The sequence below is a fragment of the Malania oleifera genome, chromosome 9 (assembly GCF_029873635.1).
Source record: "Malania oleifera isolate guangnan ecotype guangnan chromosome 9, ASM2987363v1, whole genome shotgun sequence".
Lineage (NCBI taxonomy): Eukaryota > Viridiplantae > Streptophyta > Magnoliopsida > Santalales > Ximeniaceae > Malania > Malania oleifera.
Genome location: NC_080425.1, coordinates 36,573,132 through 36,645,220, shown reverse-complemented (window position 1 = coordinate 36,645,220; position 72,089 = coordinate 36,573,132). Strand labels below are relative to the sequence as shown.

The window sequence follows — 72,089 nt, the reverse complement described above, 5'->3', positions numbered from 1 at the left end:
GACCTTGGTCTGCACGTGTTGACAAGTTGGAAACTCTGCTGGGGACTTAAAGAGTCGAGCTGAAAGATAAGTTCGAGATTGTTCAAACATTAAATCAAACATGGCCTTTGAATCTTCTATGTTTTCATTTATTGGTTGCTTTTAATGAATAGGGGTATATGCTATGGTTTATGGGGTAATGTGACACAAGATCTATACCCGGACTTGTCCACTTAGGATTAGATAAAGATGGAACAATGTTCACTCTTGTGAGACTATAGTATCCATATAGGCCCAAGCAACATCTCGCTCAAATTATATCCTTCTTTAACCTCTAAGGTGAAGGTTGGAGACTCTACTAGCCTATTTGTGGGTGACAATTTGAAACAATTTGGGGACCTTTTATCCTTAAGATAGAAAGCCAAACACATATAAAGACCCTATGTCATCTAACCTAGGATAGAGCCTCAAATGCATGACCTAAAGATCCATTCCTTGTGGGATAAAGGCCTTTTCCTTCTTCATATGGATGTTAACTTATAATGCTTGATGATTTGTCTTGAGTATTCTTAAAAATGTAAATATGCACAGTTTCTTTATCTTTAAAGAACAACATGTTTCATCCTTTCATATAGAACTGAGGTTTAAGAATGTTAGTCTTAACATGATGGGGCACAATGCACTATATCCAATCTACCCCTTAACTTAACTTTAAGCATCAAATTCATCACTCTAAGCCTAATTCAGGGGCACCCATCAAGCCATGCCCATGGCAAGTGTTGACTTTGGTGCAATCCCAAGAGAGGGGGAGGGGGTGAATTGGAGATTTAAAAATTCTTCTTAGGTTCAACTAACCCAACAACAGTATTACACAACCTAAGGTCTATTTATACAATTATAAACCCAATAATTCACAATAATAAGTCACAAACATTCAAGTGTTGAAATTTAAATTGCGAAAATTAAAAGCAGGCACAAGGAATGTTATCGGGATTTGGCCAATACTGCCTACGTCCCTTCCTTGGCTCGCAAGCCCAAGGATTCCACTACTGCTCACTTAACAGGTGGAGCAGCACCGATTACAACCAGGTCAAATTACCAAGGTTGACCTCAACCTTTACATACCATCCTTCTAGACTAGATTATCACTGCTTGTTATTTAATTTTGTTCATCATTGTCCAATTCCCAAGCGTAGGAAAATTCCATTGTCAAGCATGGTAAATCTTGGAGTCCCAAGGTCATTTCCATAGGGATTCAATTGGTAAGTTTAAGAGTTCATACGTCACAAATTAATTTAGAGTGAGAGGTGTGGGGATTGATTTTAATGAATACAACTGTCACTTGATTATAACAATTTAATTAAAGGGTTAGGCTTTAGATTTCATCCTAATCTCATCATTGGTAATCAAATCTCATCTTTATAACTCAACCAACATCAATATACCTATTGAACTTGATCGGAAAATATATCGCTTGAAATGCATAGGTTTGACAAAAATTGTTGAATAATGTCAAATGAAAATATTTTAGCAAACTTTTAGAATGTAAGAACAAAAAGCATTGTTTGTGTCAAGATTTAACTTGTCTACAATCAATCAAGAAGTTTACAAAACCAAAAGTTTTTAGAAAAAGATCATTGAACATTAACCAATCTTAAACATAAAATACTTGAAGACTAAGATGAGAATTACCAATAATAAGATGTAGGACTCCACCCTTAGCCTAACTTGAAATTTAGTTGGCCATTAGAATGAAAAGAAGAAATACTTAAATTAAAAACAAACACCACAAACACCTTCACCTACCAAAAACACCTTCACCTACCAAAATAGTAGTTGCACTCCTTGTGATGTTGAAATTTATTGTTTAATCTCGTCACCTTTCTTCTAACTCAAGTTTGGAAGGCTAAACATTGTAATTTGGACTTTCTTGTGAAATGCAAATTTGTATGTCTTGAAGTCTTCTTTGAAATGCGACCAAGTTTGCATAAATTGGACAACCGAGTCAAAAGTTATGACCGATTTACCGAAGCTGCGCAAAACTGCTACGTTACTTCAATTAACCCGAATTAAAGCACTATTGGATGTTATTCAATTCTTCCAAACATCCTTCCTCACTTCACAAATTAGTACTTTGAATCCTTAAAGTCTTTGCAGCCAATCCATACTCCACCCAAGGGCTAATCAATTATTTATTGCAATTTACCTACAAATCACAAAAATCACACAATAAGTTCTATATGCATATTATATAGATGATTTACTTATTTCTGTGCACTAAGATGGCGTATAAATGTTCATAAATATGCAATATTATATACTAATCACACCCCCCAACTTGCACATTGCTAGTCCCTAGCAAATATTTTAAAGAAAACTTCAAATAAAGTACAAAATTGGAAAATAAAGTCACTTTCGTAGGGAAACAGGATTGCATTTAGCGCATGCAACAAGCCTTTAAACCCCTAGGTTCCCCCTAGTGGACGAGTTAAGTCTCGTGAGGGCTTGGAGAGATGCTACCCACAAACATCATTCATGTTGTCAAAAGAAAATAACAATGACTATAGTAAAAATAAAGGTAAAAAAAATAAAATAAAATAAAGTAAACTACCACTACCTTAAAACAAAAAATAAAACTTAAAACAAGAACTCCCTTATCAACTTATGAATTTTAAACTAGTCCAATAAATAGAATGCTCAATTAATTAATTTACTTATAAGTAATACAAAGTTTTTAGAGAAAAACTCAAATGCATCAATCCAACTCTCAATGTGTAAGTGAATTTAGCCATTGAAAATAATCCAAGTTATCCAAATGCAGATGAATTTAGATCATTCCATTTTTGAGTTTTGACTTCAAGACCTTACCATGGTGTCTCTCAGAAATAAAATCTCTCATTGAAAATAGGGTAAACATCCACCCAAGAGCTCATGTGAACAAGAGTATTTGACTAGCAATTTCAAGTATAATTCACATGAATAGAAAAATGGAACAGATGGAAACAAGTCTCGAAAACTGAGTAATGAATTATAATCTTGATAAGTGGCATGTTAGTGGCACATGATTCATTAAAATTATTCAACATTGAAACACACGGCAATTCATAGAATCAAAAAGGACTTTCATTGGTTGTAATGTAATTCGGGTAAGAAGGAAAGGGGATCAAAATTGTGATGGTTTTCAATGTGGCTTAGGACACTACCCATGACCATCACAAATTCTAACCTATCCAAACACATAGTTAAATACCCAAACATAAAATGGAATTGAAGAAAACCCACCATACAAGGTTGTAAACCTCAATCTTTAAGAAGTTATTGCTCGAGAGGGCTACAAATGGGGCATTAAATATGGCATCAACATGCTAGTAATAAAGGGTATGCCCTGAGTTTTTTTTTTTTTTTAAGAATGAACCCAGTCCTATGTTCCTTCAACGTTTACAAGCCACTGCCAACATTGCCAACCCTTGAACAATATTTGCCCACAAAAGATTTCCCTAAAATGGCCAAGAATGGGGAAAACACTAACAGCTCAAAAACAGGGTACAAATGATATTGAAAGTTAGAAGAATTAAGGCTCGAATTTTCAAGAGGGCCTAAGATCATGTTCTATAAATTGCCACAATTCAGTATTGAATAATAATAAGGCTTAAATATATGTCACTAACAGTGGAAAATTTATGTATTGAATTAAAATTACCCCCAATTGAAAGATAGGCCCAAATATGACAAGAAGGTTTAAGTCTCCACTTGATTTGTAAGGACCTCATTCACAAGCATTAATAACTCAAATATGTTTCAAATGGCTTGTAGATGTGCACGAGTGAGATGCCAAATTGATGATTAAGCATGTCTCAAAACAAAGTATTACACTAAGTCTATGAATCACATAAGAGCATACTAGGAATCAAACAGAGTTTAAATTCACTCATCAAAAAGTCTTCTCTCTTTCTCACTCTTTTTTCAAAAATATATATATATATATATATATATATATAACTGATATCTTCACACCCCCCAACTTAAATTATGCATTGCCCTCAATGTATATAGATGAAATAAGAAGAAAATATTAGGGAGAGTAAGGAGAAGGTATCACCTTGAGAATGAGTCTACGACATATCTGTAATTAATGGGTAAGAAAAAGGACAAAACACCAAAATCAAAGTAAATGTCTGGGCTGCGCACGCCAGTAATCTTATCCTGACAACAAATTTGAGAACTAGGAAGGAATGCCTTTATTTGATGGGGTTTTTCTCTAGCCTTCCAGACCTGAATGATCTACCTACAACCAACACAGACAGTAGGATAAGAAGATAGGTTGTCTGCCCTTTCAAAAAAAAATCTGGAAAATGAGATGTAATGGTGCTTATAAATGGAAGTGAATGCACAAGGGTTAGGCACTCAAGACATTCATTTGATTTTGCACTCCAAAATTTCCTAGCTTCTTTTAAAGGCTCTCAATCATCCCCATGGCAGGATCATCATCCAACCCAATTCCAGATCTGAATGTGGCACCAGATGTGACGACCAGTCCTAATGAGCTACTAAGATATATCCCTGGTCTATCTTATTTTTCACCTCAGCTCCAAGGTGATGTGATGAAAACTGAAATGGTAATGGCCACAATGTCTGATACAAGTGCAGCTTCCCATGCGATTTCTCTGAGTGCTCAGGTGATCACGTCGATATCTCACTTGACCCAACATCTGCAGAGTCGGAACACTACTGTGGACCGCCTCCAAAATGAGATTGCCTTTCTCTAGCAGAAATCCCGAGAAGACCTACAAAAAGTAAAAGACTTGCGGCAAGAAAATAAGGAGCTGAAGCGAGAGGTCAATGAGCTGAGGAGGCTGGTGGAAAATTACTCCAACGATCTTGGGCCTAGGGTAGCAGGGCTGGAGGAAAGTCGGGAGCATTTCCAGAAGGAACATAAACGGCTCAAAGCCATGGTGCAAGGAAAGGGCAAGACCTCCTGCTTTTCAACTTGAGGGGGGAGGCATGACAGAGATTCGGTCTAAGGGTCTTTTCTCTTTTTCCTTTTTTTTTTTTATTTTGAAAATAATAGACCAAGTACCACGGTGTGTAAACCTCTCCCCCCAACTTGAAATGTACATTGTCCTTATTGTCCAAAGTGATGGCATGATGCAAGCCTGCGAAAAGGGGTTAAAAAGAACACGGGAGAACAAGAATAGTTAAAATAAAAGAGAAGAAAGAGAAAAAAATAAAAAAAAATAAAGATATAAGAACATAAAAATAAAATAAAGAAAGTGAAATATATACAAGACTACAAGACGAAATGTGGTCTAAGTTGAGGGGAAGTCCTAGTAAACAGGATCCACCACTTCCTCTCCAGTGTTAACACGAGGGAAATCTTCCAAAAATGGTTTTAGACGTTGCCTATTTACTTTGAAAACATTACCATCTTTTGGATTTTCAATATCCACAGTGCCATGAGGGTAAACCGCCTTTACTATGTAAGGACCTGTCTAATGGGATCTTAGCTTACCTGGAAACAAGTGAAGCCCAGAATTGTACAATAAGACCTTTTCGTTAGGTTCAAATTGTCTCCTCATAATATGTTCATCATGAAAACTCTTTACCTTCTCTTTATAAATTCTAGAGTTCTTATAAGCATCTCTTCTTAATTCTTCAAGTTCATTTAACTGCAAACGACGATGGTCACCGGCCATTCCAAGATTGAAATTCAAAGTTTTAATGGCCCAGTAGGCTTTATGTTCCATTTCCACAGGTAAATGGCAAGCCTTACCATAAACTAGCCTATAAGGAGATATACCCAAAATGGTTTTGAAAGCAGTGCGGTATGCCCAAAGCGTATCAACCAATCTCAAGGACCAGTCTTTACGATTCGAGTTTACCGTTTTTTCAAGGATAATTTTAATCTCCCTATTTGCCAATTCTGCTTGCCCATTAGTTTGAGGGTGATAGGCTATTGAAACTTTATGGGCGATACCATATTTTTTCATTAAAGTTTCAAAAGATCTATTACAAAAATGCAAGCCGCCATCACTAATGATTGCTTTAGGCATCCCAAAACGAGATAAAACATTTTCTTTTAAAAACTTGATCACCACCTTTTGATCGTTAGTTCTCGTTGGAATAGCCTTTACCCATTTGGATACATAGTCCACCGCTAAAAGAATGTACAGATAGCCAAAGGAGGAGGGGAAAGGACCCATAAAATCGATGCCCCAACAATCAAAAATTTCAATAATCAAAATAGGGTTTAAGGGCATCATATTTCTATGTGTAATCCCTCCTAACCTTTGGCATCTATCGCTCCGTTTGAAAAATTCATGAACGTCTTTAAAAAGAGTGGGCTAGTAAAAACCACTTTGTAAAATTTTTGTGGTGGTTTTTCTTGAAGAGAAATGCCCACCACAGGCTCCACTATGACAGAATGAGATGACACCTTGAGTCTCTTCATTTGACACACATCTTCTCAAAAGCTGGTCTAGACAATATTTAAACAAGTATGGGTCATCATAAAAGAACCGTTTGACTTCAGCCAGAAATTTTTTCCTATCTTGGGCATTCCAATGTGATGGAAGTTGCCCAAATATAAGATAGTTAACAATGTCGGCGTACTAAGGTAGGTTCGCCACAAGGAATAGTTATTCATCCAGGAAACTATCTTTGATAGGGATGTGCTGTAGAGGGTTATCAAATACCAGTCGGGACAAGTGATCAGCCACAACATTTTCAACTCCTTTCTATGGTCGTATAATTCATTTGTGCATCATTAAGAGTTCTACTAGCGTAGTACACCACATAAGGTTTATTATCTCTCCTCTACCCTAGCACCGCTCCAATGGCATAATCACTTGCATCCCACATAAGTTCAAAAGGCATGTTCCAATCTGGTGGTTGCATTATAGACGAAGAAATTAACATTTTTTTCAGTTTTGAAAAAGCCGCTTCACATGCATTTGTCCACTCGAATGGAACATCCTTAGCAAGAAGGTTGCACAAAGGACGTGCAATGGCACTGAAATCTTTCATAAACCTTCTATAAAACCCTGCGTGTCCAAGAAAGGACCGCACATCCTTGACGCAAGTTGGTGTAGGCAAATTTGAAATAATTTCTACCTTGGACTTGTCTACTTCTATCCTCTTAGTAGAAACAATGTGGCCCAACACAATACCTTGTGTCACCATAAAGTGACATTTTTCCCAATTTAAGACGAGAATTTTCTCCTCACATCTAGTGAGGACACAACCTAAATTTCCCAGGCATCCCTCAAATGAGTCACCGAAAACAGAGAAGTCATCCATGAAGACTTCCACAATTTCCTCAACCATGTCACTGAAGATACCCATCATGCACCGTTGAAAAGTTCCTGGTGCATTACACAATCCAAAGGGCATTCTCTTGTAAGCAAATGTGCGAAAAGGACAAGTGAATGTAGTTTTTTCTTGGTCCTCTAAGGCAATCTCGATCTGATTGTAACCAGAATACCCATCCAAAAAACAATAGAAAGAGTGACCAGCCACTCTCTCTAGGACCTGGTCCAAAAACGGAAGCGGGAAATGATCCTTCCTAGTGTAAGAGTTCAATTTTCTGTAATCAATGCACACACGCCAACCCTTTGAATACGAGTTGGAATTGACTCATCATTCTCATCAACAATCACAGTCACTCCCGACTTCTTTGGTACCACTTGAGTGGGACTAACCCACTTGCTATCAGCGATGGGGTAAATGATACCTGCAACCAAAAGCTTCAAGACTTCCTTCCTAACTACCTCTTTCATTATAGGGTTCAATCTACGCTGTGGTTGGCGAGATGGTTTGGCATCTTCCTCAAGGTAAATCCTATGTGTGCAGACCAAGGGGCTAATACCTTTGATATCAGCTATGCTCCATCCTATAGCACTCCTATGGGATCTCAACAAGTCCAACAATTTGGCCTCTTGGGCTTCCTCTAATGTAGAGGATATCACCACAGGGTAAGTCTCTCCCTCACCCAGAAAAGAATATTTTAAATGTGATGGCAATGGTTTTAGCTCAGGCTTGGGTGGTTGGACATGAGATGGTAAAATTTTAGTCTCAGAAGGAGTTAACTCCTCAAATCTAGGAGTCCAACCATGAACTTCAAAGACCTCAACTATATTGAGAAGAGGGCGGAAGTGCTCCGCTTTGGGATTCTCAACACAGTCATCCTCCACAACATTTACCAGGCATGCTTCAAAAGGGTCTTCACAAGAGAAGGCATCCAAGTGTTCCTGCGAAATAGCATCAATGCTATTAGCTTCAAACACATCACCATCATCCCCAAATTGCTTCATGACATTAAAAATGTTATGTTCAGCAGTCATGTTCCCAAATGAGATTTTCATTAAACCATTCCTGCATTGGATGTTAGCATTGCTCGTAGCAAGGAATGGTCTACCAAGGATAATAGGAATGTGGGAATTTTTGGTCACCACTTGTTGAGTATCCAGTACCACAAAATCAACAGGGTAAAAGAATTGATTCACTTGTACTAAAACATCCTCCATGACTCCCTTAGGGATCCTAACACTTCTATCTGCCAATTCTAAGGTCATCTTTGTTGGCTTCAACTCTCCCAACCCAAGTTGTTCATAGACAGAGTAAGGGAGAAGATTCACACTCGCCCCCAAATCAAGCAAGGCACACTCGAATTTGAATTCCCCTATCACTATGGAAATGGTCGGGCTCCCAGGGTCTTTGTATTTGGAAGGTGTAGTTGCATTCAGGATTGAGCTCACTTGTTCAGCCAAAAGGACTTTGCTATGCACATTATGCTTTCGCTTCACAGTGCACAGATCCTTTAAAAATTTAGCATATGCAGGTACTTGCTTTATGGCATCAAGCAAAGGTATATTCACCTTCACTTTTTGGAACAATTCAAGCATTTCAACATTACACCTTCCCTTTTGAGGAGCCTTGAGTCTTTGTGGGTACGAAATGACTATTGGATCTTTTGCAACAACTTTCTCACCCTCAATCTCTTGGGGCTCTTACATCACCTCATTACTCTTAGATTCATGAATAGGCTCTTTGAAAACATTGCTTGAAGAGCCTTCATCATTTCCTTTTGAAATCTCTTTTTGTGGAATTTTTCTTTCAACTTTCTTACCACTTCTAAGGGTAATGGATTTAGCATGCTCCATAGTCACCTCAGAGTCACTAGTACTCGCAATACTATGTTGACCCACTGGATTAGCTTGGGGTTGGGAAGGAAATTTACCTTTTTCTTGTTGAAGTACCCCAACAGCAGTGTTCAACTTAGTAATTTGAGCTTTCATGTCCCCAATAGATTGAGTGATTTGAGAAATTGATCGACTCGTGTAGTCTATGAATTGTTGCAATTGATCCTCCAGACTTCTTTTCTGAGGGGGTTGGTATGGTGGAGCATTTTGTTGCCCTGGAGGGGCATATGCTTGAGGATGATTTTGAGTATACCCTTGAGAACTTTGACTTTGATGGAATTGGGCTCCTTGCCCTTGAAAATTTGGTGGGGCATGGTGATTGAAACTTTGAGTAGGAAATGAAGGATTAGCCACCTCTTGATTCCTCCAACTAAAGTTAGGGTGATTTGACCACCCTTTGTTGTAAGTTTCAGAGTATGGATTGTTGAAGGGCCTTTTGAATTGATTCAATGAATTTACACTTGCCTAACCACTAATCACTTCTTTTAGAGAGGGAATGCACTCACTAGTGGGGTGTTCCTGGGTCTCACAAATTGCACAAACATTTTCCAATTTGGGTCCAGTGGTAACCTCATTTACCCTCTTCATTTGCAAAGCCTCCATTTGCCTTGTGAGGTTTGCAATCTTAACTAACACATCATCCTTTTCTTTGAGTTGGTACATCCCTCCTCCACTCTGAATACCAGGGTGCCTTGATGTTCCAATGGATTGAGGAGTGCCTCAAGTTTGGGCTCATTCCGCCAAAACATCAAAGTAATCTAATGCATCCTCAGGTGATTTGTTTAAAAACTCACCATTGCACATCAAGTCTATATACTGGTAATTCTTAGGTGAAAGTCCTTGCATGAAAAAGTTCACAATTTGCCAAGTATCTAGACCATGATGTGGAATGGTTTGTAGAAGCTCCTTGAAGCGTTCCCACACTTGATGAAATTCTTCATTCGGTTTTTCAGAAAAATTTTGAATTTGTTTGGTCAAATCAATGGTTTTGGTGTGGGAAAAAACTTCTTCAAGAAGTCTCTTTGCATTTCTTCCCAAGATGTAATAGAATGAGGTTTAAGGGAATATAACCATGACTTAGCTTTATCCTTTAAAGAAAAAGGGAAAAGCTTAAGTTTAACCATATCTTCAGGGACAACGGGGTTAGAAAGAGTTGAACAAACCTCTTCAAATTCCTTTAGATGTAAGTAAGGGGACTCTAATCCATCCCATGAAATGTGGGCACCATCTTAATCATTTCAGGTTTCAACACAAAGTGGCGAGCTTGCATTGGTAAACGAATACAAGAGGGCTCACTAGACCTTGGAGGATTGAAATAATCTTCTAATGTTCTTGCATGTTGAATGATGGGAACAATAGGGACATTTTGAAAATTTGAGGCATTTTGAAAATTTTGAAATTGTTGTGCCCCCATTCCTTCTTGGTCTTGCATATTACGTTGATTTCCGAAGAAAGGCAGTTGCCCCACTTGACCTTGGCGAAAGGGTTGGTTGTTGTCACCCCCTTGATTAACTTGAGCGAATAAGGGGTTGGCTTCTCCATATTGGGGTGGAGCATTCCTGGGAGAATGAATTGGGCCTCCATTTCCATCCCTCTCATGTGGAAGTTCTTGGTTATTTTGTGGTTCCAACGCCATTGGTCCTCCAGAGGATGAGGGTCCTCTTTGGAAATTTATGGATGGAGGTGCTTGGATGGGCTCTTTCGAGAATTCTAAGTGACGTTGGACTAATCTAGAAGGCCACTCCCTAACTAGCCTATTAGTTCCATCATGAACCCAACTCGACATACACTATGATTACAAAATTCAATAAAATGAAATAAATAATTAGTTCCTGCAAAAGAAAGAAAATGTCACTACAAGTTAATATAAACAGTTCGGGTGGTACAACCGTCCATGGAAAACAAGGAAACGTAAATACAAATAAATGTACAAAAATGAATAAATAAATAAATATATATATAATAGTTAGTACAAGTAGGCGGTAGAAAAACCAGCCATGGTATATACATATATATAGATATATAGTATTATGCACTTCTTCTTCTTCTTCTTCTTCTTCTTCTTTTCCAAACTTAAACTGAATCCCCGGCAACGGCGCCAAAAATGCTTGTTATTTTAGTTTGTTCATCATTGTCCAATTCCCAAGCGTTGGAAAATTCCATTGTCAAGCATGGTAAATCTTGGAGTCCCAAGGTCATTTTCACAGGGATTCAATTGGTAAGTTTAAGAGTTCATACGTCACAAATTAATTCAGAGTGAGAGGTGTGGGGATTGATTTTAATGAATACAACTGTCACTTGAATATAACAATTTAATTAAAGGGTTAGGCTTTAGATTTCATCCTAATCTCATCATTGGTAATCAAATCTCATCTTTATAACTCAACCAACATCAATATACCTATTGAACTTAATCGGAAAATATATTGCTTGAAATGCATAGGTTTGACAAAAATTGTTGAATAATGTCAAATGAAAATATTTTAGCAAACTTTTAGAATGTAAGAACAAAAAGCATTGGTTGTGTCAAGATTTAACTTGTTTACAATCAATCAAGAAGTTTACAAAACCTAAAGTTTTTAGAAAAAGATCATTGAACATTAACCAATCTTAAACATAAAATACTTGAAGACTGAGATGAGAATTACCAATAATAAGATGTAGGACTCCACCCTTAGCCTAACTTGAAATTTAGTTGGCCATTAGAATGAAAAGAAGAAATACTTAAATTAAAACTTCCGAATGTTTACAAGGAAATGAGAGAGAGAATACAAGAAAATGAGGTAGCTCCCTAAGGCTAACACAAGCCTGTTATTTATAGGTTGAAAAACTACTACTTCCACTCCAAAACCTAACACAATTTATTAGTTACACTCCTATACCTACCACAAACACCTTCACCTACCAAAATGGTAGTTGCACTCCTTGTGATGTTGAAATTTATTGTTTAATCTCATCACCTTTCTTCTAACTCAAGTTTGGAAGGCTAAACATTGTAATTTGGACTTTCTTGTGAAATGCAAATTTGTAGGTCTTGAAGTCTTCTTTGAAATGCGACCAAGTTTGCATAAATTGGACAACCGAGGCAAAAGTTATGACCGATTTACCAAAGCTGCGCAAAACTCCTACATTACTTCAATTAACCCGAATTAAAGCACTATTGGATGTTATTCAATTCTTCCAAACATCCTTCCTCACTTCACAAATTAGTACTTCGAATCCTTAAAGTCTTTGCAGCCAATCCATACTCCACCTGAGGGCTAATCAATTATTTATTACAATTTACCTACAAATCACAAAAATCACACAATAAGTTCTATATGCATATTACGTAGATTATTTACTTATTTCTGTGCACTAAGATGGCGTATAAATGTTCATAAATATGCAATATTATATACTAATCAATCACCCATTCAGGCCACGCCTGGAATACAACAAGTTATCAATACAAATTTCGTGTACAAAAATATGTTCTTCTCTAATAAGCTTATTTGTACTAGTATAATCAATACACTACAAGATGATAGGATATGATAAGCTCAATGTAGATTAAATAACTACTCTCAAAGTAATGCAAGTATAGCAATCAGAATGTGAGAGTGTATGTGTTAGGATCTTTGAATCAAGATAACAATATCAATCACAAGGTGTAGCATCAAAGATCTTAAGCACACAAGCAAATATCTCAAAAATCAAGTACAAGAGATATTTGGAATTAGTTTGTAAAAATATTTCACAAACAAACACAATACGAGCTATTGAGTTTTATAATAATAATGCAAGACTCACAAGCTCTAGAGAGTTTTCCCAAAGATGACTTATGAAAGAAATCACAAGGGAAAACTCAAAGCTTACTCTCAATAAAATCAATCTCAATCAAATACAAGCAAAGAGAGTGAAAGCTTATAGCATGATCTCTAAAATACTCTTACTAAATGATTTTCAATAAGGAGGATGAGTAAGAATGGAAGTAGTGAGCTTGTATGTGAAAAATGGGTATTTGAAAATTCAGAGAATATATTACTAATGATGTTTTCTAATCAATGCTAATTAAACCAAATGAGGGAGTATATATACACACTCCAAAAATATAATCGTTCGGGACTCATTCGGTATTTTTGAAAAAGTTTAAGTACGGTTAATAAAAAATAACCTCTGTTTAACCTCGATAAAAATTGAGCAACTCGAGAGTTTCGGTCGACCATACCAAGGGCTTGGTCGACCACTTTATGAGCTTTGGTCGACCGCAGAGCTTTTAAATAGAGAATATGACCGACTGTATTCAGGCGATTTTTGAACCGTTTGTGGTTCGGTTGACCAAGGCAGGTTTGGTTGACCATTTTCTAAGGTTCGGTTGACCAAGTTGTTGGGAGTCAGTCATGTGTTAGTTCGGTCGATCGTGGAAGGCAAGTTCATTTCAGTACGGTCGACCGAGTAGTCAACATGTTGACTCTGGTAAGTTCGGTCGACCGAAGCTTCATATAGCTTCGGGTTCGGTCAACCGAAACTGTTGACCCTATAGGTCATACCCTATTTTGATTATGACAAATACTCCAGTATTTAATGTCTATCAAGTTTGTGTGCAGACTCATATTGGCAAAATCACTTGATGGCATGTGAAGACTTGAAGACTAAAGACCCTGAAGACTCATTTATTGTAATTTATATTATGTTTATTTTGGATCTATAATAGTAAATTAGGAAATGTCTGTAATATTAATGCATATCATACATGTAGGACTTAAAGCTCAAGACTTTAGAAAGACCTTAGGGATCACCCTTCGGTCGACCGAAGGTCTCAGCCGATGCCAAATTTTTTCAGCAAGCAAAACGACCTTAGAATGACCCTAGGTCCCAACACTTACACATAAAATAGTCCCTAAGATCACATATAATATCAGGGGAATAAATTGAATAAAATCATGACTTAAAGGTAAAAATCAGAAGGCATTCGGGTGACTGAACCTGGTAGTTCAAATTGCCTTGGTCAACCGAACTGTGGACTGGTCAAAGTGTTGACTTGAGTTCGGAAAACCGAACCAATAATGAACATATCTTCCATGGGCGACCGAACCTGTGTCAAGTGCTTTCCCACTAACTCGGGCGCCCGAACCTTAGTATTTAAATCATCCTCGGATGACCGAACACATGAGTTTGGTTAACCAAACTTTGGACCGGGCACACGAATCGCGGACAAAATGGGAATCGCCTTCGGTCAACAAACCGAGCCTATATTTGGGCACCCAAACCTTGAAAATAACTTTTCAAGTTGTATCTGTTCGGGCGATCGAACTGAGGTTCAGGCGCCCGAAAACTCTCGAGTTGTTTTATTTTTACCGAGATTAAAAAGGGGTAAACATGGTTAATTTCCTTAATGGTTTTTAAAACAAAATTAATAATACCCTCTATGTCCCTAATGGACATAATTTCCACCTTGTCTATATATTGTGCTTCATTTGCATAGATTAAGCAGAGATTAGGAAATTGATTATCTAAAAAACTCTTTGAAATTTTCCAAGCCTATATTATTTATACTACTTCAAAATACTCTCCTACTCCACATTCCTTGATCATTCAAGCCTAGTAAGAGTATTTAGATTGTTGCTTCATTCTAAAAAGCCCACAACTCTCATTTGATTGTTTGATTTTTATCTTAAGAGTAAGGCTAGAGATTTTCCCACTGATTTGAATAAATAAATCTTGTGTGGGAAAACTCATAGGCATTGGGTTCTTTGTATTGTTATTGCAAGATACCTTAAGCATTATTTTTGGTGTGCAAAAATATTTTCCAAAGCTTGATTTCAAACAACTCTTGTGCTTACCATATTTGAGAAAATCTTTCTGAGTTTGTTTGAATATTATTGTTAGCATCTTTGAAACATTAATCTAATATTGAGATTTGATATACTTGGTTTTCAAAGAGTAGCTTATTTGAACACTCTTGTGCATATTTGAGGTTATACATTATACTTTGAGTGTAGCTTGCACATATACCCCATTAAGTTTATAATTCTTACATGTTTGGTGTGCATTGATCATACTTAGCTAAGGGCTTACCTAACACAAAATTCACATAAGACAAAGTTTGTGATGCTTGCCAACTCAGGAAGCAAACAAAGACAAGCTTCAAAAAGAAGCATTTAATATCCACTGGAAGGCCATTGGGTTAAATCATCTAGATCTATTTGGCCCTACTAAAACACAAAGTCTATGAGGAAAATAATATGCATTCGTCATAGTAGATGACTACTTCAGGTTCACCTAGGTGTTATACTTAGCCTCCAAAGATGAAGTATGTAAAATACTTACAAACTTGTGTAAGAAAGTCCAAAATGAAAAAGGTTATGGTATACTCACATAAGACGTGATAGAGGTGGAGAGTTCAAAAATAAAGATGTTGAAAATTTTTGTAATGAAAATGGAACTTCACACAACTTTTCAGCACCATGAACACCTCAACAAAATGGAGTTGTTGGGAGAAAGAACATATCCCTACAAGAAATGGCAAGGATTATGCTAAATAAGCATAACTTAACCAAATATTTTTGGGTTGAAGCGGTAAATACCTTCTGTTATGTTATGAACAGAGTCTCTATTAGAGCTGACTTGAATAAAACCCTTTACGAGCTTTGGAAAGAAAAGAAACCAAACATTTCATACTTCCATGTCTTTGGTTGTAAATGTTTTGTTTAAATGATAAAGGAGACCTAGGAAAATTTGGTGCAAAATCCGATGAAGGGATTTTTCTAGGATATGCTTTGAATAGTAAAGCATTTAGAGTTTACAACAAAAGAACGTTATCTGTTGTAGAATCCATTCATGTTGTATTTGATGAAGCCAACCCATTCTCTTCTAAAATCATTAATAATGATGATCTAGACATAAGAAAGAGTTTAGAAGACTTAGCAATTCATGATAGCAAAGAAGAGAGCACTGAAATTAAAGAACCATCTGATGATGACTCCAAAAAACAAGCTGAATTGCCAAAAGAATGGAAATTCGTGTAGTACCACCCTAAGGGCCAAATCATTGGTGAACCGTCACAAGGGGTGTCAAATAGATCTTCACTTAAGAACCCATATTATCATTATGCGTTCCTATCACAAGAGGAACTTAAGAACATAAATGATGCAATCACTGATGATTCATGGGTATTAGCTATGCAAGAGGAGCTAAATCAATTTGAATGGAATAAATTTTGGAAGTTAGTTCCTAGGCCCGATGATCATTTAGTAATAGGCACTAAATGGGTTTATAGGAATAAAAGGGATGAAAATGGAATTGTTGTCTGTAACAAGACTAGACTAGTAGCACAAGGTTACAATCAAGAGGAAGGAATTGATTTCGAGGAAACCTATGCTCCAGTAGCTATAATGGAAGCCATTCGTATGTTACTTGCCTATGCATCCCATAAAAAATTCAAACTCTATTAAATGGATGTAAATAGTGCATTCCTAAATGGTTTCATAAATGAAGAAGTATATGTAACACAACCCCCAGGTTTTGAAGATTTTCATTTTCCAAACCATGTGTTCAAATTGTTGAAAGCCTTATATGGGTTAAACAAGCTCTTAGAGCTTGGTATGAGAGATTGAGTGGCTTTCTTCTAGGAAGTGGATTCTTAAGTGAAAATATGGACAATACTCTCTTTATCAAAACCCAGACCAATGATATGCTTATCATTCAAATTTATGTTGAGGATATCATGTTTGGTGCTACCAAATGGTGTAGGTCAGTTATTTAAAAATTTTAGGACTTTGGGCGACCGAAGGGTGTAGGTCTGTTGACCAAAGGATGTAGGTCAGCCGACTGAACCCCCATTAAACTGATTGCTGAAAGTATCTAGTGGTTTAGGGGACTAAAAGCTCAATATAGAGTCAACCAAAGACTTTGGGCGGTTGAACTCCATGTCCAGTTGACCGAACACCTACTATGTTAAGAGCTTTTAAATCCAGGATGTTCGAGTGACCAAATGTGCAATTCAGGCGACTGAACCATGCAGATATAAAATATGAAACTCATAAAAGACCCTAACTTTTAAGCACTTCAGCTCCCTGAACCCTATTCTTCTCTCACCCGAACCCGCATCTTACCCTCTTTGAACCTTCTACACTTCGATTTTGAATCAAAAACTAAGATCTAAACTCTGATCTTGCTTCTTAACCTCAAATTTCTCTGAAATCATGCCAAGATCAAAGAATATTGCCCACAAAAATCCTTCTTCAGGACAAGACAACACTGATCATATTCACCGCTAGCTTTTGACTCCCGGAGCAAAGAAAATCTACAATGAACATCTTCGTTCTGTAGAACCTATTTTGGGTAAGATTCTAGACATTCCCTTTATGCAAAAACACTTTCCCAATACTCTCCATATGTTTGCTGCATTAGGTTGGGATAAATTTATATCTTATCAACCCAAAGGGGTTTATCCAAATTTAGTATGCCTATTTTATGTGAACTTAAGAAAGGAATGCACCATATACACAACTAGAATTATGAACAAATGTTTTTCACTCACCCCACAAACCATAGCTGAAAAATTTCGAATTCAGAATGGGGATTTTGAATGTCCAAACTTAGGACTATCTTGGATAATGGAACAAGATTTCACCCCCCAAGAAATTTTGCCTTTTTTCTTAATTGAACCACCAATTTATTTTGGTCATCCTCTTTTGTATAGGCAGTTAACCCTTGAGGTTAATATCATTCATTTGCTGATTACATACAACATTCTACCTAGGAGTGGGTCACGAGACCATATTTCCTATTTAGATTGTTTTGTTATGTGGTGCATATATACTGGCAAGTGTCTTGATCTTCCAACTATTATACTCAAATGGATGATTACCAAGGAAGAAACTAGACGATTCATTCTCCCTTATGGAGGGGCTCTGAATCTCATTTTTGAGTATCTTGGTCTAGCTCGTTCATCAATTCTATTTGTCAAACAAAAAGCCTTCGATAAATTTTCATTAACCACCATGAAACTCATAGGTTATGAATTGGATCGAGCACTTGGTTGGATCCATAAGAACCGTTAACCTCAGCAAGATAATGTGAATGTACACATGGAGGGAAAATGTGCTCATAGGAATGATCCACACCATGAGGAGCCACCTGCTCCTGCTAGTGCTGCCACTGATTCTCTTGCATGGTTTATGGATTATAGGAGGATATGGATTCACAATTTAGTGCTATTCATGGAGATATGGAATCTGTTGGCCCAAGAGTGTAAAGTCAAGAGGGGGGGGGTGAATGGACTCTTTCGCGTATTTTGGGCTTTCTCTACAAAATAAAATTTTTGGCAAGATACAAGCAATTATATCACAATATATAAAATTTAAAGCATGCATAAGACACAAATAAAAGAGTATAGAGAAGAGAAAGCTCAACACCGGTATTTTAACGTGGTTCGGCACCAAGCCTACGTCCACGCCTTGAGACCAACTCAAGGATTCCACAATCCACTATCCAAACTCCTTCACTGGCAGATAAGCTTTACAACGAGAGAACAAATCCCTCAATGCTCACCAAGAGCTGCAAGGTTCGAGAAGCCTTGCAATTTGGTTCACCAAGAACCTCCAACAACAGTTCACAAAGGACCTTCAACTGGGATCAATCCCTATACAACAAGAAGATGGGATACAAAGAAATGCTCCTTGATTGAGCTAATATCAATTACAATACAAAACTCACACTATTCTTTCATGGTAGTGAATCAAACAAGATTAGAGAGCAAGAAAGAAATTGAGCACTTGTGAATATGAACTAAAATGTAAAATTCTTAGGGTTGATGTTTAAGATATGTTTTTCACTTAAAAACTTGTAAACCCTAAAAAACTAATTTAATCAAGTCTATGGACTTGTATTTATAGCCAAAGAGCAAAGCTAGCCAATATCTAACCGTTGGGAGTGAATCCCATTTTATTGGCTCAAGAACTAGCCATTTTCTAGCCGTTGGTGTTCAAGTCTTGATGCTAATCATCGACGAATTACACCTTATCATCGACAAGTGTCCCTGAGTCGTCGAAAAATTACCCATTTTCATCGACAAGTCACATGGGCTGAAAACTCATTTAGCTACTAGAAAAATTTGTCGACGACTCAAATTAATTTGTTGACGAGTCCTACCAATTTGTCGACAATTCACCCATATTCGTCGATGATTGCCATGTTTCTCAAACTAATAAACCTTTTAATAAAATAACCCATTCTTGGAACAAAAATTATTTTAAATATATTAAGTCTAATGAAGATTTATACTTGTCCTTATGAGTTTCCTTTTGAATATAAGATATCTTGTTCATGAAAACACATTTGAAAGCTCATTTTGATATCTTATATGCTAGTATGTCCTTTATAAAAATATACTTGACTTTCTTAAAGCTTTATGACATAAAACATGTTTTGACAAAATCAGGACTAAGTATGTAAATGTTTATAATACCAAGATGTTAAAAACTTGTCCCTTAGGAAAACATATTTGAGTATAGGATATTTTTGTCAAACTCTTTGTTTATTTTTGAAAACCATGAGTATTGAGTTTGTAACTTTAGTGAAATCCTATAAATTCATGTGTCCTGGTATGCATGTGCATTTTTCTCAACTCTTGCTCAGAAATCATGCTTGAAATAGAACCACAAGAGTTACAATGAATACTACCTCAAACACTCCACATTACATATAATTCTATATTAAGCTTCCATGGATGTGCTTGAGTTTTTCCGAGTGAATGTCCTTTTGATCTTTCCTACTTGACGTCTACTTGGTATGATTTTTGCCTTTGATCCAATACTTCATGTATTTGTCACTTGTATATGTACTAAACATGATCTGTAAAGATAGGATACACTAGGAACAACAAATAGATTAATTAATATCATCAAAACACATTAAACATGATAATGTAGCCACCAAGGCTAACAAAATCTAAATATAATGCACTTCAACAGACAATCCTCTTCAACTTTAGTTCCTTCAATCAATGGCTCGCTTGGATTTAAGGCAACACGGGTAGTGCTTCCTTGTCAAAAGGGAAAGCTCCCATGGAAACGAGTTCGAGTGATGAGGACGACGACGATGATGAGGAGGACAAGAGCTTATCTGGTAGAGATGATATTAATGAGGACTAGCTTAGAGTTATTGTTAAAGAGATCCTTTAAAACATTTTGTCTCTGATTGTCTTTTGCTTGTACTTATTTTTTCTGTTGTCTTGCAAACAGCTTTATCATGTAATGACCTCTAATATTCTTATACGCTTTATCTACAATCGTTATAAGTTCTACTTTGGCAATATTGAATATGTATGCATGTTGAATATTGAAGATTGATTGTGACTTTCTACTAATTGGCATATTTTTGTGAACTGCATGCTGGCTATTGGCAAACTTATGTTTGCTTTTTATGTTTTGTTGAGTACTTTTTGCTTATGTCTAGAGGGGGAGAATAAAAAGCAAGATGTCACGTAATACTTTTGTATTTTCCAAGGGGGGAGAATAATGTATTTTTCAAATGTATTTTGAGCTAAATGCATAATTTATTATAACTTAACTTTTAAATTCTAAGTAAAAAGGGGAAGAACTCTATAGACAACGGAGAGATTTTAATCACAATTGAGCTTAAACAAATGTTTTGACTTTACTTATTTTTTTTGTTTATGCTTATTGTAAAGGGGAGCCTTACCAAGGCTACCTCATTTTGCTTCTTGTTTGTCATCATCAAAAAAGGGGAGATTGTTGGGCTAACAAGGCTTAATTTTGTTTTGATAATGACAAACTAAGGAATCTAATTGTGCTATAAAGTGTACCTATAGGTATTATAGCTTACAAGTACAATGAACTATGTAAAGTCATAAAAGAACACAAGCAAAATGAAGAATGGCTATTGAAGAAGAGCTTGGATGATGATCAAGCTTAAAGACATGAAGACTTAGATAGTATTCCATGTTCATTGCAACATAAGTCTCATGTAAGTACTTCTCAAATTAGTATTTGTTTATAAAGCTCTTAGGATTAATTACTGGACCTAGAGACCTGTTTAACAACTTGGAAAATATCTTTACAAAGTCCAAATATCTTTTCAAAAGGATCTAAATGAGTTTTGGAATCAAAAATAAAAAGAACATTGAATTTCAGGATGTCCGGGCATCTGAGGCTTATGCTCGACCGACCGAATGCAGGAATCTGAATTAACGGACTGACATCAGAGAGTTTGGGCGACTGAACCTATGGTTCAATAGACCGAATGGCTGCTGCCATTGTTAAAGTTTTGACAGTGTTGGTTCGGGTAACCGAACTTAGAGTTCAGTCGATTGAATGGGTTCAGGCGGTCGAACCTAGAGTTCAGTCGACCAAAAGGCTACTGCCTGTTTCAAAATTCATAATTTTAATTGGTTCGGGCGACTGAACTCCCAATTTAGTCAACTGAAGTGCACGATCTGTTTTGCGAACAATGCGATATCTTTCTGATTTAGAAACATATTGTTACCAAAACTTACACAAACTGTCAGAATTCAAACCTAACTATAAAAGGCTAACCTTAATCATGATAGGACAACCCTATAGCAAGCAAATACATTGATTTTACATTTGAAAAACTGATGCGCACCGTTCCCTTTCTCTGTAAATACTTTTTTCTGGTTTTATACTTCAAGTTTAAAGTTTTCAAACCTAGAAAACCCTATAAATCTCTTGGGCTTCGTAGCAAATATATTTTTGAGAGTATCATAGTGATTTTTACATGTACAAATCTGCTCTATTGAGAGAGTTTTTCCTTGTACAGATCTGTTATTGATTTATTTGTGAAGTGACGGTTTGGGTGTGAATTGTTGACAAGGAAGAGGGTTGTTCTTGCTTAAGAGGTGCTCCACCTATTAAACGGAGAGAGGGGCTCTACCTATTGAATGGAGAGAGGTGCTCCACCTACTGAAAGGAGGGTTTAGTGAAATCCTCATGTTGACCCTATGGGTGATACCCTATTTTGATTATGACAAATACTCCGATATTCAATGGTTGTCGAGTGTGTATGCAGGTTTTCATTGACAAGATCGTATGATGGCACATGATGACTCAAAGGCAAAAGAAGACCCATAAGATTCACTTGTTGTAATTGTATATTAAGTTTAATTTGGGTTTGTAATAGTAACATAGGATCGGTCTGTAATAATTAATGCATGACATGCATGTAGGAACTAAAGCTCAAAATGACTGTAGACTGACCATAGGGATTGAATAACTTTAGGGATTACCCTTCGGTCGACTGACACCAAATTTTTGGAACCATTTCAAAATGACCCTAGAAAGACCTTAGGTCCCTACACAAATGCACAAAATAGTCCCCATAATCACTTATAATAACAGGGAAATAAATTGAAGTGTAAAAGGACTTAATAGGAAAAACTGTGAGAGGTCAGGCAATCGAACCCGTTGTGTTCAAAACACTTTGGGCACCCGAACAGCTAAGAAGTCAGTGGGTTGACTTGGTTTCGGGCGACCGAACCAAATATGACTGTACCATCTATGGGCGACTGAACCCTTGAACTAACTTTTTCCACCAACTCATCCAACCGAACATTTACATTCAAATTGGGCCTCGGGCGACCGAACACATAAGTTTGGTTAATCGAATCATAGACCGGGTGACCGAAACGCGGACAGAATGATTTTCACCTTGGTTCAGCCAACCAAACATACACCCGTGCACCCAAACGTCCAAAAGAGACTTTTCTACTGAGTCTATTGGGACGACTGAACCATTGTTCAGCCACCCGAAACTCTCAGGTTGAAATAATTTTAACTATGGTAATTTGGGATTAAATGGGGTTAATTTTCTTAAACATAATTAAAATAAATTTTAAAATTACCCTTGAGTCCCCAACGGTCATAATTTGCCCCTTCTCTATATATATGCTTTCATTTGTCAAAATTAGTGGGGATTAGCATTATGATTAGGGCAAAAACTCTCTAAATTTTTCCAATCCTATTTTACTCATAATACTCCCAAATACTCTCCTACTTCATATTCCTTTATTATTCAAGCCTAGAGAGAGTGTTTAAATTATTTGTGCTTCATTTTAAATAGCCCTAAACTCTCATTGTATTAGTTTTTGGTTGATTTTGATATTGAGAGCAAGGCATAAGTTTTCCCACTGATTTAATCTAATAAATCTTGTCTGGGGAAAACTTAGTGGCTTGTAGGTCTTTGCATTTATATTGCAAGATACCTTAACTGATATTTTTATGTGCAAATAATTTTTACAGGCTTGATTTCAAACAACTCTTGTGCTTGCTACATTGAGAAAATATTTTTTGAGTTTGTTTGAATATTATTGCTAGTATCTTTGAAACCCTAGGTTGATATTGAGATATTCTATATTGTGTTTAAAAAAAAAACTAGGTTACACACTCTAGTGCTTGCTTGAGAATAATTGTTAAATTGAGTGTTGATTGCACACATTTACATCACTGAGCTTATAGTTCATACATTATTGATGTGCATTGATTGATTTATTATATTATGTTGTATTGTAGTACATAGTCTGCTTAGTTGAGAAGCACATTTTCGTGTACGTAAATCTTAGTTGATTGTTATATTCCAGGAGTGGGTCTGAAGAGGGAGACTAGCCCTGTGGAATAGTCCCGGATTGGCTTAGACCCTGTTAGGAAAGTTAGGTACACCATCCTGATAAGGTGTAGGTTAAGGCCAGCCCCATGAATTAACCTGGTTGTAACTAGTTCCACTCCATCCGTTAAGTGAGAATTAGTGGAATCCTCGGCCTTATGAGCTAGAGGAGGGGACATAGGCATAGTTGGTTGAACCCCGATAACATATCCTGTGTGCACTTTACTTTTCCGTAATTATTTTCTACACTTGTATGTTATTTTATGAATGTCATGCATGATTTAATTTTTGCATATTATTTGCACATTTGGGTTTTTGTATATATAGAAAGACCCTAAGTTGTGAAATATTGTTGTTGGATTAGCTAAACTTAGGAATAAATTTTAAATACCCAATTCACCCCCTCCTCTTGGGAATACACCAAAGCTAACACCTCATAGTAAGTTGCTTGAGACAAGGACGTAGGCACGGTTATCGAACCTTGTAAAAAATATCGGTGTCACTCTTTCCCTTATTTTTTACTTTTCAAGCATATTTATATTGAAGTATATCTATTGTGTATGCTATGAATGGTTTGTTTCGATTTGTGAATTTTGTGAATGCCATATATAATTTGAATACTCTTGCTTATCAAAATCTATTGTAGCTACGAATATAAAAATTGTGATTTAGATACTGGAAATAGTATTGTGCTTGTACATCATTCAGTTAAGTTATAATTTAAATTATTTGGTGACCAAGCAAACTATTGTTAATCTTGATTTTCTGCAAGAACTATTGATAAGGTGTAGTTGATCACATATTAATATATAAGTTTATGTTCTCTCATATTTAGGATTATTGTTATTGGTATAGTTGTTTGCTGAATATATTTCCGTGGTGATTAAAATAGTTAGAGCACGTGTTAAATAAGTTTTAAAATTGATTAAGTTTCCGCACATAAAATTTTAAAATACCCAATTCACCCCCCCCCCCCCTCCCCTTTTCTTGGGATTACACCTTAACTTACATAGTTCTCTATGGAATGTCCTAGAGAATTCATGTGGAATTCGAAAGTTACATTATGCCACCTTGTGCGAGGACCACGCTTCAGGGGGATAGGGGCCATTCTGCCTTGAGCAACTAGCTTTTAATATAGCTCAGGTAGGGGGAGAGATAAGGCACTTAATTCACTTTTTGATCAAGTGGTCTTAAAGGTGTCCCCATTTTGGCATTGGGCATAGGCCTAGTTTGATGCTTCCTTGTGGCTATTCACAACATTGATCTTTCCCTTCTTGCTTTCTTTCCTTACGAATGGGCTCTTTTTATTAATGGTAGTATATGCCATGCAATCCACCAATTTTCCTAACTTCATACTAGCTTCTACCATCTCGCCTATGGCAACTATTTCTGCAAGATCCATGAGGCTTGGGCTTAGTAGCTTATCGTAGTAGATGCCTTGGAATGTCCCCACAAACAACACCACCATATCCTTATTTTCTAGTGGTGGCTATACATGGGCTGCCTTCTCTCTCCACCTTTGGGCATATTCCTAGAATGTCTCAGTTATCTTTTTCTCCATCCGTTGCAGCTGTGGCTAGGTTGGATCTGTGTCCATATTAAACCTATACTAGATCATAAAGGCATCGGTCAAGTCCTTCCATCTCTAGATCCTACTCTTGTCCAATGTAACACACCAACAAAGTGCAAGTCCTATTAGGCCAACAAGCAGAGTCGACACCTAGATAATTATATTCCTTTTTCATTCATATATATATATGATGGTGTACAAAATATTTACCCAAAATGTATCTTAAGGTGATAAAAAATAAAACAATAAGGAGCTTATAACCCCTTCGTAAAGGAGGAGAATTAAGGAGTGTAACTCTTTGAACATTAAGAACGCCTAGTATTAAATGATAAAATGGTTTCTACTATAAAAGACCACTTCAAGGTGGGGGTAAGGGCAAGAACACAACTTTATATTGTTGTCCTTTTTTTTCCTTACTCCTCCTATTCTTGAGAGATCTCCCCAAAGTACACTTCAGGTGCTCCAAGTTTTTGCTCTCTTTTTAGGAAGTCGGGATTATTTTTGAAGTCAACAAATTTTAGCAGCGACAATTGGTGCCATTTGTGGGAAAGGAGTATTGTTGACATAGCATCATGGAAAATTCACATAACTCTAACTCTTATCATCCAGATGAGAATCATTTTCCTTTCTCAATTTACCATAGCAACCTGGTAGTGCATCATTGGAAGGAATGGTTCCTATGGAGCAATTTTTTTCTTTTCATAAAAGAACAAATGAAATGCTTAATGAAATTTTGCAGTAGAAGAAGGATCCACTAATATAAAAACAATTAACGCCTCCTTTAGATATTCCACAAAAGGAAAAATAGATTCAAGCTCCTAGTATAACAAGAACAAACTCCAAAGACTTTAGCCCCTCGTCGAAGAAAACACCAAGCCTTAAGTGTTGACCTTATAGGGCGCGCCCGATTTTGATAATGACAAATACCTATTGTATTTGATGCATACTTGAGATTATGTGTAGGTATTCTAATTGGCAGATCATAATGATAGTACAAAGAGGAATTGAAGCTAAAGACCCAATATATGTTGTATTTTATTTCATTATTATTTAAAGGGTCTGTAATAGTAAATAGGGCTTGACTGGTAATAATCATATGCAACACCTGCATAAATTGTGAAGTAAGCTCAAACTAAAAAGAATCTAGAAATAACCCTAGGACACTCACTCATGCAAAATATATGAATGATCATTTGAATTGGGTGATTGCATGCTTAAACAGGACCGAAATGCACTAAATGTGCACATTCGATCAACCGTACTCCCATGTACAAAATCCTCCTGGTCGACCGAACTCCCTAGGAGCCAACTTAATTGACCTTCTGGTGGACCATGCCCAAAATGAATAACAATGCCCTGGTCAACCGAGTTCCCACGTGTGAGAACTCAACTATCTAGTCGACCGAACTAGATAGTTCAAAAGGTTTTCGGTCGACCGAACCACGCTAAAAGGGAAAAATTGCCCTGAACCTCCAAGTCCGGTCGACCTAACTTGTAGTTGAAATTGTTCCCGGTCAACCGAACTTCAAGCAACTCGGTCAACCGAACTTGCCTCGGTTGACCGGTGCTCTTGGGTTGCCCCAAATTTTTTACCGCGATTAATATTTTTAAACAGGGTTAATTTAATTAAATAATATTAAAACTTTTATAATATTTTCATTTATGTCCTTAATGACCATAATCAGGAGAAAGTCTATATATACCCCTTTATTTGGAATGATCAAACTCAATTAGTGATTTCTCTCTGGATTTCAAAATCATTCTCTCAAACTTCCAAACATCCAACACTCAATCTTACCTTGCCATATTGCCAAAAATCCTTTGTAAGTTTGATTTGAGTGTTGATTGTTCTATAAGGTTTGCTCTCACAAGATTGTGCTTGCTTGAAATTGTTTTATTTGAGAGCAAAACCTGAAGTGTTCTTAGGGGACTTTATTAATAAGTCTTTCCTAAGAAAACTTCGTTTGAACTTCTGAGTATTGCACAATCATTGCAATATCTTAAGAAGTTTGTATTTGATTTTGGTTGCTTAAATACTTTCAAATCATTTTCAAATATCTAGTGTGTTTCATATTGAGAAATCTTTGAAGAGATATTTGATTATGTGATAAAGATCTTTGTTGTAATATTTATTGAGTGATATTATTTTTGAACAACAAAGATCAAACTCGTTTTGCAAACAAAATTTATACTTCTCTTGAGGCTTATATATTGAGAAATATTATTTAAGATATCTGAAGTATTGCTATCATTTTTATTTGAGTATTGTGATTGAAAATATTGTGTGATACAAAGATAGTATTATTTGCACTCTCACGCATTGATTACAACGATTGCAAATATATTTGAGAGTAGATATCTTAGACCACATTGAGCTTACTTCATTATATCATTTGGTGGTGTATGTTATTGCACGTATTGGGTGCATATCTGCTTTACATGAAAGCATAATCACCGTACTAATTTCATTGTTGTGAAATTACTGAGTGTTTACAGGCGTGGCCTGAGGGGGCGGTAATCCAGTCTAGTAAGGATTGGCTGTAAAAGTTAAGGTCAACCCTGTGCTAATTGACCTGATTTGTTTAAGTGTCACTCCACCCATTTAAGTGAGCAAGTATAGTGGTAATCCTTGTGCTTGTTAGCCAAGGCGAGGACATAGGCAATTTGCCAAACCTCGATAACATTTATGCGTGTCACTTTCCTTTACTGCTTTTTGGTGCATGTGTAGTTAATTAAATGACTCTATTTAATTTTTGGTATATATTATAATTGATTTACATTACTTGCACTAGATTGACCATGGGGTTGTGAATATACTACTGTTAGGATACTCACCTAGGACATAAATTTTAAAAGTACCAATTCAACCCCCCCCCCCCCCTCTTGGGTTCACGATAAAGCTAACATTAAGGGTGCTAATAGAATAGATATTGATGAGCATTGTTCCTTGGTGTTCAAGGAGAAATTTAAGAAGATTGATAAGCTAGAAAAATTTATGTAGCAGGTTCATAAGTGGTCTATCCCATGAGAGCAATATTTTAAGCTCTCAGATGCTCTTTTTACCCAAGAGGTGATGGAGATGTCATTACCTACAAAATTTAAAATGCCAAGTTTTGATAAATATAATGGAACTTCGGACCTAGTAGATACTTTAAATATGTTGATGTAGCTTCAAAGTGCGCAAAATGTCATCAATTGTCAAGCATTTGCTGCAATATTGAAAGTACATTTAAGATCTCAATATCAAGCACTAAAATCGTGGTCGATCAGAGCTTATTTAGATAACGAACAACTCTTCTCTAAACATTTTATCAACAATCAAAAGACATGTGCTCATTTTATGAGTTCGGTTCAAGGCGAAAAGGAGTCATTGAAGGAGTTTATAAATCAATTTACCAATGCAACCCTAAAGGTAAGGAATTTAGAACATGGATTAGCTATGACAACATTAACAATAGCACTTCGTCCAAGAGAATTCCTTATGTCACGAGGGAAGAATCCCCTACTTGACATGGGAGAATTGATGGCTAGAGCACAAAAAATATATCAACCTAGATGGGATGATGGCAACCAGAAAGAGTAAAGCAATGCACATATTGACAAACGGGTAATGCCTAGAGGGCAAAGAGTAAAGCAATGCACATATTGACAAACGAGTAATGCCTAGAGGGCTTGGCAGATGAGCAGAACTCATATTAACTAATAGGCAATGCTCATAGGCTTGATAGATGAGCAGAACTCATATTGATGGATGGGTGATGATTATAGGCCTAACATATCAGCAAAGCTCATATTGATAGATGGGTGATGCCCATAGGCTTAACAGATGAGGAGAGCTCATATTTATTGATGCCTATAGGCCTAATTGATAAGTTGAGCTCATAGTGATAGATGTCTGTAGGCCTGATAGATGAGCAGACTCGTATTGACAAATGGGCAATGCTTATATGCCTAATAGATGAGTAAAATCCATATTGACAAATGGGCAATGCCCATAGGCCTAATAGATGAGCAAAGCTCATATAGACATATGGGAAATCAACATAATCCCTTTAAAAAGGGAGTCTATAATATAGTCTTTGTCAATACAATGAAGACATGAATAGAAACAAATAATTGTTAATTTTTTGAAGAAAAAATATTAATTGTCCATAGTATTTTCATATCATTTTTATTGGTATATGAATAAGAATTAAGTATACTCGCATGCAAATTTGAACAGTGTATATATATTTTTTTTTGTTTTTTAAAGATAGACGCTAGCTCTCTATATAGAATTAAAGGGGTTGTGTACGTGGATACAATCATGGAAGCTATGTGGGCCAGAATGAAAGTCGAGGGAGGAAGCTTGAGAGCAGGCATCAAAGATTTTGGTGGTTTTTAATGCAATGCAAAGCATGCATGACAACATTACGAAATGTGGCTCTGCAAGTTCTACTACATATGCCTAAGGAAAGAAATTTGCAGAGAAAAAATATTACTCGGAAAAGATGCGACACCCATTTAGTTTTATCGTTTTCCAATTTTTAATTTCTCATATAAAAACTTTAACTCTTTTTTATTTTTTTAATATTCGTATTAAAAAGGTAAAAAAAAGTAAAGAGTTTACTTGCAAAATAATTTTATTTTTATTTTTAGATTCACAAAAAATTTATTTTTAAATTTTATATAAATATTTAAAATCATGAATTTAGAGCTTTAATTTGTATTGTGTAGATTTAAAAGAAACTTTATGTATAATCCATACTAAAATACAAAATCTAAATTTCATGCTCTCATATGCAAAGTAGGAGGTAGAAATTTTAATAAAATAATGAAAACATATTTTTCAACTTTTTTTATATAAATTTAAAAAATTAAAAACAAGATAATATTTTTTTAATTATTTAGAAATAAAACTACTTTTACAAACAAATAGTATCAATTTTTTATTATTCATATATATTATACAAATGTTGTAAAAATAAAATAAAATGAAAATTAGCTAATTCTTGTCATTTTCTAAAAAAAATAAAAAATAAATTGAAGATTAAAAATTACTTTTCAAAACTATGCGGATCCCTATTTTTTTTCTTAAAACATATTTTTTCCTATTTTACATTGAAGATATTCTCCCGTTGGAGCTAATTCATAGAATTTTCAGCACCAAGAAGCAAGAATCCTAATAATAGGAAAATATAGCATATATCTACCAATTTTATTTATATATCAATATACAAATTCCTAATAAATTAAATGCATGAAAGCTCAAAGACTTCCACGATTCAGGGTATTATGCACTAAATACATATATATAAATATTAATATGCATATATAAAAATCAAAAAATTAAAACCACTATATTATTACAGTCAATTATACCAAATCCTTAATCATATTAAACACATTACTTTACCCTGGGCGAATAGCAGAATGCGAATGGGATGATGGGTAGTACCACCACCTCTTTTCCAGTTATATTCCATCACACTGTCGAAAAGAAGTGTGTAGCGACTTCAAGCACATTGAAGAAGACTAATCATTCAGCAAACCAAACACCATCCCACCCCCCAAATCCCCATTCACCAAGGCCTAAGGGGGAAAAAATTTGTTTCAAAAGAAAATAAATATAAAAAATTAAAAAAAATTAAAATGTCCATTGCTCTATAACCTAAAATCTAAAGACCTAAGAATTTCTTTCCACTCCACTTCCCTCAACCCCATCCCCAAACCATACTATTCCAATCTATCATTGGCCCCTATTGGGGTCTCTAAGCCTGTTTCTCCTTGGCACTTGATCCAATCGCAGTCGCCGCCGATGATTATGAGCATCATGAGCCAATGGTGATGCCACACCATCATTGTCCCCAAATATATATTCATCACTGCCATTGTCATTGTCTTGACTAGAAGAATCAATGCCACCAACAGGAGAGGTGTGACGAATTCTAACAGCACCCTGCCACCTATTAAGGCCAACATTCCCTACTGGCCCAAATGCATGCAATAGGAGGAAAACATTGACCCAGTTGCTGTCAAATCCAATCTCCAAACCCCCATTCCTGTCTGCAGCATCTGCATCAAAGCCCTCTTCTTCGTCGGTATCAAAACCATAATGAATACCATCTATAACATAATCTCCAAAAACCATAGCACCAGGCATTGATGATGTTATCATGCTGATTACATCATCCCGCTCTCGCTCATGCTCAAGATTTCTCCATTTCTGCTCAACTATGGGATCAATTTTGTGAGGCCGAGCAGATGGGTGCTCTGCCTTTACGTGCTTCCTTAGCTCCTTGTATGTTCCAACAAAGGAGCAGTCATCCTGCATACAGCTTCTCCTCTTGGCATTTAGATACTCCCGTGCAGGCTCCACCACCGTCCATCCCTTCACCTGACCCCTGCAAAGGGGGCACGCAAGTTCTGTTACTTCACCCGTCTCAATTGGCCAACTGGAAACTGTGTGATCAGATAAGCTGTACAAGGGGTGACCATGATGGTCTGCGGTCACTTTAGTGTAGGCCTTTTTGTACTGATCGAGGCAGTTGGAATAACGGCAACTAGTGCCACACATATAGGGGCGGCAACCTTTGTCATGAGATGAACAAAGGAGTAGAACAGCATTATGAGGGTACTCCATGCAAACCGAACATAATGCATCTTCCCAATCTTCTTTCTCCAATGCTCTGGAGCGTTTCATTGGAATAATACCATCCAAAACATCTTGAGCACAAGATGACAAGGGATAGGGGGTTGGCCTGTGCTGTCTGGAAGCAATCCTGCGTCGTCCCCTGCAACCTTTTGCCATTTCCAAAGTAAACCTGAAAATTTATTTGTTAAAATTCTGTTACTAGAAGATGGTCTTATTCCAGAATATCAAACCAAAGAGCCATGTAGTTATCTGCAAATAAATCATGCAAGCAAATTTAGATATATCCAACTCATATTTGCAGCCCCCACATCACAGAAACAAATCCTTCCACCTCAACACCCACCCCCCCCCCCCCCCCAACCAAACCCCAACCACCCAGAAAAAGGAAAAAGGGAGAAAGGATGATGATTCTCATGGACTAATATATCAATTGCATAAAAATAGTTTGAAGGAGTTGTAGATTCCATCAATCACAAACCACACACAGACAGGAATGACCACAGAAGCTATAAAAAAACATACAAATTCTTCTCTTCACACATCTCCATGTCTTAATGTGCCTCCATTTTCCCACCTTAATTTTCAGTTATGAAATCATGCAATCCAAAGATACAAAAACCATGCATTTCTATCGTGAATAGAAAACTTTTAAGTCCAATATATCCCACCTAAAATAAGATAACAAAATGGTCCATATTCATATTGTTTTTATATGAATGGAATTAAAAGGATCAACTGCAGTCATCTTCAGTGTCAATTTTCTATAACCACCATTCAAGCCTTCTTAAAGAAGAAGCAAAAATTGTTCTAGGGGCAGCAAGCACCACAGTTTAGTCATGCATCAATAGCTTCAACATCATAAATTCCAAATTTCTTGTTAGCTAACAACAGCTTCAATATCAGAACATTGATAGAAGCTAGAGATGGCAAAATTCAGCCCCAAACTGCACAGATTTTTCTTTTGGGTTTGCAGCAAAACTCAGGGTCCAAGAAGGGGTTGCAACAGTCATAATATGAGTGTGCATCAGTGCATGTGTGTACAAAATACCAGTAGAGATATCTAAAAATTTTCAAATTTCTGTAAGCCATCCCCATAAACCAAAAAACAGGTGCTTCCAAATTTATCAAAATAATAATAATGGGAGAAAAAGAGAGAGGAAGAAATTAAGTTGTTAATATTAGGGTACATGGGGAGCTGTGGGGCAGGGTGGAGGAAAGATATTTCCTCATGGTGTGGGAGCCAGGCAACAACTTTTCCCACAAATAGGGGTGCATGTACAGTCGAAAGGACAACATTTGAATTGTAGGAGGAGGTCCCTGCCCCATAAGTGCTCCTTTGCAGAACCTACACTTTAAGAGGTTTTGTTTACAGATTCTTAAATCCCCCCTAAATGAAATTTTCGGGAATTCTATGGGATGGCTATCTCACTGGAATATTTTTATTTGTTTTGTCATAGGATTGGGTGCAAGCCCTGATTCAATGGTAATAGAGTTACATACAGACCAGAAGGATAGAGGTCCAAAGCACATAAAGTCTCCTCATCTATGGAGGTAAAGTTGCATAACATCATGCCCCCAATGGCATGGGAACCTAGTGCACTACGCATTGCACATTTTATGTTTATGGGATACCCAAAAATCTATACAAGATGCCAAATCTATGTTTTGGTCAGCATAGAAATCCAGCCTAGTATTTCAATAAAATTGCCAAAATACCCCTGAACATGTGTATACAAATATGATAAATATTGTAATATTATACTACAACATCATATGATACTGTAATAAATCATTTTCTCATATCATAGCCGACCCCACTTAGTGGGACTTACGGCTTGGTTTTGTTATTGTTGTTATTTCATTTTATCATAACAAAATAACATTAACTGTTAAAACTTGATATACATTGTTGGCCCACAACCTAATAGCTAAAGCTTTTAGGTAAAGTGGTAATCTAGCTTGGTATAATTATCAGGTCATCTTGTAGCCCACATTTATTGTGTCCGTTTTAAAAAAATATTATTGTGTTCTCTATCGTGGGTGTTATTTATTGTGTGTTTATCTCTCCATGTGCTGTCGGGCTGCAGGTGTGGGGAAGTGTTAAAGCTTGGTATACATTGTTGGCCCACAACCTAATAGCTTAAGCTTTAAGGTAAAGTGGTAATCTAACATTAGCATTTTCTATTTTCATTACTTATATTCAATATTGCAATCATTCATTATTTTAAACAATAAATATCATAATAGTGTGCCATAATATTTTTTTTTTTCATTTTGGTCTCAAATGGCTACATATTGGAGACATTTTAGTCCCACAAATTTGGATGCCCATCAAAATCAAAGATTACCAAAAGGTGGGGATGGGTATTGGATTCTCATGTTTCAATGTTTTAAAAGGTACAATTGAGGCGCATTTGAAATGACTTGAGGAATATTAGACTATACCAAACTCCTGAAAAGCAAATGCATAATATGCTTAATATGACAAACAAACCAAGTAGTTTTACATACCACATTTGAACTTCTTCTTTTTTAATGCAATTTTCTTTTCTTACATTTTCAATATATGTTTTTTTTTTATTAGTAAATAAAATTTATATTAGCAAGGCATCAAACGGATTGGCAAGATGGAAAAGAAATTTCTTTTCAAAAAGAGGCAAACTCACCCTTATCAGGAGCACTTTGATAATCTTCTTGTCCATTTCATGTCCCTCCTTCCCTTACCGCAATTGCTAGAAGATTGGAGGGAATTCAGAGAAGAATTCCTTAGGGGAGCTTAGGGGAGGAGTTTAAATATCACCTTGTTAGATGGGAAGTGGTAAACAACCCATACGTACGGGAGGTTTTGGGCTGAAATCCCCTCTTTCAATAAAGCCCTCCTCAAGAAGTGGTTATGGAGGTTCATGAAGGAGGGAGACCACTTTTGGTGGGATATTATTGTTTCTAAATATGGGCTAGAGCGTAATGGTTGGACAACACACAATAGAAGGGGACCATATGGAGTGGGAGTTCAGAAATTCATCAGGAAAGGATGGGATGATTTTTTTTCCCAATTTGTGAGATTTCAAAGTGGGAAAAGGAGCCAATGTTTACTTATAGCATGATGTGTGACGTGAAAGCAGTAATCTTAGAGCTCTCTCTCCTTCCATCTACAGCTTGACCTATGCCAAAAATGCCTTTATCAATAATCATCTCCAAATCACTAATCAAGGAATTTTCCATAATATTTCTTTTACTAGAAATGTGGCAAATTGGGAACTTCATGCGCACTCTCTTTTTTACATATATTTTTAATATATGTGTAATTTATTTATATATTTTTATATAAAAATAAATTTACAAAAGGCGTGTGCCCTTGGAGGCTTATGCCTTGCCATATGATACAATGCTCCACACTATGCCTTCAACTTTTAAAGCATAGCTATGTTTGATGCGAATATCACATTCTCAAATTACTATCGGAAAAAATATCACATTCATAAATAATCTTCAGTTCTCATCAAATAAGATTCCCATGTTAAAGCAAGTATGAGAATGTTGTTTCTTCAACATAATGTTCCTAGGAGTCAAATCCCATGAACATAACAACCGTGCCATAATTTGATAATCCAATTGGCAAGTTAATATTTTTTTTTTCCCATAAACAAATAAGGTACATAGAAGAGCTTTCCCCTCATGAACAAAATGCTTTATTAAGGATAACAACTGGTTCAACAGTGCAACCTCATATTCACAATCAGAATATTCCATGGAAAAATACAATCTCATGAATTTGTTTGCAGACAGAACCAATAGACAGCTTGAAGGCAATCAATGAACTCAAATCTCTCAAATGTAACATTCGGTATAGGACTGCTTGAAAGAATTCTCGTACACATTCGGGAGTCTTTAAAAGCATGGGAGGAAAAAGAGAACATGATTCTGTCTGTATTTTCTTCTTAATGCTTCAACCAGTTTCTCACACATCTTTACTATCCATTTGACTTGACTACCAACGTTGTTTAACAGCAAAGGAGCTATCTAAGTCATGAAAATAACACTTCCAAGTCCTTGTAGTATCTCAATCATGTTGTTGACACTTGTGCATATGTATATAACTAAAATTTACAAAGGAAATGTTCTGTCACCGGACTGGATAGTAAGGTACCTTGAACATGTTTTGCCCTTACCACCATTAAACCCCTACCCAAGATACCTAGAATGATAGTGATTAAACCCCAATTAAAATCATCCATAGTTGACTTCTAAACCTAAGCAATCTTAATCCCATAAGCACAACTTCCCCTAATGTGTCCAGCATCAACTGGAGTGCTAAAAGGTTTGGGGGATGTTAGAATGATGAGGATGGTTCGGGCAGTTATTGGTAGATCTTCTGTTTTGTAGCAACAGATTAAGCTTTGAGTGTGCGGATAAGGGTATGGTTCGAGGTATTTGGGACTTGTAAGGATTCTCAGCATCTCCTCTCATCTAGCTGTACTCTCTATATTTCTATTATTTGGGTACCCATTGCGCTTCTAGAATTGATTGTCTTCGGCCCTTCTCTATTTCAATTTTTCCAGAGCAGAGTTGAGATTAGAAGTGATTTTCTTCAGTTTATGGTCCATCTAGGCCTAGTCTCAAGTCTTTTCTTACGAATGAGTGGTATCTTGTTTTGGGTTTTCATCTCCTAAGCATAACTGCGCAATTCAGATCATATGATAGTACAATCCTACTTCACCAAAAGGATTCTGATCCTATATAGATTCGCAAATTGGTAGGATTGAAGTAAGACTGGTAGGATGGTTAAGGATTGTGATAGGATCATAAGATCCTACAAATAAATTATTTTCAGATATTTTACCAAATTACTTGTACTATAGGCTTGATGTTTATCTCATATAACTTGTACAATGATTAATGAATGAACTTTGGAAGCAATTTGATACATATCCCAATAACAAAATTTTACGGACTCAAAAATCTCTTTTTAGATTTACATTCGTTCAAACATCAATGTTTAGGATGAGGATATAAACAGATATTTTATACTCCTATGCATTTGATGATAATAATAATGATAGAAACAATGATTCTAATGGAATTGATGGAATTACCCATGATTAGCTCGGCAACACAAGAACCGAATAGTGAATGTTAAACACAAATGCTAATGAGCTAGCTTGATGGGTCGGATTTTTTATTTATTTTCTTTTATACATACATATATATATGTGTGTACACACTCATATACGTGCATATATATATATATATATATAAAACAACAACAACAACAAAGCCTTAAGCCCCACTAGGTGGGGTCGGCTACATGAATCATTTTCCACCAATTTATACGATCATCAACAATATCATTCGACAAATTCAGGGTTAGTAAATCCTTACTACATCTCATTTCAAGTTATTTTTAGGTCTACCCCTACCCCTTCTACTACTCCTCGCAGTAACTAATTCATTCTTCCTCAATGGCATACTACGTAGCCTACGTTGCTAGTATATATATATATATATATATATATATATATATATATATATAAGATGTTCATGTTGTATAGTTGTTTGTTGACTATTTGTGTTATAAAATATTCTTTTTCTTTTTTCTCCATAATTAGTATCCCTTTTTTTCTTAAGGCTATAAGCTCGTTTCATTTAGGAATGCAACATGTGATCTCATTGTTGCTGGAGGGCTCTACCACATAAACTAGTTATTTTTCCTACTTTTGAACACTTCCACTAGATAATCATTTAGGTTTTTAATATTTCAATTTATGAAAATTAACATATAAATATATTTTTTAAAATTTTATATATTGTAAAAAAAAAATTATGTTCCTCAATCCAATCCTGCTAATCCTTCCCGCAATCCCATGTAGGATCCATTTTAACAACCGTGGTCCTAGGTAGATTTTGTTAGGTTTCTCATTCAAAAGGAAGGTGATTCTAGGATTATAACTAGCATGAAGGATTCTTGACAATTCTGTTAGGGGATTGTAAGATGTCCTCTCACTAATGCTTTGTTCACTTGGTCAAGGATGGCCCACTTTGCGGCTAGCCATCCTGATAGCTTTCTTCTTTAAAGGAATTAGGAGGATGAAATTCCTAATCTTTCCCTTGAGTTGCTAGCAAGACCGATGTCTGATCACAATTCTATTAGGGTTGTGGATTGCAAGATGTCCTCTCGCTAATGCTTTGTTCAATTTATTAGGGATGGCCCACTTTGCTACAAGCCATCTCAATAGGCTTCTTCTTTAATGGGATTAGGAGGATAAATTCCTAATATTTCCCTTAAGTTGCTTTCAAGACCAATGTCTAATCACAATTCTATTAGGGTTGTGGATTGCAAGATGTCCTCTTGCTAATGCTTTGCTCACTTCATCAAGGATGGCCCACTTTGTGGCTAGCCATCTCAATAGGCTTCTTATTTAAGGGGATTAGGACTTAGGAGGATAAAATTCCTAATCTTTCCCTTGAGTTGCTAGGATGACCCCTGATCACTTCCCTTTTCTTTTAGAGTGGCACCTTACACCTCCTCTGTTTGAAAACATTTAGTTATATCATCAGCATCCCATCATCCTTTTTATTCTCTGATCAAGGAGAACTTGAAAGATTGTTCTTTTGAGGGTTGGATGACTTCAAATAAATGAAAAACCTGAAACTATTTTGCATGAGATTGTGTGTACTGTATAGATAGTTTGGAGGACTTTTTTTGGTTTACCTAGGGACAGCCTTGAGGAGAGTAACATTTAAGAATGGGGCTCAATGTTTTACTATTTATGAAAAAGAGGAGCTGGAGACAAGTTAGATCTCAGTGCTAGGAAGGTGATTGTAATTATCATTTCTTTCATAAAGTTGCAAATGGTAAGACGAAGACATTAGCAACTAATGAAGGAAAGTATGAGGGTTCTCATTTGATTGCAAAGGAGATTACTAGTTTCTTTAGAAATCTTTATTTGGAGGAGTTAAGGCCCTTCATTTGAATGATTTTAATAGGATTTTTTCCAGGAGTGTTGGAATGTGGTCAAAGTTGAGTTGTTAAAGGTCTTTTGGGAGTTTTTTTTTTTTTTTTTTGGTTAATGGGATGATTAACAACAGCATTAACTCAACTTCTATCACTCAGGTTCCCAAGAAAGATCTCCGTAAAGGCTAGGGCCTATTTAGTTGTGGATCAGTTTTCATTTTTTTCATTTTTTTTTTAATGTTCTAAAAGCATACAAAATAGTCACATTCAGTTTTGTGACATTTGTAGATGAAAGTTGGAAATGTTTCCAACTTTCTTATAAATATTTTGAAAAACTAGAAAACAAAGCAACATTTGTAATTCTTTAAAAAATTTGAAAATAGAAAATGAAAACTGTTAATCACAACAGGTCCTTAGGTTTCCAAATAAAGAACAGTGTACAAGAATGAATCAGTTGAGGAAAAAAAGATTTACAAGAAAACACCCCAAAACCATCCAAAGACCAGATCCTAAAACCCATTCTGGAAGAAGAACAGGAGTCCAACAATTGAGTAATAAATAGAGTTTACTAGCCTCCTTGTCATTAAGATCTACACAAAGAAGAAACTCTCAAGTATATCCACCTTCTTCCTCTCATACCAACGTTAACCCGTTCTCCTGCAAACAAAATTTAATCTTGATCATCTCACATGAAAGAGAATAGCTGCCATGAGGACACATCATAACCACTTCCCCAAAAAATCATTGTTCTTAGACACCAAGAAATCAAGACCCAGTGATGTAAGACGGGAACGGGAAGAAGTGGAGGGGGGAAGAAATTAACATAGAGGTAAAGAGATACAGATGGAAGTTTCTAGTGAATTCAAATTGCAGAATAGCTGCCATGAGGACACATCATAACCACTTCCCCAAAAAATTATTATTGTTAGGCACCAAGACATCAAGACCCAGTGATAGAGGACGGGGGAATGGGAAAAAGTGGAGGAAAGAAATTGACATAGAGCTAAAGATAAACAGATGGAAGTTTCTAGTGAATTTAAATTGCACTCTAGCTGATCCACAACAAACATACAAGAACACCCTACAATTAAGTATAGCCCATATTTACGCAAAACTGTAAGAGCCTTAATAACTAGAAATGACAAAACAAACATGGTCTTCCAACTTAACACAAATTTGCTAGTTTCCTAAGCCAATGCCTGAAATAAGTGTATGAATGGGCAGCCTTAAGTGACAGTGGAGGCCCTCCGTCATATCCTCAACTCAAAGGAACTCGAACTCTGGGAATTTGACTACAAGTACCACACATAATTTAGAGCAATCTCACAAACATCATCTCTAATAAGCCAAGTAGAAGATAACAGTACCAGGTAGTGTGACCAAATGCTAACAGGAGTAACCCAAAAGCATGAGCAGCAGGCATGACATAGTGGTAAGCAGCCATACCTTATCTAGATTGGTATATTTGCATCTTTTGAGCCCTTCACCTTTCTTAAAAAGATTTTTAATTATTTTGAATTCTTTACCCCAACTTACCGACGTTGATTAGTAAGAATAACTTCTACATTGGTTTTAAAATGCTAGATAAAACAATTTTTTCACCTTTTATGTGCAATAAATAAATTAATGAAACAAAATACATTAGCTTGTAAATCTACTCTATTAATCTATTCAGCTCGTAAAACATACAATAATTTAAGTAAGTTTCACTGTTTTTTCAGTTAAGTTAATAAAGTTCGCAAAGGAATTATATTGTATAACCTAAGCTTCAAAATTCCAATATTATAATCATATAATATATATATATATATATATATATATATATATATCACAAAAAAAAAAACAAATTAACAACTTGAACGAGAGAAAACTAGGGGGAAAAAGTTGAAGCATAACAATACGAAAAAATATTAAAATAAATAATATTATTGAAATAAATAATTTTTAATCAAAACAATTGTTCATATCAAATTGTTAATTAGTGCATCTCATGAGAATGTTACAAAGAATAAATAATTACGTATCATCATCATCATCCTCATTATAATCCTCTCCAATCTCCTCCTTGAGTAGTTGCTTAGGATTGATTTACCAAATGAAAAATGAGAGAAAAAGAGACAAAGAGTACATAAATCAATTTTTCTTTTTCCCATGGCAGTACTGTAGCAGCATTCTATATCAAAACAGTGGTCTAAAGTGACCATTATGGTTATGATTTGTATTCCTAACCTTGTAGCAGCGTTAGTGAAATAACCCCAAAATCACCTTTACGTGATGGTAATGGCTGCTATTCAAAACAATGCCATGTTGCATCTGAAGCAAGTCAGCCTCTCCATTGAAAGTCAATGAAAACCACCCGCAAAACCATCATGCAGAATACTCAGTTATATCCATGGTCTTAAATTTCCGCGAAATTGTTGAAATTTCCACTTTCCAGTGCTCTCAAAATCGAAATGGCAGTCAATTTCAGTTTTGCCAAACTTCGATCAAAATTTCCATGAATCATCCGATATTCATTGAAATATTGAAATTTAAGTGAAATTTTAACGACAAAATAAAATTTCCTCAAAATTAAAATATGAGAATTGAAACCTAAATAGAATTAATTTTGTTTTTTAATTGAAACTAAAGATTCATGCAAGGATTTTTTTCTTTTTCTTTTTTTGGATAGAAAAAAGAAATTCATTGTATAAAGAAAGAATATACAATCAGGAGAAAAGACATCTCCTTAACAAAATCTGGGAATCCCCAGAAAAACAAAACCAAAAAAAGCACAAAAAATAAAGCAAACTCAAATCAGTGCACCCTTAGGAGGGGCCTCAACCCCACTGAACACCTGTGAAACACATCATCTTAAAATTTCCATTGCCCACACACCACAAAGAAGCCATAAAAAGCACTTTCTTCCACACCAATCAATATGGAATCTTCTCACCTGAAAAAATACGTAAATTACGTTCCTTCCACAAACCCCATAGCACTACAAATAAAGAACAATTCCATAAAGCAATACCTTCCTTCCTCCTTCCAAACCCCACAAAAGATATTGCCAAGAGCTCCACTGTTTCCAGACAAACACAGCTTTCTCCAAAATAATTAAATAACTCATTACAAACCTTCATGCAAAATTGCAATGCAAGAAAAGATGAGAAACAGATTATGAACAATCAAAAAAAAGCATACATAAATTAGGGGAGAGAGCCTTTAAAGGTCTCCTCATCTCCAGCAAGTCATTAGTATTCTATTAAGCACAACCAATCAAAAAAACGCTTCGATTTTAAGGAGGATTTTGACCTTCCAGATTACTTTGTAAGTGGAAAGGAATGATTGGTACCAACCAAAAAATCAAAGAAAGATTTACACAAAAAAAAAAAAAACACCCAAGGAGCCCAACAACCTAGATTGACTATCATCCTCGGAAGACATTCTACAATTGTTCAACATAACCAACAAAGAAGATAATTCAATAGTTTCCCTGTCATTCAAGGCTCTCCTAAAACAAAAATCCCCAGAAGGTAGAGGACCGCCCAAATCTACAATAAAATAAGAAATGGGATCATTTGGCCTTGAGCTCAAATGGAATAAGCAAGGAAAAGAGGTGGCCAAAACAACATTCCCCAACCATATATCTTTCCAAAAATGAATGTTGCATCCCTTGCCCATCACAAATTTTGTGGGGAATAAAGAGAGGGTAAATCTGGGAAATAGCTTTCATGGGCTTTCCGAAGAACATCTAGAACCTAAATTGGTCTCCCACCCATTCCCATCAAGTCCAGATTTACTTATGATAACTTTATGCCACAAGGAGGAAACCTCTAATGGGAACCGCCAAAGCCATTTAGCCAAGAGAGCCATGTTCTTAGACACCAAATTTCCAAGGCCAAAACCACCATCTCCCTTAGTCCTACACACCACTTCCCAACTCACTAAGTGATCCTTAAAACCCCATATCCTTGACCACAAAAAATCTCTCATAATTCTCTCAATCTCACTAGTGACTCCTATTGGGATTTTAAAAATAGACATAAAATACAATGGAATACTAGAAAGACAAGCCTAAATTAGAGTAATTCTCCCTCATAGAAAAAAAAGCGCTCCCTTCCACCCGTCTAACAGCTTGGACACTCTCTCCAACACCAGATTCCAAAAACTAGCTACTCTAGGATTCCCCTCCAAAGGAACCTCTAAATAGGACATTGGCCACCCCAACTCAGCGCACCCAACTTCCAAGGCTAATTCCCTAACACTCCCAACAGGCACGTTAATAACTGCAATTCCACTCTTTCCCATATTAATCTTCAACCCTAATACCCTTTCAAAAATTGGAAGAATCCCCACTGTATTCAGACCTGAAGACAAGACTTATGGTCCTCCAGGAAAAATATAGTATCATCCGCAAGCTGAAGGTGTGGCACCATAATCTCCTCCTTACCCACTTTAAGACCTTTCAGTAAACCTCTATCCACCGCCTTATTAACCAACCTACTCAAAACATCAGCCAACTAACACAAACAAAAATGGAGAAAGAGGATCCCTTGTCTAATCCCCATCGTGGCCCTAAACCAAGATATAGGCTCACCATTCACCATCACTACAAAATTCACATTAGAGATACAACCTTTCATCCATTTACGCCATCTTTACCCCTTCCTCACTAAAACCTTATTGAAAAAATTCCAACTCACTCTATCATAAGCTTTCACAAAATCCAACTTAAAAACAAGCCCCTTCTTTTTCCTCCTAATATCCTCAATAGTTTTATTTGCAATTAGAATTGCATCTGCAATCTGTCTTCCCCACAAATGCACTCTGGGCCTTAGAAATAGTCCCATCAAGCACCACACATAACATATTAGCTAGCACTTTGGTGATTATTTTATAAACACTAGAACTAAGCTAATCAGACTATAATCAAAAATCTTGATGGACCTATTTTTCTTTGGCACCAAAGCGATTAAAGTAGAATTAATACTCTTGCTAAAAACCCTATTCCAATAAAATTCATTAAAAATCTTCATACGGCCATTCTTCACCGCCGTCCAACAATCTTGATAAAAAGCTAAATTAAAACCATCCAACCCAGGAGCTTTATCCTGCCATATCCTCAAAAGGTCTCTCTAACTACGTTATCTTATCAACAGGAAAAAGGATCCCACTCTAATCCTTCCACCATTGGTCTACTCTCATCCTCCTCAGAATACAAATTATAATAAAAATCCATGATCTCTAAAGCAATTCTATTATAGTCTATGATAATAACCCCCTTTCCAGCTCCATCTCCCTTATCAAATTCTTTATCATATTTCCATTAGCTATCCCATGAAAGAACCTAGAATTACGATCTCCATCTCTAACCCACTCAAACTTCGTCTTTTGCCTCCTGCTTCTCATTTCCTTAAAGATTAGCTCTTCCAGTTCATTTTTCAGAGAAATCATTTTAGCCTCTTCTTCCCTCAAAAGGGTAACTCCTTCCTTTTGATCTAACTCTTCCAAATTTCCTAGAATAGTAGACTTTTTAACACTAATATCTACGAACACCTCCCTATTCCATATTTTCGGTTTTTTCTTTCAACCTCTTCAACTTCTTCATAACCCTTTCCACGTCCTCACGCTATGAATCCCTAACCAAGGATTGAAAAGAGCCATTGTCTAACCACATATTCTTGAACCTAAAAGGGGTAGGACCCTAAGGCACTTTCCTAGATTCCAATAATATAGCAAAATGATTAGACATGGGTCTAGATAATACTAGTTAAGATAGATTAGGAGATTCCTCCTCCCCGTCATTAGAAAATAAGGACCTGTCAATTCTACTAGCGCCACCTCCCTAGCCCTGACCATGAAAAATTGGCGTTACCCAAACGAAGATCCCTCGACCCACACTCCCTAATAACCAAATCAATTTTCTACATAGATGCATTAACCCTACCACACCCTTATTTTCTTAAGGGAACCGAATGTCATTAAAATCACCACCCACAATCCACCTTGTGGAGCAAAAACTAGAAACAAAATAAAGCTCATCCCAAAAAAGAATCCCAAAAGAGCCAAGAAGGACCGTACACAGAGGAAATCCACCATTGACCCTTATCTCTAATTTCAAGAAGGAAACTGAGAAAATACCCACTAAACCATCCACTCTAGTAATAGACTGTGCATCCCATAACACTAGAATGTCGCCCATTGCACCCCAAGAGGGTACAAACACCCAATCCTTACACCCTCCTTTCCAAATCCCGCTAATGACCTCCCCCATTTACCAACTCGAGCTTAGTCTCCTGAATTAAAACATATCAGGAGAGTTCCTAAGTAAAACCTCCCTAATCAAACACCTTTTCCTAGCATCCCCTAAACCCCTAACATTCCAACTAATAATCTTCATAATCTAACATGCTTGCCCCTTTCCCTGTGCCTTTCCATCCACCATAATTAATGCAAGAAACCAAACTTTTTAATTCTTTTTTCACCTTTTTTTCCCCTCTTATAAGTTTTTGACCTCAACACCTACACGATTCACTAACTTTAACCCCATATCAAATATGAGCTTGTTTGGGTCTTTGTAGTCCCTCTCGCTCGCCCCTTGGCCAACACCAAAGTCACTCCCCCCATTAGTTCTCTTATTGTCGCACAAAGACTCATCAAGAAAAAAGGACTAAACAGAAATAGGAAGAATAACTTGTCCAGGTTCCAAAGAATTTAGATTGCTCAATGGATCCACTGTCTCCTCATCATTACCTCTCTCAACACCTAAAGGACTAACACCAACGACAACCTTTTCAAGGATAGGCTCAAAGCAAGGTGCAAAAGCCCCTCATCAATCAAAGTTTTACTTTGATCAAACTTGTGCTCAACAAAACCTTCTAACCCTTGCCCAATACCAAAGAATAATAAAGGCCACTCGTCCTATATAAGTTGAGGTGTAAGTAGTTGTTTCTTACTCCGTAATATCTCTTATGTTCTTTTGTTAAAACACAAATCCTCATCAAGTTCTTCCCAATTGTCTTCTCCTCCCATCTCTATCTCACTTCTCAGCTAATCAACTAATAAGCCAAAATTAGAATCACAAAAGCTGTTGAGACCATCATCTGCTTTTGAACCCCTCTCGACATCATCATCTATTTGGGTATCTTCATATTCAACAAAAAACGAACCCTTAATGCAACTTGGATCAGTTTCGAAAAAGGTACTACCCTATTACTGCTGAACTGATTTTTGTATATGATCCTCTAAATTGTCCCTCTGCAAAAGTATATCATTTGAAAACTCTACCTCCCCTTTAGCTAAATCACCTTTCTCCCCCCCAAATTCCGTCATTGTGTCTTTAGGTCGCTTAATCTTATCCATAGAGATTGAAATCATCTAAGCATGCTCACTCAACCCTCCTACCTCTAAGCTTACTTCTTTAGTTACTGCCTTAGTTTTGCCCTCATTGTCTTCCTCACTTTTTTCTTTAGTGTTCTCTTGGGACTAGGTATAAGCATTTATTTTCTTCTCCTCTAGTATAGACCCAACACCTTTTTGGACAAGGCTTGGCCCGCTACCCCCATTTCCTTTAATTACCCATTTAGTAGTTGTAAGAGGCCCACTTGTTGCAAACCCAAATTTCCGTCTTCCAAACCCAATATTAAATTTAGAAGCAATATTAAAATTTAAGCTGGATAAGGAGGTTAAAAACCTTTCCTGAAATCACAGAATTCCCTATCATTCTTTTTCAAATCAATCTTTCCCCTTGTTCACATATCACCAATGACTTCTGCAAATGTGTGCTTCTTTGATTGGCTCGAACCCTAGCTCTGCTCCATCATCAACCTTTCATGTCTACTTTCAAGAATGCATAAAATGTTGTGTTTAGCTCTTGTGCTTCCCTTCTCTATACAAAGAAACCTCCCTTTGTCGTTGAATAGCAATTTAACGGAGGCACAAGTTCCTTCACTTTTAAGCATAAGCCTCCTTGATTAAATTTGTCTACTCCTGGCTTTCCTTCACATATTACCCCCAATATATAAAATTTTCTCCTTGAAAACTTCGAAATCCAAAAAAACTATGGGCTCAAGACCATTAGCACAAAAGGTTTTGCATTCAACCCACACTGATGAATGACCTCCCCACCCAAATAGCTTCTTACCTGACAAGCCACTACCCCCCCCCCCCCCCCCCCCAAAAAAAAATCTTCAAAAATAAAAAATCCACTGAAACCAAGTCAAAATAATCAGTTAGCCACACTTGTCCACCACTCTTGCGAATCAGAATCACAGACAATAATTCTCTGAAGGTCAAAATAGGATACATCGATCACCTCTAAAACCCAAAAATGATTTGCTAAAGAATGTTCTGCTTGTATGCTCACGTGTAGTGACTGTACTGAGATCAAATTTAGGGAGAAAGATTCTCCCAATGGTCATCTTGGAGAAGGGTGATTGTCAAGGAAGATTCGTCTTCATTAAATGGTTAGTCAACTAGGTTAAAAATCAATTGATCACTTTCTGTTGCTAGTGGAATTAAGCAAACCCTAAAGCTAAGGATGATTTGCTGCAGGCATCACAAAAGTTTGTACAAGGGAACAACAAGTCTAACTAGTGGATAAAGGGTTTGAATACTAAGGAGGTGTTGGGTCTTCAATTTAGTTTCAGGTCTAGGTTACCAGAGAAGATTGGTTTCAAGGCAAAAAGTATGGTAGAAAGAACTAAACAGTATATGTTCCTATTGCACCTCCTCAAAGAACTAGAATAGGTTCTCAACGTAAGCTTGGTATCTATGTTGGTTATGATTCCCCTTCTATCATTAGATATCTTGAACCTTTAACAGGTAATTTGTTTAAAGCACGGTTTCAAGATTGTCGTTTTGACGAAGCAGTATTCCCTACATTAGGGGGAGAAAAATTAGTGCCTGAAACACATCAAGAAATCACATAGAATGCTATGAGTTTATTTTATAAAGATTCTCGCACAAATCAAAGTGAACTTGAAGTTTAGAAGATTATACATTTGCAATGGATTGCAAATCAATTACCAAATTCTTTTGCAGATACCAAGGCCATACTAAAATCTCATATACCAACTGCAAATATTCCAACACGTATTGATGTCCTTCAAGGACAATAGCCGGCTAATAAACCTAAAACGCAAGTTAAGCGTGGAAGACCTGTTGGTGCAAAAGATAAAACTCCCAGAAGGAGAAAATTGAAATCTGTAAACACTCCAGAAGAGGTTACAAAGGTGTATAATCCATTCGACATTCACAAACCCGTTTCTCTTGAAAATAAAATCCCCATTATGGAACCTCTTGAAGAAGAATCTCCCAAATAGAAAACTCCTAAAAAGACATCCCTTGAAAAGGGACATGTACCTAGAAATAATAATGAGATCTCAATTCATTACATAGGAGAAATGTAGGATAGAAATAAAGTTGTTCTCAACAACTTATTTGCATATGTAGTAGCTAATGACATTATTAAGTAACGAGGATTTTGAACCTAAATTTGTTAATGAATGTCGATATAGAAATGATTGGCCAAAATGGAAAGAGACTATCACAGCAGAATTAAACTCTGTTAAAAAGAAAAGTTTTTGAACCTGCGGTCCAGACACCAAAAGATGTCCAACCTGTTGGATACAAATGGGTATTTGTGCGCAAGCGAAATGAAAATAATGAAATTACTCGACATAAAGCAAGGCTTGTGGCACAAAGTTTCTCACAGAAACCCAAAATTGATTATAAGGAGACATATTCTCCCGTAATAGATGGAATCACTTCCAGATTCTTAATTGGGCTAACAATCGCAAACAACTAAGCATGCGTCTTATGCACGTAGTAATAGCATAACTAAATGGATCGTTGGATAGTGAAATTTATACGAAAATCCTTGAAGGATTTAAATTACCTGAAGCAAAACCAAGAAATTTATATTCAATTAAACTCAAACGTTCTTTATATGAATTACAACAATCTGGATGCATGTGGTACATCGATTAAGTGAGTACCTTGTGGAAGAAGGATTTATAAATGATCCAATTTGTCCATGCGTTTTTATTAAAAGATCAGAATCCGGATTTGCAATAATTGCTATTTATGTTAATGATTTGAATTTAGTTGGGAATCCTGAAGAGCTCACTAAAGCAGCTAATTATTTAATGGCGGAATTTAAGATGCAAGATTTAGGAAAGACAAAATAATGTACTTTTTTCCCGTTTTATCTTTATTTTAAAATAATATATTAAATAATACCCTATTCGGGAAAATTATTCCCGGAATGACACTCACGTAATCTTGCTACTTGGTCTAGCGAGATTTAAATAATCTCGGTGGACCAAGCAGCGAGATTTGCCACGCGTCAGGAAAAATCTCGCTGGACCAAGTAGCGAGATTTGCCACGCGTCAGGATCAAGATCAGTTTATTTCCCACGAAAATCTCATTGGACCATCCAACGAGATTTGCACGGCACGTCCGTCCCCTGGACACTGTGATTTCTTCCTCATTCTTGGTACTTCTTTTCTTAAGAAGGAGAGTGTATAACGTCGTCGCCCCTCCTGTGGGACTCGCCAAGTCGTGTCACCTCCCTATCTCTGTTTCTTAAGTCCTACAAATGGAGCAACATCACCCCTCTTCTTCTTCTTCTTCTTCTTCCTCTGACACCTACTTTCTTTGCAACTCTGACTGCCTATACTTCGACGACTACATTCCCGCCCTGGAGCCCCACTACCAACTCCTTCCCAACCAAATCTACTTCCTCCTCCCCACCTACATGCTCATCTACCCCTTGTCCGCCTCCGACATGCCGATCTCGCCGTCAAAGCCTCCGTCGCCCTCCAAAATACCGCCTCCTCCTCTCACCGCCGCCGCTCTAATAATAAGAAGAAAGGCAGTCGCATTTCCCCTAATCTGTTACTCCTAAACAACAACAACAACACCAGCACTCATCGCGATTACGATGCCACGGCCTCTGTTTCCGATGCACAATCTTTGATGAAGCGTAAGAAGATGGATAAGGACAATAAGATCAGCAGCAACAGGGGGCTTGAGAATAAACCGTCGACGATGATGTCAGGTGCCTCCTACATGAGGAAGTTGCAGAGATAGTTGTCGAGACGAGCAAGGATGGCGATTTGTTCCTTTAAACTCATATTGACCACTATTCAATCTAGTTGCTCTGCTTGATTAATTATCAAAGACATATATATTCTAATTTAATTACTATATCGAGGGGAATCGAAATAACATGTGTCTTCAAATATATGTGTATATATATATATATATGTTGGATCGATCGATCTGCTCTCCTCCCTGCTAGCTACCTGTATGCAATAAAAGCGCAGAGACACGGGGACGGAGAAACAGGGACGGCATCATTGGAGTCCAGCACTGTGTACCTTCCCTAGCTATCTAACTAGCTAGCTTGGTTCCAAGGGATTGAATATTTCCCACTACGTTAAAGTGGGTATGCATTTTCATCTACTGTAAATTAATTTGTCCATCATCATCCTTTTATTCTTTAAACTACTTTGTTTGATTTTCAATTTTCCCACGCCAATCCTTTTATATGATTCTGTTTACAATAATTTTAATTTAAATATATATGCCTGAATATTGAAACCAGAGAGTTAGCATATCAAAATGTGGAAGGGGTACACTAGTATCCCGGTTTTGGGGATGGAGAAGTTGGCGCACGCGGTGTGGCGCCAAGGAGGATAAGAGATAAGGTGTCATCTGCCGCACTCGCTTGAGAACTGAGGCCTCTTCCCACCGAGAGGAATCAACGGCTTGAAGACAAGGTGGCGCGAAATTGGAGGTAAAGGTGGCTGCGGCGGCGAAAGACGAGGGGTCTGAGTGAAAGGTCGGCAATGCGGGAGAGGATGAAAGCCCTAGCCAGGGCTGCCATCAAAGGACGAGTGAGGCAGTGAGGAGCTTTGTGTGGCTCTCTGTGCGGACGAGGAAAAATTACAGATTTGCCGTCGTTGGTCGTTGCGGAGGAGGAAAAACACGCCAAGAGAGGGAAAAACACTCCATGCAAATCTCGCTGCTCCAATCAGCGAGATTTGGCTGCCACGTGTCAGCACATAATTCCCCCTGCCATTTAAATCTCGCGGCTTGGTCCAGCGAGATTTGTTTAAATCTCATTGCTTGGTTCAGCGAGATTTGTTTAAATCTCACTGGACCAAGAAGCAAGATTACGTCAGAGTCATTCTAGGAATTATTTTCCCAAATAGGGTATTATTTAATATATTTTTCATAAATAAAAAAAAAAAGATAATCCGAGAAAAAACTCCAAAATAATGTCTTGGTCTACCAATTGAACATGTAAGTGGCGGAATTCTTGTTCGTCGATCTAAATACACCGAAAAGATATTAAGGCAATTCTATATGGACAAAGTTCATCCTTTGGGATCTCCAATGAAGTTAAGAATGATCCATTTTGACCTCATAATGAGGGAGAGGAATTACTTAGTCTTGAAGTACCATATTTAAGTGTTATCGGCTCTTTGATGTATCTGGCCAATTGTAAAAGACCCGACATTGCATTTGCTGTAAATCTACTAGCAAGAAATGGCTTTGATCCTACTCAACAACACTGGAATGGAATTAAACACATTCTATGTTATTTGAGAGGTACATCTCATTTGGGTCTACTCTACGTATTTGAGTCCAAGTCTCAACTACTAGGATATGCAAATGCTGGATATCTATCTGATCCTCACAATGCTAAATCTCAAACTGAATATGTATTTCTTTACGAAAAAACTATTATATCTTGGAAATCACTAAAGCATACGGCATACGATTATAGCAACATCCTCCAATCATTTTGAAATACTAGCTATCCATGAAGTTAGTAGAGAATGCATGTGGCTCAGATCAATGATTTCTCACATCCAAGAAAATTGTGGTCTTCAATCAATCAAGGGTATTCCAATAGTTTTATATGAAGACAACGCTGCATATATAGCTCAACTAAGAGAAGGATACATAAAGGGTGACAGAACGAAGCATATCTCTCCAAAATTCTTCTATACACGTGAACTCCATAAGAATGGTGTTATAGATGTTCAACAAATCCGATCAAGTGACAATCTAGCAGATTTGTTCACCAAAACTTTGCCTAGTACAACATTCAAGAAATTGGTTCATCTCATCGGAATGAGACATCTTAAAGATCTTAGAAAAATGAGTTAATACATGGGTGACATCCAAGGAGGAGTGTTATGAAAAGTATAAAAATTAATGGTTGTCACCCCTTAATTATGTGTTATCCTTATTGCCCTATAAAAGGGCCCTCTCTCCCACTCATTTTGATATGCACACAAAAAAGCTTGAAGTGTGCAAACGAATAGAAAGGATGAGGGAAGAGGAGATATAAAAAGAAAGAGAGATATTTTGTACAAGTCTGATTTCAAATCATCTTGTAATTCCTCCCAAGATAGTGAAGTTTTTTATCTCATCTGCCCGTGGGGTAGGTATAACCGAACCATGTAAAATTTTTGTCTCGTCTCTAGTTATTTTTCTACATCTTTTACAAGTTATTAGCACAAGACTCTAACTATCTAAAATATTTCTTTAAATCCTATTTAATTAATTTCTTGTAAGTTTTACTTCACAAGAGTATAATATTCTCCAGCAGGGAATATATATTTTAAAGTTTAAAGAGTACCAATCTTTAGAAGAGATGGTAAGATAGACCTCCGAAAAGAGACTATGTATCTAATCTCCAGTAAATATGGTAAATATTTACCTCCTGAAGAGGGCATATTTTTAACCTCCCGAAGAGATGTCACAATCGACCTCCAGAAGAGGTGATATGTTTATCCTCCAAATGAGGTTAGTACATTTAACCTCTAGAAAAGGTGGTAAATTATTACCCATTTTCACATTGTAATTGAAATCATACTCCTGACGAGTACAAATTGAGAAAAAAATAATAATGTTCCAAAAGAAACATATTTAAGTACCCCCCAAAAGGGTGGAATTAATATTATATCTATTATTATCTCAATTTTATTTCAGTTTTTACATTTTATTTTTCTTAATTGCCTTATTATTGTTAATTTGTTCATATGTCAAAAAGTTGAATTTATTCCCCTTGGTATCAAAGGCAACAATTATTTATCATGGATTCTTGATGTTGATATCCATCTAAATGCAATGAAATTGGGAAACACTATTTTAGATAAAAAATATCGCATCCCCGCAGGATCGTGCAAAAGCTATGATCTTCCTCCGTCATCATTTAGATAAAGAATCAAAGACTGAATACCTCACTATCAAAAACTCGCTTATCTTATGGAAAATTTTAAAGGATAGATTTGACCATCGAAAGACTGTGATTTGACCAAATGCTCGACATGAATGGTTGTAACTGAGGTTGCAAGATTTTAAAATAGTTAGTGAATATAACTCAGCTCTGCATAAGATTAGCTTGAAGATAAAATATGTGCTTAATATATTACTGATGAAGACATACTTGAAAAGACAGATATAACTTTCCATACCACTAATGTGGTCCTGCAGCAACAATATAGGGAAAGGAAATTTACTAAATATTCTAAACTTATATCATGTCTTCTTATTGCTAAGCAAATAACGAGCTTTTGATCAAAAATCACCAAACTCGTCCAACTAGTTCAACCTCATTCCCTAAAGTGAATATGAATACATCTCATGGTCGAGGACGAGGTCGCAGGCATGGTCGTGGCCATGATCGAAATAATCACTAGCATCAACGTGAGGCTGCAATCCCCCAGAAGAGGGATGACCCCCAAAAGAAGGATGACCCCCAGAAGTGCGACAATGATAAGGATCAACAACCCAGGCATCATGAAAACAAATGCTACGGATGCGGAGGAAAAGGTCATTGGTCACATACCTATTGTACGCCTAGACACTTGGTAGATCCATACCAAACCTCCATAAAAGAAAAGGAAAAGAGCAAAGAAGTTGAAACAAATTTTGGTAATAATATTGTTCCAATAGACCTTGATGCTGGACCATCCAACTCTGTTTATCTTGATGTTGCTGATTTCCTTGTAAATCAAGACGAAAATAATGATGTAATATTTTAAGATATAAAGTAAGCAATATTGTATTTGGATTTCAATAAATAAAATATCTTATTTATTGTTGCTATGATCAATTATAATAATGGGTTTTTAAAATATGTATTGTAGCGTGGATGGTCCTAAAGCTTTGATCGATTCTAAGATGTCTATAGAGGAAGTTTGTTTAGCTGACAGTGCTACAACACACACAATTCTTCGAGATAGGAAATATTTCCATTACTTGAATATATCTTCAACAAATGTTAATACTATATTTAGTTCTACAAATTTGATTAAAGACTCCGAAAGAGCTAATATAAAGTTACCCAATAGTACTTTATTACAAATTGATGAAATTTTATATTCCAACAAATCCAAAAGAAATCGGTTAAGTTTTAAAGATTTAAGACTCAATGGATATCACATTGAAACTACAAATGAAGGTAGTAAAGAATTCCTTTATATTACTTCTATTGTTCTTGGGAATAAACAAATTTTAGAAAAACTACCAACTTTATCTTCTAGATTGTATTATACAAAGATTAAAACAGTTGAATCAAATAATGTCTTGCACCAGAAGTGCAATGACCCAAAGTTATTTACACTTTGCCATAATCGTCTTGGACATCATGGAAATGTAATGATGTGAAAAATTATTGAGAATTCACATGGTCATCCACTAATGAACCAGAAGATTCTTTTATCAAGTGATTTCATGTGTATAGCTTGCTCTCAAGGGAAATTAATTGTCAAACCATTTATTTCAAAGGTAAGTCTTAAATCTCCTAGTTTCTTACAAAGAATTCATGGTGATATATGCAGACTAATACATTCACCATCTATACCATTTATATATTTCATGGTCTTAATTGATGCATCTACTAGATGGTCAAATGTTTCTCTACTTTCTACTCGTAATATTGCATTTACTAGACTTCTTTCTCAATTGATTAGATTATGAGTTCATTTTCCCGATTATCCAACTAAATCAAATCGTTTAGATAATACTGGTGAGTTTACATCCCAAGCTTTTGATAACTATTGCATGTCACTTGGAATAAATGTTGAAGATCACATTGCTCATACTCATACATTGTAAAAGAAGCAAAAAAATAAATAGAGATGAGACAAAAATTTTACGTGGTTCGACTATGCTTACTCCATGGGTGGATGGGATCAAAAACTTCACTATCTTGGGAGAAATTAAAAAATGATTTGGAACTAACCTTGTACAAAATATCTCTCTTTCTTTCTATCTCTCCTCTTCACCCACCCTTCTATTCATCTACACACTTCAAGCTTTTTTGTGTGTATGTCAAAATGAGAGGGAGAGAGGACCCTTTTATAGGCAATAAGGATAGAAAATAATTTATGGTGGTGGAAAATGAAGGGGTGACAGCCATTAATTATAATACTTTTCATAACACTCCCCTTGGATGTTACCCATATATTAACTCCTTCTGTTAATATCTTTAAGATGTCTCATTCCAATGAGATGAACAAATTTCTTGAATGTTGTAGTAGGCAAAACTTTGGTGAACAAATCTACTAGATTATCACTTGATCGGATCTGCTGAACATCTACATCACCATTCTTCTGGAATTCATGTATATAGAAAAATTTTGGAGAGATATGCTTCGTTCTGTCACCCTTTATGTATCCTCCTCTTAGTTGAGCTATACATAAAGTGTTGTCTTCATATAAAATTGTTGGAATACCCTTGATTGATTGAAGACCACAATTTGCTTGGATATGAAAAATCATTAATCTGAATCACACGCATTCTCTACTAATTTCATGGATTGCTAGTATTTCAAAATGATTAGAAGATATTGTTGCAACCGACTGCTTAATTGATTTCCAATAAAGTAGTTTTTTTGTAAAGAAATACATATCCAGTTTGAGATTTAGCATTGTGAGGATTGATAGATATCTAGCATCTACATATCCTACTAGTTGAGACTTAAAATCAAATGAGTAGAATAGACCCAAATCAGATGTACCTCTCAAATAGCGTAAAATGTGCTTTATTCCATTCCAGTGTCCATGAGTAGAAGTAAAATTATATCTTGCTAGTAGATTTACAGGAAATGCAATGTTGGGTCTTGTACAATTGGCCAGATACATCAAAGAGCTGATAACACTTAAATATGGTACTTCAGGACCAAGTAATTCTTCCCCCTCATCATAAGGTCGAAATGGATCAATCTTAACATCAAGTGATCGCACCATCATTGGAGATCCCAAAAGATGAACTTTGTCCATATAAAATTACCTTAATATCTTTTCGGTATATTTAGATTGATGAAAAAGAATTTCGCCCATTTACAAGTTCAATCTGTAGGCCAAGATAATATTGTCTTTTCTAAATCTTTCATCTCAAATTCCGCAATCAAATAATTAGCAGTTTCAGTGAGCACTTCAGGAGTCCCAACTAAATTCAAATCATCAACATAAATAGCAATTATAGCAAATCCGGATTCTGATCTTTTAATAGAAACGCATAGACAAATTAAATCATTTATGAATCCTTCTTCCACAAGGTACTCATTTAATCGATTGTACCACATGCGTTCAGATTGCTTTAATTCATATAAAGAACGTTGGAGTTTAATTGAATATAAATTTGTGGGTTTTGCTTCATGCAATTTAAATCCTTCAAGGATTTTCATATAAATTTCACTATCCAACGATCCATATAGGTACATTGTTACTACGTCCATAAGACGCATGCTTAATCATTTAGCGACTACTAGCTAAATTAAGAATCTGAAAGTGGTTTCATCCATTATGGGAGAATACGTCTCCTCATAATCAATTCTGAGTTTCTGCGAGAAACCTTGTGCCGCAAGCCTTGCTTTATATCAAGTAATTTCATTATTTTCATTTCGCTTGCGCACAAATACCCATTTGTATCCAACGGGTTGTCCAACAACTTTTGGTGTTTGGACTACAGGTCCAAAAACTTTTCTTTTTAATAAAGAGTTTAATTCTACTGTGATAACCTCTTTCCATTTTGGCCAATCATTTCTATATCGACATTCATTAACAGATTAAAGTTCAGAATCCTCATTATTTCTGGTAATGTCATTAGCTATTGCATATGCAAATATGTTGTTGACAATAACTTTATTTTTATCCCACATTTCTCCTGTGTAATGAATTGACATCTCATTATTATTTCCAGGTACCTGTCCCTTTTCAAGGGATGTTACTTCAGGAGTTTTCTCTTCAAGGGATTCTTCTTCAAGAAGTTCCATAATAGGGTTTTCGTTTTCAGGAAAAATGAGTTTGTGAATGTCGAATGGATCATCCACCTCTGTAACCTCTTATGGAGTGTTTACAGATTCAATTTTCTCCTCCTAGAGTTTTATCTATTGCACCAACAGACCTTCCACACTTAACTTGCGTTTTAGGTTTATTAGTCAGCTGTTGTCCTTCAAGGACATCAATACGTGCTAGAATATTTGCAGCAGGTATATGAGATCTTAGTATGGCCTTGGTATCTGCAAAAGAATCTGGTAGCTGATTTGCAATCACTTGCAAATGTATAATCTTCTAAACTACAAATTCACTTTGATTTGTACGAGAATCTAAATGAGATAAACTCATAGCATTCCATGAGATTTCATGTTGTGATTCAGGCACTAATTTTGCTCCCCCTAATGTAAGGAATACTGCTTCATCAAAATGACAATGTTGAAACCGTACTTTAAACAAATCACCTGTTAAAAGTTCAAGATATATAATAATAGAAGGGGAATCAAAACCAACATAAATATCAAGCTTACGTTGAGGACCCATTTTAGTTCTTTGAGGAGGGGCAATAGAAACATATACTGCACAACCAAAAGTTCTTAAATAAGAAATTTCAGGTTGTTGCTCAGAAAAAAATTGCATGGTTGGCCTTATACAAACTAAACATGCAGCATGAAGAATAGCATGTCCTCAAATAGATAAAGGCAATTTGGTTCTCATAATCATAGGTCTAGCAATGAGTTGAAGTCTCTTAATAAAAGATTCAGCTAAACCATTTTGTGTATAGGTATGAGCAACGAGATGTTCAACATCTATTCCAAGTGACATGCAATAGTTATCAAAAGTTTGGGATGTAAATTCACCAGCATTATCCAAACGAATTGATTAAATTGGATAATCGGGAAAATGAGCTCGTAATCTAATCAGTTGAGAATAAAGTCCAGCAAATGCAATATTACAAGTAGAAAGTTGATAAACATGTGACCATCTAATAGATGCATCAATTAAGACCATGAAATATCTAAATGAGCCAGATGGTGGATGTATTGGTCCGCATATATCACCATGAATTCTTTGTAAGAAACTAAGAGATTCAAAACTTACCTTTGAAATAGATGGTTTGACAATTAATTTCCCTTGAGAGCAAGCAGTACACATGAAATCACTAGATAAAAGAATCTTCTGGTTCTTTAGTGGATGACCATGTGAATTCTCAATGATTTTTTGCATCATTAAATCTCCAGGATGTCCAAGACGATCACGCCAAAGTGTAAATAACTTTGGGTCATTGCACTTCTGGTGCAAGACATTATATGATTCAACTGCTTTAATATTTGTATAATACAATCCAGAAGATAAAGTTGCTAGTTTTTCTAAAATTTGTTTCTTCCCAGAAACAATAGAAATAATATAAAGGAATCCTTTACTGTCTTCATTTATAGTTTCAATTTGATATCCATTGAGTCTTAAATTTTTAAAGCTTAACAGATTTCTTTTGGATCTGCTGTAATATAAAACTTCATCAATTTGTAATAAAGTACCATTGGGTAACTTTATATTAGCTCTTCCGGAACCTTCAATCAAATTTGTAGAACCAGATATTGTATTAACATTTGTTGAAGATATATATTCAAGTAATGGAAATATTTCCTATCTTGAAAAATTGTGTGTACTGTCAGCTAAACAAACTTCTTCCATAGACATCTTAGAATCGATCAAAGCTTTAAGACAATTCACACTACAATACATATTTTAAAAACTCATTATTATAATTAATTATATGATAATTTATTTATTGAAATCCAAATACAATATTGCTTACTTTATTTCTTAAAATATTACATCATTATTTTCGTCTTGAATTACAATGAAATCAGCAACATCAAGATAAATAGAGTTGGATGATCCAGCATCAAGGTCTATTGGAACAACATTATCAACAAAATTTGTTTCAACTTCTTTACTCTTTTCCTTTTCTTTTATAAAACCTTGGTATAGATCTACCACGTATCTGGACGTACAACAGGTACGCGATCAATGGCCTTTTCCTCCGCATCTGCAGCATTTATGAAGCCTAGGTCATTGATCCTAATCATTATCCCGCTTCTAGGGGTCATCCCTCTTCTGGGGGATTGCAATCTTGCGTCGATGCCAGTGATTTATTTCGACCATGGCCATGACCATGCCTACAGCCTCGTCCTCGACCACAAGATGTATTCATATTCACTTCATGGAATGAGGTTGAACCAGTTAGAAATTTGGTGATTTTTCATCAAAAGCTCGTTATTTTGCTCAGCAACAAGAAAACATAATATAAGTTAAGAAAATTTAGTAAATTTCCTCTCCCTATGTTGCTGTTGCAGGACCACATTAATGGGATGGAAAGTAGTAAATGTCTTTTCAAGCATGTCTCTATCACTAATATTTTCACCACATAATTTTAGCTTCGAACTAATCTTATACAGAGCTGAGTTATATTTACTGGCTGTTTTAAAATATTGCAACCTCAGGTGCAACCATTCATGTCAAGCATTTGGTAAAACCACAGTCTTTTGATGGTCAAATCTATCATTTAAATTTTTCCAAAAGATAAGTGGGTCTATGATAGTGAGGTATTCAGTCTTTAATTCTTCATCTAAATAATGATGAAAGAAGATCATAGCTTTTGCGCAATCCTTCAAGGATGTGGTATTTCCATTTAAAATAATGTTTCCCAAGTTCATTGCATTTAGATGGATATCAACATCAAGAATCTATGATAAATAATTGTTGTCTTTGATATCAAGGGGAACAAATTCAACTTTACTTAAGTTCGACATCTGAATAAATTAACAATAATAAGCCAATTTAGAAACATAAAATATAAAAATTGAAATAAAACTGAGATAATAATAGATATAATATTACTTCCACAATTCTGAGGGTACTTAAATATGTTTCTTCAGGAACATTTATTTTTTTTTCTCAATTTGTACTCTTCAGGAGTATGATTTCAATTACAATATGAAAATGGGTAATAATTTATCACCTCTTCCGGAGGTTAAATGTACTACCTCACTAGGAGGATAAACGTCTCACCTCTTCAGGAGGTCGATTTTAACATCTCTTCAGGAGGTTAAAAATATACCCTCTTTAGGAGGTAAATATTTGCCATCTCTTCTAGACACTAGATACATAGCCTCTTCAAGAGGTCTATCTCTTCGGCAATTAAATATATAGGCGGGAGATTTAAATATATAACCTCTTCAAGAGGACTATCTTACCATCTCTTCTGGAGATTGGTACTCTTTAAACTTTAAAAGACATATTCTCTTCAGGAGAATATTATACTCTTGTGAAATAAAACTTACAAGAAACAAATTAAATAGGATTTAAAGAAATATCTTAGATAGTTAGAATCTCGTGCTGATAACATGTTGTAAAAGATGCAGAAAAATAAATAGAGACAAGACAGAAATTTTACGTGGTTCGGCTATACCTACTCCACGGGTGGATGGGATAAAAAACTTCACTATGTTGGGAGGAATTACAAAATGATTTGGAACTGACCTTTTACAAAATATCTCTCTTTCTTTCTATCTCTCCTCTTCTCTCATCCTTTCTTTTCGTCTGCACACTTCAAGCTTTTTCATGTGTATGTCAAAATGAGAGGGAGAGAGGGCCCTTTTATAAGGCAATAAGGATAGCACATAATTTATGGTTGTGGAAAATGAAGGGGTGACAGCCATTAATTTTTATAATTTTCACAACAGTTTGAAGGTGTTTTCCATTCTCGCTACTGCAAAGGAAGGCGGCATTGGGGAGAGAACATCCTCTCACAAAAATATTAATTATATATAGATTCATGCAAGAAGGATATAAATGATAGCTTTCATACTTTTGAAATTGTAGGGAAAATTAAAGTTATATATAGCTACAACATTTTGTTTGGACAATTTTATTTAAATTATTGGTTTTTGTATAATAACTAATATTTAACTAAGTTGTGAATTTCATTTACTTTAATTGAATATGTTTAATAAGATTATTAAATTTCCATTTTTGCACCTTATACCCCCACATACATGTCATTGATGTATTTTATTTATAATAGTTTAATTATAAATCTTCCATAATTATGTTTATTGATAGTTTCATAAGTTTGATAAAAGAATTCCATGCTTTACTAGAAATTTCAATCATTTTTTAGAATTGAAATTGACATCTATATCAAAATTTCTGCACTTTTGTAGCCTTGAAATTTAAGCAAAATTGAAATTTAAGACCTTGATTGTCCAAGGACTAATAGGAGGTGCTTAATAGACTGCAAAAACTACACGAGCAGTAGAAGACAATGCATGAGGCTCAAAAGTGCCTCAATATGGCATCAAATCCTCCACACTAAAAATGGTACTGATGATCATGATCAAACAAATCAATGTATTATATCTAAGCGTCCTACTGATGGAAAGCAGACTAAAGGCATGTGCATAGAGTTTCTTATAGGAATTTCTATGATAACATCAAAATCTAATGTGAACCATGACACTATGGCTCACATTATATTCTCTAACACCAACGATACATATTGATAGCAAAAGGTTACAATCCACATTACTTATGGCATGTTCACACCTAACCTTGGCATGAAACTCATGGGTGTTATGAACATAGAACTCTGCAAGCTTAGAAATAAGGGCATCTAGTGGTATTATGGTAAAGGCACAATGTCAAAGGATGCACTGGGGTTGTCCATACTTAAAAGGACTATTTTAACACATGAAGCTATTCACATAGGTTATACACAAATATTTGGTCCCAATTGTCCTAATTTCATCCCACAACACATCTAAAGAGATCACTCTGGTATGATTAACAACCTCAGTTTGACCATCAATTTTGGGAATGGCATGGAGAAGAAAGCATCAAATTATTGCCACTTCCAAAAATTTTTTAACTTTAGAAGACTATAATACTTACAAAGTGTCTTACAAAAAATAATTCATAAACATGCTGTCCCTATTGAACATTATGGAACTAGGCAAAGCATGCAGCTTCACAAGTCCCTGAAGAACAATTTAGCATCTTAGCTGCATGTAATGCATCGATGGTCCTACACAGGATAAAATGTGCCGTTTCTGAGTACCAATAAACTACAACAATGTAATCATGCCCTTGGGCTGTTTTAGGTAGTACAAAAATAAAATTCATATTCCAGTATTCCCAAAGTATGCAGCAAAGAAAGAGGGGTATGAAGGCAAGTGTTTGGACTGGTTTTGGTAGTACAAGAACGAAATCCATAGTCAAGTCTCTCCAAGGTAAGTGCAGCAAATGAAGGGGGTATAAAGGGTGTTCCATTCCTTAAACTTAGTTAGCTGGCATGTACAACAGTGGGAGGCTATCCTAGCTGGAACTTCTTTTTACCAAGGCAGTGGTTTTATCTCCACCAAATGACAAACTCACCCACCTACATACAACAAATGAAGTGTGAGGAACACACAATCTAGTGCTCCTGAATACGTAACCCTAGTGAATGAGGAAGCCAACATACTTCTTATTCTCACTCACCTCTCAAAAAATAATCCGAAAATCAAGACAAGCAGAATGCTTATCCTTCAAGCACTTAAATCTTGTTACCTCAGCACTCATCACATGAAAACTGGAAACAGAACTATTAAGGTCCTTAGCTACCTTATTCTCAGTGCCTATACAATGTTTGAGAATAAATGTGTACTCATGAAGGAACTCTACCCAGCTAACAAGCCTAGCTCTCAACTTTCTTCTTGCAAACCCAAATACCAAAGCAAGATGATCAGAATACAAATTTCTAAGATAAAAGACAAAATCTCCAATTGTAAAGGGATCAGACCATTGCATAAAACTCCTCATCCTAATTACTGTATTTCTGTCCAACCTCTGAGAGTTGCTCACTGAAGAATCCTATTGAGTGTCCTCCTGACTCAAAACTTCCCAATACCCACCTCAATGGCATCACAAACAATCTCAAAGACTTTACCAAGTCTGGGTGCGCGAGTACAAGACATTAGACATATCCATATGCAGCACGTCATAATAAACCTTATCCTTATAATCGCTAATGGAGCAATGGGCACTAAACACCTCTTTGTGATTGGTAAGGTGTCCTGTTAAACCCACCTGCCTTAAAAGCAAGGTTATGGATACGCTTTAAGATTCAACCTAACTAAAGTAGCCTTAGACACAACATGCATAATACTATCCAAATCAGAGTACCCTACAATACAAGACCTATCACCACATCTAAGAAAGTGCAGAAGATGGAAGTCCTGTTCCATTCATCATTATCCACATCAAAAGTGAACAAAACACATCTCACAACACGGACATGTTAATCATCAACCTCAGTGTCATCATCTATCTGCCTGAGTACTTAACTGCCTCTACACAGACATGTTAATCATCAACCTCAGTGTCATCATCTATCTGCATGAGTACTCAACTGCATCTACAATCTGATGTGTTTTCACATTTCATATATAAATATTTTTTAATATATATAATATTTAAAATGTACATTAATTTAATGTTTTATGAAATAAAAAAATAATAATACTGGAAGTGTAAAACCACATCAATCAGCACTCAAAATATAATTATTTCCCCTAATTAACAAAAATGGAGGCATGGCAGTGTTAACTACTTGCCTATAGGGGTCCAGGGTCAAAACTGTTTTGCCTTCACATTTCATTAATTTCTTTGATTTTGAGACCAAGTCAACTCCGCTCAGATAACAGATGGTTGAAGTCGCACCAAGTTGGCCAAGTTGATCGGATAGTCGTAATTCTGGGTTTCACTCTGTACCTGAACCAGCCAAATGAGCAGCTCCAGTTGGACAGGGTACGAGTTTTTAAACCATGCTAAGACAAGTAATGGACTCAACAATAGTCTCCTTATCATGGTTTTAAATAGCAGCCACAGCTACTACATAACGTTTAATGCCACAGAAATTTGGGGTCTGATAGCATTATACACCACTAAATTGGAGGGAAAAAAAAAATTCACAGCACTACCAGTTGTCACGAACTGCTATCATTACATAACAACCAGTGTAGCCATTATGTAATCATTATAGGCCTGTTACGCTAAAAAATTATATGCTTATTGTTATTCTTCTCAGTTTTTTCTCATTTTCCCTTTCATAAAAACAAGGAGGCATTTTTAAGTTCTTTGGAAAACTCTACAGGAAAATGTTGGCAGTTTCCTACAATACAAAGTGCCCCTTTTCGCAATAAGTTAGTAAGCTCCAACAAAATTGGAAAAAAAAAATAAAAAATAAAAAATCCAGGCTCATGGATGCATTTTGAATTCCAAATACAATTCAACCAAACTCTGGTACAATACAAAACCAATAACCAGATAACTATTAAATCAGATACTAACCAATCTTAGTTATTAAATTCACCAAACAGTCTAACCAAACCACTATAAAATTTACATAAATGTTACGGCATTAATCAAACTGAGGAGCAAATAAGTTAACAACTACTAGATGCATTTTTGTGGAGCCAAATAATTGCTTTGTAGATGAGGGTCTAAAGGGGTCAATTTTGGGCTTCCAAAGTATCTCTTATCTAACCATGTAAGTTTTTCAATTTAGGCATTTATTCTCTTCTACTCTTCCTTCTCTCAATAAACAATTTGCTTATTATTGTCAAAAGGAAAAATTACAGCTATTGTATTTTCAAAGAAAATCACACCAAACTCATGCTAAAAGTAGATTTTAACTTCACTTTTGACTGCATATACCATCAAATAACAGCAGACTTAAATTTTTGAACTAAATAAAACCAACCAGCAAACATCTAAACAAGTTATATTGATGGACCCCACACCGATGTTATTAGTCATTAAAACAAAGTCATGCTCATGGAACTTTCTTTTTCTTTCTGTTTCTTTCTTTTTTTCCATATGTTAGCCTTCATTTTGAACAAGAATTTTGGCAGCAATGGAATAGGAAAGGAAAAGCTGAAAAGGAGAAGTAAAATTTTTCCATACCTCATCTCTTTTCTTGAACAGTAAGAAATGAAAATTTATCCAGTATAATTAAGAACATGAAATATTGGTGACATATAAACAAAAAAATATATATAAATATGCTCACTGATTTACCATATATTTTGCTCTTATTATTGTTTTTCTTAGATAGACAAACAAAGAAAAATGCATTCCTTCTTTTTTCTTGAAAAAACGATAACCAACCAAAGGAAAATGGATCCCCTCACATTTGCTTTTCTTTTCCTTCATGCATACCAAGTTTCAAATGAAGCCTTCAACAATGTTCTTGAGTTGCATGCATGTATTTCTTTTATTTATTTTTTTCCTTTTTTAATAACAATATAATATCATGTAACCTAGTAAATATAAATATAAGGCCATGATAGCGTTTACAATAGCATTTACCTTGGTTAAAGACACTCATACAAAGAAAACAAAGTTATTGGTTGGAGCTCCAGGGTTCAAAGGCTCCAAGTTACCTCTCTCCCACCCTCCCAATGGGGGAACAAAAGGTTAGCGTCATTAAAAACCCTCAACCTCAGGAAAATAAAATTTTTTGCAACTTTTCTGTAATAAAACACCAAATTTTGTTGCTTTTGCATAAACTGCAATAACAGGATAAGCAACTCAACTTCCCAATAGAGTTCTTATTTAGATTCCTTTGCAACTGCAATAACCTAATTAAAAATGCCAGCACAAGACACTCACATTCTTCATTTTGGTTCTAAACATTTAAGAATAAAGCTTGAGTGCAAAATCATTCACATGAAAAAAAAAACCCAAAAAAATAAAAATAAAAGGATCCCCCAACCTCCAAGATGGCAAGATGCTCTCTTCTGGCTTACCTGACCAGCTATAGCACAAGCATGCCCTCACATGGCCAAAGAGAAGAGGCAGCACCATTACACAGACATCCACAATCATGGTTGTTCCTATCACCAAAACAAAATACAAGAATTCTATCTCAAAAAACATGAAGGACCACTAAGGGAGGATCATAGCTGCCTAATGCAAGTCAGATGCTAACTGTGAGGCACTAAAAGAAATAAAGTTCTATAAAATACAGCAGGATTAGGAATGTTCTCCCCAAGAGAGATCACACACATCACTACTTAAATAAAAGCCCCACTTGACACTTCCACACATTTCCTCATAAATTTAGAATTACTCAGTCACCCTTCAATCGGCCTAAAAAGGAAAATAGAAAAAAGAAAGATGACAGGATGGAAAGCCAGGCGAACAAAAGTGACTTCAATTCCTCACATAATTCAGTAAGACAGGACAATAATTGCATCCTAACCATCACCAGAATTTAGAAAATGTTGAAAAAAAATTATTCTAAGAACTAAAAATTCAAGCACAAAAAATTTCAACAGACTGGGCTAGATACAAGAAACCATCACTAAATGATCAGCAACTAACAACTCCGACAGAAATGCTTCCCAGGAAACTGAGGTAAAAATAAAAACAAAAAAAAACAGTTAACCAACTGCAACAAAGATCAGACTCTTCGCTAACACAAGTACATGTAAGATGTTTCAACAAGAATAAGGAATCATATATTTTGTAAAAATAAATTATAAATTCATCCATAAATCAAAATTTTTTAAACAAATAAAAAAGGGGAAAAGTTAAAGATGCTTGACCAAATAAGAAGCACGTCAAATTCTCCAATAAATGCACAAACAAAGAAAAGTTTCAAAAAAGGAGCAAAAAAAAACCAGAAATAAAGGATGAAGTCATGGGACCGTCATTGAATGAAATACAGGCTACATAGTGTCTGATTCAGGCCTATCTTGATTACAGTCATGCTTTGTAACAAATAGGTAGGAACTAAATTTGTTTGATTAGAAATATTAGGTCATAGAGCAGCTCATTCCAATCAGCTTCAAGATATGATGGAACTGGACGACGCCAACCTTCATAAAAAAGAAAATAAAAATTCATCTACATTTGAGTTTAAAACCCATCTGAATCTTGGTTTCATAAGACCATTTCAGCATCTTACCAAGCCAAATGGGCTAGGATGACTTCCCACTTTTCCACCATTCAGAGATTGACAAGCTAAAGACTGAACCAAGAACTTGAGCTCAGCTCAATTAATCACTAATGTACTGGTAGCTAACAAATTATAGATAACTAAATCCAATGAATAACAGAAGCATAGCAAGAAGGAACAACAAAAACTCAAAAAGAGAAAACTCAATTTACAGAAGAAATCCCCAAAAAACTGACCATCAGAACATGAATCTGTCATCAGAGTTAGAAAGCATAATTTAACAGACGCAGGAAAATTTTACCTACCTCACAAACGGAGCAAATCTTTGCAAATTTAGATCCAATATAAGGAAGGTTCAGATTCAGAGACCGATAGGCAGCGCCTGCGATGCAGAAATTTGATTCGAAAACACATATTTAATTAAAAATACAGTCAGAGATGCACAGCTTTAAATTGAATATAACAATAATACCATAGAATTAACATACGCATACAAGTACAATTTATGTAACTAAAGCCAGCACACATACAAGTACACATATTATTAACAAATCAAAGCTACATGACCTTGACGATTTACCATCCGTGGTCGATAACCACATCCTCCAAAAAAGAAAGCATAATAAACAACGAAAACATCGAATGTCTTGCAGAAAATAGTAAAATGAAATTAAACGAGAAAAGAATTAAAGTCCGAGGCATCGCACCGGGAAATTCATCGACGATGCGTAGATTTTCAGAGATAGAACGAGAGAGAGTTTAAGGTTCAGCAGCTTGAAACGACAAAATCGAGGGATAGAGAGGAGAAAGCGGGCGGGAGTGGTCGAGAGAGAGAGAGAGAGGGAAGGGAGGGAGGGAGAGCTTTCACGGGATTCGTCGGGTCATTTCTACGCCATCCTCTATTTTTTTTTGGGTTCTCTTCTACGGAACTGCCAAATGGAGAGAGAGAGAGAGAGAGGTGAGGGTAAAATGGTAAATTAGGGAAGTGACAGATCTAACTCGCGGCGGAGGTGGTGGCCGAATAACGAAGATGCCCACGTGGTACTGTTGAATATGGCGTGCAATCCCGTGACCGTAACCGGGAAACGGCAACGTTTTCTTGCGACTCACTTCTAGACTTCTAGTCTAGCTATGAAAAAGAAGCGACATGGCTTCTTCCCACGTGCCTCTGCGGCCTTTCTTTCATTTAGGGCCATTTACAATTGAATTTAAAAAAAAAAAAAAATTTGAAGAATATGAGGGAGTTCTCTTTCTAATGTTTAGTGTCTTGCTTTTTGTATATGATTTCCTTAGATTTTTTTATTTTTATAAAAAATAAATTATGAAAATGCATTTATTAACTTTATCTGCCTTCCAGCCAAAAAACTGAATTAAATTTTATAAGTTTTAGTTATTTTGGTTATTTATTGTCAAAATATTTTAATATAAAATTAAATTTTTTATATTATATAATTCATTTTATGCATAATTTTTAATTTAAATTTAAATTAGATAATCATGAGAATATAAAATATACTTAAAATAAAAATGGCCGTAAATTATAAAAATAAAATAAAAGATATAATAAGCCATTTACAAAATATTTTTACACTCTTTCCATTGTCATGTAAAATGAGATTGCTCTTGTAAGTGAATTTTGAAATATAATAATTAAATAAAATAATTTTAATAATTTTATAATATTTTTAATTTGTATCATTTTGTACTCTTTTTATTATTTGAAGTTTTTTAATTATTATTTGATTCAAGAACAAAAGTATGTATTTGTTTAATCATAGTTTTCTAAACTTGTATGTTTTGATTTTCGCTAAGCGTTGGTAAGGCAGTGAAAATCCGTTGGTCAGCCCGTCGAAGCCAGGAGAGCGTATTTGGTGGTCCCGGTGCCGTTCCCGATTAGGAAAAACTAAAACATACATACTTTTGAAAGCTTTGAAAAGAAGATGGATAAACTAGTTCAAAGTATCATGAACAAAGGAAAATTCTTAAAAGAAGATAAGACTGAACGAATAGAAGCAAGCAAAAGATCTGATAAAAAAGAACTACAAATATCACTTGGCAAAATTGAAAGACGATTATCAAATTGGAATGGTAAAAGCTTACCAAGTCAAGATTCAAATAAAATTTGGAAAATGACTAAACACGAAAGTCAAATTATCAAACATAAGGGATCTATTGAAAAGGAAGAAGAATACTTTATTAAAATAATTAACAAATCCATTTCATTAACAACTTGTGAAGCAAGACAACAAAAGAGACTTTTTAGTCTAGAAGACTTAGAATCTCTTAGGTCAAAATATGATAGACTTCATATAGGAATGGTCCAAGTAGGATTATTTCCTTTAACAAAAGTAGGACTTAACAAACTAGTTTGTGTTGTTCTTCATGATACCAGGCATCATGAATTCAATGACTCACTTTTAGAAATGTTAGAATCCAATATTGCTGAAGGTCCAATCTATTTTGAATGTTATCCAAATATAAGGGCAAATCTTAATGATGAATCATTATACAAATTATTAACATTAGACATTCAAACTAAGGGTTACAATATGGATTCAAGAAGTTCAAATCTTGAACTTATTTATCAAATTTATTACAAAGCAACAACTTCAACAGTATTACCAAATTCTATTCAAACAAGTGAAAAAGGAGAAACTCTTATGTTACAAGCCAATTATAATAGAAAATCCTTTGCCTCTCATCCCAAGAAACTTCTATGGAATGAGATTCAGGCTGGGGGAGAGTGGGAATTCACAAATTTAAATGAAACAGACCATCAAATTATTCCTGAAATACAAAAAACAGTTGCCACAAAAATTATTCAAGATAACGACGGAAACGTTAAAATCAACTTTCAACCTTTACTCACAAGAAGCCAGAGTCTAGGACAAACTTCTAGACAACCAATTGATTTAGGAAGAAAAAGTATTTCAAGCCTCTATACTTATGTTGAACCAAATCAAATGAACCTAAGCTTAAAGGAGTAGACTTTGGTCCAGAAATACCTCAAGGTTATTATCAAGAAATCCCTGAGTCAAATTCCCCAACAGAATCACAAATTTTAACAGAAGAACAAAGAGAAAATCTTTACGAAGAAAGAAAAAATGTTATGGTTATTAATAAAGAATTTAAGCCAAATATGGAAAAAATCGAGAAAGATTATTATCATGAACTAAATGCAAAAAATAGAAAATTATTTCTCAAAAAATATAACCGAACAGAAAGAGAAAAAATTAGAGAAGAATGGTTAAAAAGAATGAATCAGATAAAAGAAGATATCCCTTTCTTCAAATTTGTTAAAGATAGACAAACAATAAATGTTATTCAAAATCCTATTAAAAACTGGAAAACCACCGACAATTACTTTGTCAAAGCTGTACATCCTCCAGAAAACTCAATAAAATTTAATTATAAAGGAAACGAAATTTTGGCCTCACCTTATAAAGAATCCAAAAGTAAAGGAGAAATTGATCAATTAATTAGTCAAAACAATTATACAAATCAAATGTTAAGATCAATAGCTTCTCAATCAACAAGAATTGAAGAACAGTTAGAAAACCTTACTGAAATAAAGACTTACAGTACTTACGAAAAAGGTGAATCAAGTAGATCAAAAGAAAAGATTGAAGAACCAATTGAATTCAATATAATTGATCATAATCTTAAGAACTTCAACTTTGACAAACAAAATGAATTACTTATCAAAAGAATTGACGAATTAGTTAGCCAAACCTCAAACTTAAAAACCAATACAATAACCAAAGAAGAAGCCATAAATGCTTTAGAGTCAAACTTTACGAAAGAAACTTTTGACATAAATAAAATCAAAGACTGGAGAAGTCAAAGTCAAAGAACTTATTATAAAAAGCCTACACCACCAAGTCTTTTATCAGAAGAATCTAATGATTTGCTTCCATAAAGAAACTTCCAAGGAAATGAAATTCATGAATGGAGAATTGATGGTCTTACAGAACATCAATTTCATTCCTTTTTACATCAAATGGCTATGGCAGCAACTGCCTACAAACAACATTCACATAAGGCCACTGAGGAACAAATAGTTTCTCTTCTTACTCATGGTTTTACTGGAACTCTTAAAGAACGGTGGGATCATTATCTCACTCCTTTTGAAAAAAGACAAATTTACGAATCAAAGAAAGTTAAAAAAGAAAATGGAATTGCTACACAAGAAAGTGATGCTGTTGCAGCACTTATTTGGTCAATTTTTAGACAATTCATAGGTGAACAGAGTAGTCAGCATGAGAAGAATAGTGTTATTCTTCTTAATCTTACTTGTCCAAAATTATCAGACTTTCAATGGTACAAAGATACATTTATTGCCAAAGTTATGGGAAGACCAGATGGAAGATCTAGCTTCTGGAAAGAAAAATTTATTAGTGGATTACCAAAACTTTTTGCTCAAAGAGTTAGAGATCGTGTTAAAGAGACATTAGGAACAAATTATGAATCAATTACCTATGGTCAAATCGTTTGTACTATTAATCATGAAGGTCTTAAGCTTTGCAATGAACTTAAGATGCAATCTCAAATGAAGTTTGAATTTAAAAGAAATAAAGGTGAATTTGGAGACTTTTGTGCTCAGTATGGGTATGAGAAAATTCAAGCACCTTCAAGAAAACACTTAAAAAAGAATTATAAAAATATAAACCATCTAAAAAATATTATAAAAATTACGACAAAAAATATTATAAAAAGAAAAAGAGAAAGACCGAAGAGACTTCAAGGTCTCAAAAGAAAGATAAACCTCAAAAATTTAACAATCAAAAAACATGTTTCAAATGTGGTAAAAAGGGACATTATGCAAGAGACTGTA

At 35.6% G+C, this 72,089-nt stretch overlaps 1 protein-coding gene and 1 pseudogene across 4 annotated transcripts; both read right to left on the bottom strand.

Moving 5' to 3' along the window:
* Positions 1-5,303: 5,303 nt before the first annotated feature.
* On the bottom strand, positions 5,304-10,812 carry LOC131163425 (uncharacterized; annotated as a pseudogene).
* Positions 10,813-30,687: 19,875 nt separating this feature from the next.
* On the bottom strand, positions 30,688-68,178 carry LOC131164592 (uncharacterized). 4 transcript variants are annotated; one of them, XM_058121888.1, is made up of 5 exons: positions 67,963-68,167; positions 67,561-67,637; positions 66,102-66,188; positions 63,906-64,062; positions 30,688-32,174 (listed from the first exon to the last, which is right to left on the bottom strand). In XM_058121888.1, the coding sequence occupies exons 4-5, from the start codon at positions 63,947-63,949 to the stop codon at positions 31,100-31,102; spliced, it is 1,119 nt and encodes a 372-aa protein (XP_057977871.1). In that variant the 5' UTR covers positions 63,950-64,062; positions 66,102-66,188; positions 67,561-67,637; positions 67,963-68,167; the 3' UTR covers positions 30,688-31,099. The 4 variants fall into 4 exon arrangements, with proteins under 4 accessions (XP_057977871.1, XP_057977872.1, XP_057977874.1 ...); XM_058121889.1 differs by lacking the exon at positions 66,102-66,188 and having other exon boundaries at positions 67,963-68,178; XM_058121891.1 differs by lacking the exon at positions 63,906-64,062.
* Positions 68,179-72,089: the final 3,911 nt, after the last annotated feature.

What these genes read in the sequence shown, in the direction of transcription:
- LOC131164592 (XM_058121889.1), bottom strand. Translation starts at nt 63,949, where the DNA reads ATGAAATGTGAAGGCAAAACAGTTTTGACCCTGGACCCCTATAG. An exon ending in TTGACCCTGGACCCCTATAG is followed by an intron (nt 32,175 to 63,905) that starts GCAAGTAGTTAA and finishes ATAAATTTTCAG; the next exon opens with GTTTACTTTGGAAATGGCAA.